General features: G+C 37.2%; 3 protein-coding genes across 6 annotated transcripts; 2 read left to right on the top strand and 1 right to left on the bottom strand.

The window, feature by feature from the left end:
- The first annotated feature begins 8,394 nt into the window (after positions 1–8,394).
- On the top strand, positions 8,395–17,432 carry spata7 (spermatogenesis associated 7). The gene is made up of 12 exons (XM_030126090.1): positions 8,395–8,617; positions 10,261–10,323; positions 10,428–10,517; positions 10,640–10,687; positions 12,161–12,264; positions 13,707–14,143; positions 14,222–14,267; positions 14,956–15,077; positions 16,088–16,138; positions 16,218–16,295; positions 16,514–16,571; positions 16,691–17,432. The coding sequence occupies exons 1-12, from the start codon at positions 8,569–8,571 to the stop codon at positions 17,330–17,332; spliced, it is 1,788 nt and encodes a 595-aa protein (XP_029981950.1). The 5' UTR covers positions 8,395–8,568; the 3' UTR covers positions 17,333–17,432.
- Positions 17,433–18,791: 1,359 nt separating this feature from the next.
- ptpn21 (protein tyrosine phosphatase non-receptor type 21) lies at positions 18,792–43,246 on the top strand. Of its 4 annotated transcripts, none has more exons than XM_030126086.1 (20): positions 18,792–18,992; positions 19,762–20,061; positions 22,322–22,491; positions 24,582–24,679; positions 25,586–25,653; positions 26,232–26,302; positions 26,737–26,824; positions 26,912–27,000; positions 27,588–27,675; positions 28,002–28,081; positions 28,199–28,306; positions 29,423–29,483; positions 29,700–29,781; positions 30,730–32,270; positions 33,330–33,470; positions 34,955–35,173; positions 36,507–36,635; positions 36,713–36,947; positions 38,892–39,052; positions 40,762–43,246. In XM_030126086.1, exons 2-20 carry the CDS (start codon positions 19,882–19,884, stop codon positions 40,888–40,890), a joined length of 3,738 nt encoding a protein of 1,245 aa, XP_029981946.1. In that variant the 5' UTR covers positions 18,792–18,992; positions 19,762–19,881; the 3' UTR covers positions 40,891–43,246. The 4 variants fall into 4 exon arrangements, with proteins under 4 accessions (XP_029981946.1, XP_029981949.1, XP_029981947.1 ...); XM_030126087.1 differs by lacking the exon at positions 18,792–18,992 and adding an exon at positions 19,282–19,441; XM_030126088.1 differs by lacking the exon at positions 18,792–18,992 and adding an exon at positions 19,519–19,677.
- Positions 43,247–44,411: 1,165 nt separating this feature from the next.
- Positions 44,412–56,880, bottom strand: fam98b (family with sequence similarity 98 member B). The gene is made up of 8 exons (XM_030126094.1): positions 56,706–56,880; positions 56,386–56,534; positions 52,997–53,125; positions 52,736–52,911; positions 50,131–50,211; positions 49,424–49,540; positions 48,118–48,285; positions 44,412–45,654 (listed from the first exon to the last, which is right to left on the bottom strand). The coding sequence occupies exons 1-8, from the start codon at positions 56,741–56,743 to the stop codon at positions 45,325–45,327; spliced, it is 1,188 nt and encodes a 395-aa protein (XP_029981954.1). The 5' UTR covers positions 56,744–56,880; the 3' UTR covers positions 44,412–45,324.
- Positions 56,881–58,497: the final 1,617 nt, after the last annotated feature.

The raw sequence follows: 58,497 nt of genomic DNA on the forward strand, positions 1-58,497 counted from the left end.
AACAATGTGACTGAAAATTTTTGAACCCTTTCATACATGAATTATGAGAACTTTAGTTGAGTTTTTTTTCCTGAGCGTTTTTGTTCCTCTTTAGGCATGAAAAAAACAATGCGATTAAAATTTTTTTTATGAACGTCTTTTTCATGGAGTTACAAAAATGTCCACTCAGCTGGACACCGTGTGTTTAATTTTTTAAGCAAAAAAAAAAAAAAAAGCATGTATTTAAAACCCATCATCAGAAAGTGATAAACTGTGTGTAAACTATGAAATAAAAACATTTTTCATGCAGCTAATCTGATGTTTTCTCACATTTTAACATACACTAAAAGTAGTTATGACTAACTTCATGCAGACAATATGCAAAAAAAAGAAAAAACTTTTTGATTAAGAAAACTGTTAATTACAGTCTAATAACAATTAGCAATTGATTTAACACATGTTAGTGCAGATCAGGTTTATCAAGAACCGCAAAGTTACAGTAATGGTATGAATGTCAGTGTATGAGATGATGCATAAGTGTCCACTGTGTTGGCTGATATGGAACTAAAATAACAAAACCCATGAATATACAAGAGAACAGCTGGAGAAGAACTGTCCACTGGAGTGACCAGTATGCATGAAAGGGTTAATGTTTAATAAAGAATATTTTCATGTATTAAAACAATCAAATTACCTATAAATATATATATAAATAATTTTCAATGAGACTACAATCCACTGATAAAAACTGTATTTGGACAGTTTATCAGTGCTTATACATGTTACACATTCGCAAAAATACATTTATTCAACATTTTTGTTGTGAAATGTCCCATAATTACACATAATATTTGTCAATTAAAAAACAAGTCTTCTTAAACTTACAGAACAAATACTTCTTTTACAGTTAATTGTCAGTAATTTTATCTTGTTTTATTTTTTTTTTTGTGACAGTATTAAACTTTAAATTAACAGTTTAATCTCATAAATAGAAAAGAAATATTTGTGAAATCCCGATACATTTGGAAATGTATTTTAACTGTATTTTTCTGTGAAAAAAAAAAAAAAAAAAAAATCCTTTTAAAAAATGGAAATTTTATGGTTATTCACAGTTACAGTTTTTTCATGTTCTTTTACATTTGACATGTAAAATCACAGTCTATTTTTGTCATTTCATTGATATTTTCCTGTATCTTAAAAATACAGAAAAAATCTGTAAAATAAACAGTGAAAATTCTGTTAGATTACAGATTTTTTTTTTTTTTACAGTGTATGAAATTAAATCTGCATCTACATTTATTGGGTGACCACAACTGTTTCAGACCTTGGGAAAATGTTCCAAAAACAGCCCTTATTTCCTCAAAATTAATTTTAACATAGCATTGTAGTATGTAAACATAAAAAATACACTCAATACTATATGAACATTCTTTATAAATTGGATTGAACTCATCCAATTCTATCTGTGCTTTAGGATCTTACATTTTCTGTTTTTATTTTTTACCAAAATTGCTTTAAAGAAAATATTACACATACAATGGAAATCGGGTTTTAACATGGAGATAGTAATAACGCCACCTTTTCCACCAATCTGGGATTAAGGAGGAGTCATATGATCCTTTCAGTGTTTACCCACTCCCTCCCCAAGCCCACATGGTGAATGCCAAGGCTGGGAGCAGACACATGCAGAGACTGGGTAGAAAAAAAGGATGTTTGTTTGGAGATAAAAGCATATTTTATACACATAAGTCCATAAGTATTTGGATAGTAATACAATTTTTGGTTTCCTCTGTAAATATTAAAATAAAGCAATAAAGATCCACGGGGTTTAACAAAAATATTGCATTAACATTTAAGCAATTACAGCCAATTCAAATGTAGTCCCTCTATTTACAAAGGCTGAAAAGTAACTGGACGACTGACAGCAGCTCAATGTCCAGATGAGGCCTCTTCCTTGGTTGTTTTATGCCAAATTAATCTGATTAAAAAAAAAAAAAAAGGTCTGGAGTTGATTCCATTTAATTTGGTAGCTGTCTGTTCACTGGAATTGTCAATATGTGGCCCAGAAGGAGAATGTTTTACCTGCTCTATTTTTACATGACTTTGCTAAAACAGCAGCTAAACAGTGAAGGATGGGGATGGTTGTAACACATCTCTATTAAGTGTTAGAGCCATCAGTTTTAATACATCTTGGAATATTGACTTTAATCATTTTAGTGTCTGCACATATGGAAACACACAAACATGCTGACATAATTCGTTGTTAGACCTGTACATTCTTTACACAGATACACTGAACAATTTATTTAATATAAATATATATTCTCCAGACAAGAAAGAATCATATTTGCACCTCATCACCAACAAAAATCACATTATCATTTGAATATTTATGTAAAATATGTCAAAATAATCACTAAAATCATGACTCATGCCAATCAATCTCACCCGTCACTATATATACATATATATATATATATATATATATATATATATATATATATATATATATATATATATATATATATATATATATATATTGTTGAATAAGCTTGTCCTAGAGGTCAAATTTACCTGCACAGGGAGAATCTACTATAAGCAAAGACTCAAAAAGCTGTGTGCTGATGTTGCCTTGGAACAAACAATTAGTTTTCACTTCTTATCAGAGTCATTATCAGTGACTTCTTATCAATGACATCAGCTCACAAGGTCTTTTTTTGTTCTTGCTTGAGTTGGAAACGGTGCCCTCTGTAATAGATAAATGTGGATGCTCTATGTAAAGGTTTAAGAACTCAGGATCTGAATGTGTGCAGGTGGAAACAAACAACAAACTAGTATAAGGATCACAGTCTTCTACATATCACACACCGATCATCCATAACATTAAGACCACTGACAAATGAAGTGGTATTGATGTCGATTACCGTATGTCATTCCAGTGGAACCTGTCAATAGGTGGATATATAAAGCAGCAAGTGAACATTTAGCCCTCGAAGTTGATGTGTAAAGAAAATGATGAGCCGAAAAGTGAAGCTCTCGATTTACTGGTCAGTCTACATTCCTACTCTGTTCTGCGGTCATGAGCTTTGGGTCATGACCAAAAGGACAAGATCCCAGATACAAGCGGTCGAAATGAGTTTCCTCCGTAGGGTGGCTGGGCACACCCTTAGAGCTAGGGTGAGGAGCTCAGCCACCAGGGAGGAGTTTGGAGTAGAGCCGCTGCCCCTCCACATCCAGAGGGGCCAGCCTTGGGGCTTGGGCATCTGTTTCGGATGCCTCCTTGACGCCACCCTGGAGAGGTGTTCCGGGCACGTCCTGCTGGGAGGAGGCCTCAGGGAAGACGTAGGACACGCTGGAGGGGCTATGTCTCTTGGCTGGCCTGGAAACGCCTCGGGGACACCCCAGGAGGAGCTAGAGGAGGTGTCTGGGGTAAGGGAAGTCTGGGTATCCCTGCTTAGACTGTTGCCTCCACGACCCGGCCCCTGGATAAGTGGAAGACAATGGATGGATGGATGGATGGATGTTGATGTGTTAGAAAAGCAACTTTGATGGTCTAATCACTGGATCAGAGCATCTTTATATCTTGTTGTTTATTCCCAGTGTGAATTGGTTGGTATCAATCAAAAGTATCTAAAGAACAACAATAGGATCTCAACCAATCAAGGATCTGTAGGCGCATAATATTATTACCACTTATCTAATATTGTGTAGGTTCCCCTTTTTCCACAAAAACAGCTCTGACCCAAGGCCTAGACTCCACCAGACCTCTAGGGTGTGCTGAACCAGGACATTAGCAGCAGATCTCTGAAGTCCTGGAAGTAGAGGTGGGGCCTCCATGGATCAGATTTATGTGATGTTCGATTGGTCTGAGATTGGGATGTCCTTCCTTAGTCCATTTTTGGTCAGTACTAACCACCACAGACCAGAGACACCCAACAAGACCTGCAGTTGTGGAGATGCTCTGACCCAGTCATCACCATCATAATATGGACCTTACATTGTTCACACATTAGCTTTGAGGACTGAATGTTCACTTGTTGCCTAATGTATATGAAAGCATGTAGCAGACAAAATCTGTATTCATCCCACAAGTCACATTATTTAGAAATTAGACCAAACAAGCAAACAAAACCAATTTTTTCACCACACATTTATTGCTGTCATGAGTTTGAATCTTTTTACTCACAAGAAGATATATGTGCTTTTACTGTTCTTAAAAAATAAAAACTCTAATTAAATTTGGTGCTAGCTAATGTTAATGTGTCAGCTGTAACGAGAAATTTTACCTTTATGGATTCCTTATAGAATTATCAGCCCTTTGGGAAGGGAAGATAAAAAAAAAAAAGTATGGATCTATGTCGACACACACAAATAAGCATGAAATTAAGTGATGCACTACTGTAAATAAACCAGGAACTTAAACTGCATTTGAGATACTTAAAATCACCATCTACTGTTGGTAAAAAAAAAAAAAAAAACATGAAAAACTGCTCTAATCACTGCATTTGTGTTAAATAGACAAATTTAGCTTGTATTAATGGTAAGTTAAGGAATTATAACCGTCCCTGATGTACCTTACGTATAAACAAAAAGCCAGTTTAATCAACATTAATATAGACCAAACCTTCTTTTTAGTTGGGATGGAACTGACTTAATACTACCATATTCAATCTGTTCTTAACCCAGAAAAACCCAGTGCTACTTTTGTGCCAATTCCAAAAAAGTTTTTTTCTCTATATTTGACTTTTCTTAAGTGATTTACCTCATTTGTTATATTATATACTTTGTATTTTGTGTTTTTTTCAGTGTAAATCATGTATTTTCCTACATTTAATTCAATGATCATGTACATGTTCGTAAAAGCGCAGATTAAAGTTGAGGGTTTTTATATCAAAAATAGAGAAAACTGAAGAAAAAGTGACTTTTTCAGTCAAATCTATCATTAATAGAACACAAACATGTGTCTCCATCCACTGTCATTGATCAAACTCCATGGGTTTTACTGGTGAATCAATGTTGTAGAAGATAACGGTGTTTCCACAGAGCCTCTAAACTTTCAAATGGGTCATATTTGATGACCATGAAAAGATGACAAACTGTATTTTATACCAATTACTTACATGTATTGATAGGATTAGTGGATCAACAGGCATTAAACAGTTTAGATCAGTAGATGGTTTAGGTCGACAGTGGATGTTTGGGTCTTTATGGGTTAAGGTTGTTTACAAAACAAAGAAACACTTCTATTTAAACTGGTCAGATAGATAGATAGATAGATAGATAGATAGATAGATAGATAGATAGATAGATAGATAGATAGATAGATAGATAGATAGATAGATAGATAGATAGATAGATAGATAGATAGATAGATAGATAGATAGATAGATATTTTACTCATCCCAAGGGAAATTCAAGGTCAAACCAATTAAACAGAACTGACATGAGGTCATTATCACTGCAGAATTATTTAGTTAATCCACAATACTTAGATGACGCAAGGGGTAAAAAGGTCTGTACAACAACAACAGAAGGAAGACGCCCAAATTAATAAAATCATAGAATATTCTCATGAGCAGCGTGTACATTGTTTAAACCTAATTTCTACTTTGTTGTTTGTTTTTCCTCATTATTCAGTTTTTCACACAAACCCATGACTGTAAATGAGGCAATGGTTGGAGTTCTCGGCATGCCAGATGGTGCTTATGTATGATACCACACACTGCCACTCTGGCACATCATAGTCCACTTCTGTTGCAGTAATGACAAAAAAATAAGAAATAAAGCATCTTATGATTATTCATGATGAACCACATTTATCTGAAAAAAGGGACCAAAAGAACATGGATGGTGAAGAATTCTGATTAGTCTATTAATTATAATGTTTGGTGTTCTACATGGACAGGGAGGACATCGATTTAGTCAGGGTACAAACTGACCTAAATTTTTTTTTTTTTTTTTTTTTTTTACTGAAATTCAACCCATATCTTTTCCTTAATTCACTAGAACTTTCATTAATTCATCTTATACAAGTAGGCTATTGGCAAACATTAGTAATACAACACTTTTCCAACCTTTACTAAATGGAGAAGACAGAATTCATCATCCACAACTTTATAATGTCTCCTTTCCTAAAGGTAAGGCTTTCACATTGTATGCAATTAATCATGGTCATAGCTCTGTCATTGGGGTTAAATGGATTAAATGGATCATGAAAGTCATTAAGGGTTGAGTCATTTTTTAGCTCTGGTGCTTTCCCAAGCCATATCAACATTAATGATTAACAGAAAGTTTGAGCACACAAGACTAGCAAATAATTCAACACAAACATTCATTTTTGAGATTTCAAGATGTCTCAGATTGTGTTCCTTCGTCTAATTATGGGTCATTCCAGAATTGGAGGACATTTGACGTCCCACCCATCAAATTTTAAATAATCCATGTACAAAATACTAAAACATGGAGTTTCTGTGTAAATTTACTTGTCCTGAGACCAAATCTAAAAAAACTGGGAGAAAAGAATGTTTGTAAATAGTTTTAAAAATACCAAATAAGTCTGGAGTACCCCCTAAAATGCCATTTTTCACTTGTCCCAACCCCCTGATGACCAAATTGAATCTCAAATAAAACAGTTAAAATCAAATTTAAATCTCTTTTTTTTTGGTATGACTAGTTTCATTGGTGTCTCTTGTAATTGTGGGAACATTTTTTTAAATAAACATAATATTTTAAATAATAATTATTATGCATGGAACCTGTGTCCCACAACATGCACTCAACCCTGTTACCCATAACCTTTTTGCATGGTAGAAGAAGAAGAAAGCAGTGAATCACATGATATGCTGGAATTGACATCATCAAACAGTCTTCCAAAAGAATGGGTAGAGCAAAGGTGTGTCCTCTCTTCTATTTTTCATATTTTCATAAGAATATGAGCCTTGATTGAATGTCTCACTCTACCTCACTCAACCCTGTTACCCATACTAATAGGATAAGACAAATTATTTTTGATTTTTTCTTTACTTATTTACATAAGTAAGTGTGTCCTCTTGGTCAGCAGTAACAGCTAGCTAAGTAGCTAGCTTCTATGCCTGAGAAAAAGATAACAGTAGTCTGGATGTACAACCCTGTTACTCACAACCCTGTTACCGTGATTAGAGTAACAGGGTTGCACTACATTAATAGGGTTGCATCTCCTCCAGTTTACTCAGACTTTACAAACTATTATTTATGGTTCAAGTCAATAATTTACATTATCTGAGATAGAATTTAGTTCATCTACATATTGTAAACACATTCCTGAATTTTCCAGACTGTATTGTTTCCTTTTATTTCCTAATGGTAGTCCAAATGGATTATGGTTGCAGCAACTACCTTGATGGGATTATTAACTTGACATAAATCGAACTATATATAAACAGTGAGTTACAATTCATAATAGGGGACACTAAATTAAGTTAGATAATTTTTTTTCTTACAGTGTCTACATTTTATATATATATATATATATATATATATATATATATATATATATATATATATATATATATATATATATATATATATATATATATATATATACACACACACACACACACACACACACATTTATCCTGCATTAATAAATAGCTTTATTTAGATGTATGTAAACTTATCACTGTTATGCATTTTACAGAAGGGCTACAACTGGTATCAAACCACATGTTGTTGTTGTTGTTGTTGTCGTTGTTGTTGTTGTATAGTGACTACAAGATGTCATTATTATCATTTATTTATTTAGCAGTTTTGTCAGAATAAAATAGATTACATCACTTCAACTAAAACCATATGAAATCATGAGAACATTTCTGATTCTGAGTGAAAAAACACAGTGGCTAAGGCTTTCATCATAGATTTTCTGGAAATGTGTACAAAGTCAAATATTGTAAAAAGTGTGATTTTTATTTAACAATACAGGATTTTTGATACACAGCATTGGCAGTAAATGAGGACCACTACATCCCATATGAATGCTATATATTTATATTTGACTTTTCTTATTAATTTATTTTTTTTTACATGTCATTTATATCATATACTCAATAGTTATACATGTAGTGTGGCAGTTATATCGTAGATTTTTTTTTTTTTTTTTTTTTTACCATAACATACAATAACCTCCCTATGACTTGTATTTCTGTAGTGCTTGGCATTCTATATAATTTTTTGCAAATAACCTTCTGTTGTATTTAAAAATATAAATAAACTGAGTCTATATTTCATCAGATGTAATTTTCTGTACTAAACTAAACTAAAATGGACGCCTCCATGTAGTGACCCCTGTTAACAGAACCTGGGTGTGTGTTTACGGTTGGGCGGTTTAGCTGAGCGTACGTACGCATGAGCGCGATGACGTCATCATTCATAGCAACCAGCATGGCGACGGGGAAGCTTCGGTTTGGCTCTCATCTTCTTATAAGATAGCATTAAGTTGTCGCCCAATCTGCAGAAGATTATCTGACAGCGCCAAAATGTTTACTGTAAAGTACGCTATGTTTCCTGGATTTATCCAACGTTCGCCTTCGCTGTCGTGTTATATGTCGGAGAAAAATGGGATATATTGAGTCTAACACTACCATGGAGTCGAGAATAGCCTTAGGTATGTACTAGCACAAGCTAGTTAGCTGTCTTGCTAAAATGAAACTGCTTATTCAGATAATTAGCTTGCCAAATCTTAAGAAATGCTAACTGGGGGCACATCTAAAAACATGATGTGGTTTTAGATTTATCTCGACAAGTACTCGTTGTTTATTCTTGTTGTTAGTGCAGTGAATGTAGTTAACTGTAGAGGACTGTGGTGTTAGCCTGTAATACGATGCTGAGATAATCTATCAGCAGGTTAGATTATGTTATTTCTTGGACTTGAAAATGGTGTTGTTTGGCCAAATGACCTTACCAGGATAACGTCAGCAATTATTTTTTAATGTCAGCATTTTCTCTGCCAATGTAAGCTTTAGTCGCAGCCCCTAAGCCATTCTATCCACCACCTTTGCCAATTTGATGTAAAATCATTTACAAAAGTCATCACAGTAGCCTAATAGTTGCAGTTGATCTCCAGTTGACCCATTTGACAAGTTCTGTTTTTCTGCACTTCCAATTTTTGGTATTTAATCTATCCTATATATTCTGTATTTAACCTTTGTGCACAGTTATGATAATACTAATGATTCTCCAGTTTGCACTCTGTACATATTACAATATAAATCCACTGTAAATCTCAACCCATTGTTGTCCTTGTCTCTAGTCGAGTGTTTGTTTATATTAGGTCTATGTTTATCTGTATTTGGGTTTATGTTGAAATCGTATGTCGTGAGCAAAGAAAAACTGAAGCCAAATTCCTTGTTTGTGTTCACATACTTGGCCAATAAAGCTGATTCTGATTCACAATAAAATGTAACATTTGCTTTGGAGGATGACAAATATCCAACCTGTGTCAAGTCACCATCACCTAAGCCTTCTGAAAACTCAAGGGACACTCTGAGTTTAAGTAAATAAATACAAATGTTATTCCTGATAGACATTTAGACATCAGTCTGTATTCATTTTTATCATGACATCAAATCATAATTTCTTCCAAGTTGAAAAACTTTTGGGTTTGACTCATTCACATCAATTATAGTCATTCATTTTCTCAACCGCTTGGTCATCGAGTGTTGTGGGGGCCTAATTATTTTTCATAAAACCTTATTCAACATCAAAATCTGCATGAATAAAATTAAATAAGCAACAAAAGAAACTGTGTGTCTTAGCTGACAGTGTAAACAAAATGAACCCGAAAGATGACATGTATATTGTGTATTGATGATAATTATTGTAGTATCATTATTTTTTTATTACCCAGATTTATAAATAAGACTGGAAATATATTAGATTTAACTCTTCAATATAAAATACTACATGTACTATGTAAAATTATAACAAAGAATTGCAAGTGACAATTGTTTTCTGTAAGAGTAGCATAATAATAAAACAGAGCCTGGAGTAAATCAGTGTTTGCAGATTTATTTTTTAAAGATATTGTTGTTTAATTAATATACATCATAAATGACATCAAACCAGTATTATATGGTGACTGACCCATAATAAATTGTGCACTTCATTAAAAAAAAGCCCCAAAGGTGTTCAGTTCATGTTAAGAGCTAAGACAATATAATCCTTTATTAGTCCCAGAATAGGGACATTTACAGACAAAAAGGGAGGTAACATGTCTGTATCTATGAACTCATTTTGTGTTGTGTTTAGGGAGTGTATCATCCGGATCTGGGTGCAGCCTTGGAATGAGGGGGAAAAGTTTGAAAAGTAGCCGTGAGTATTAAAACAAATTAATAATATGATGATAAATGAAGTTATTTGAAAGACCAGACCTCTGCTGTGTTGTGTACTGTATGTTCTCTGCCATGTGCTTTTAGCTTTCTGCCCACGCTCCTCCAGCAAGTTGACACAATCAATCATTAAAGACCACATGGTGTCTCATTACAAAAAGGTTTACTCAGCGAAAGGTAAGCTACATGACAGTAATACATGCTCTAAATGTAAATACTGCTGCCCTTAAACATCTACCACAGATGCATGATAATTAAATGAAGAACCTTTTGTGAATTTCATTTCTCTTTTTCCACAGCTGCCATTGATGCCTCAGTTCCAAAAAGCTTGATACATAGTGTAAAGTGTAAGTAGTGAAAGACGATACGCAAACTCAAAACACTCATTCCTCATCTAACTACTATGCACTGTAGATCAGTTCAGATGGAGGTAAATTGTAGCATGGGCAAAGAGCCACTGATCCATTATGGCTAATCACATTTAAGCGCAGGATGCATCTCATCGTCATCTCTGATGGTAAAAGCCATGCTCTATCACTATGACTAAACTTAACTGCTTCTTTTCCTGCTCCTCTTTACAGCTACAGTAAATGATGAGAGTTTTTGCCTCATATCTGGCAGCTATCCAACATCATTCTGAAACTTGGAGTAAACAAAATCATTGGACAGGGTTCGCAGAAGTGACTACAGTTTCAGACTGAAATACCCCAAAATTTAAAAAAAGAAAAGAAAAAACAAGTGGTGCCAGACACAACAAACCCCGCCCCTCACACGTATTGTAGCTTATTTTGGCATTGATCCAGCTGATGTTATCCTGTCTATGCGTGTGGTGATATCAGCATATCAATTGCCTCTATATATGTGCCAAGTTTGAAGTAAATTGGAACAAAATTGATGTTTTTATAGACATTTGAAATTTCGCCCATTGTAGTAAATAGGAGGTAAAAAAAAGATTTTAAAAATTCATTAAAAATTTGAACTTGGACCTACTTTTCCCAAAATGTAACCACAAGTATTCTGGATCACTAGCAATCTATAAACCCAATTACTTATGAATTCAACAAACAGTTTTGCTGCTACAGACATGTGAAAATTCGCCCGTTATAAGTAAATGGGAAAAAAATAGATTTTAAAAATTCTTAAATTTTGAACTTTGATTTACTGTTCCCAGAGCATAATCACACCTATTCTGGGTCACTGACAATCTATAAACCCAATTTGGTATGAATTCAACCAATAGTTTTGCTGCTAGAGTGTTAACAAACAAACCAAACCAAAAACAATACCCCTCGCCTCCATTTCAGGGGGCGGGGTAAAAATGTGAATCAGAGACATTTCTGTCAGCTGGTTTTTAGTGAATAAAGTAGGCTGTGTAGTGTTGACATACGCTATGTTTTACATGGCTGCAATCAACAACTGACGAAGTTGTGTTTCCATCTCCCATTATATGTACAAAAGGTTCACTATGTAAGATCTGTGTGTGCTTGGAGCTGGTAGAGTGTTGACATTAGTTGAGTGCAGTTCTAATCTAACAGTAGCTAGTGTTGCACACTGATGCTATTGTGTAGGAGAGGCTTTGAAGAGCTTGGTAATGTGGAAAAATCAATCTAAGTCCTCGACATAGAAAGCAGCGTACAGCTCTGGAACAACTGAGACTGCCATGCTCCAAGTACATAGATCCCAACACAAGCTTCATATAAGAAGCCAAGCACTAACAAATGTTTTTTATTACAACTATATAACTTTTATAAATGAGGAACAGGATTTCTACCAGTGCAAAGTAGACTGGTTAATTTCAGTTTTTGATTATATGTTTCTAGACAATGATCAACTCAGGCAGGAGCGGTTGAGGAAAGGGGTTCGACCTCAGTCAGCCCACTCTCTGTCACAGAGGAATAGCAGAGCCTCCTGCTCCTCAGCCCAGGTAAGTACAGTTAATACTGCATATTAACATTCATGTCAAAAGTATTCTTGGCTTGTTTTTGCTTTTTTATTTTTTATTTAGCCCTTATTTAACCAGGAAAAAAGGACTCATTGAAATTTAAAATCTCTTTTGTAAGAGTGTCCTGGCCAAGACAGCAAGCAAGAAAGAAGAGTTTGTAACTTAATTTACATTAAAAAAAAATCTTCTGGTTCCTTATTCCATAGAAGATACTGTTCCTACCAAGCTGTTTACATGCCTAATAAAAATTAGTCTTCCACTAATATTACTGTTTACATGGAGCTGCACATACTCCAATTAAAATTTGATCCACTGTGGGACATGTTCAAGTGTGCGAACGCAACCTCCCTCCTTCATTCTTCCACCGTCATGAAAAGGTTGTTGTTGTGATAGTTGTGTATATCCAAAATTTGCTGATATCTGCTGATATCCAAGTCTTTCATAATGTTCAAAATAGGGCTGTCAAAATTAAAGCATTAATGCAGATTAATCCATCATCATGATTAATCTGACTAAAAATGTTAATGCAATTAACCCATCTGCAGCGCAAAATGACTTTGAACGTCTCTGCCAACGCATTTTGGGCAGTTTGTCCAAGTAGAGTTTACCATCTCACGTGTGCAAATGGGCAGTTGATCCGATAGTGACAGGCAGCAGAACCAACCGATTAAGATAGAAGATGCTAAACAGCAAGCTGGCCCTCTGGATGGGAAATTTGAATACAAAAAAACCCCAAGATGGAAGAGTTGACTGACATAAATTATTATACACACTCTGCAGGAAGGACTTTTTTTTCACTGAAGCACTTCCAGCTTCAAATACCACATTTACGCTAAGCATATGTTAGTTGGGGGTCGCTCAGCTTGCGACAAACACATCAAGTGCATATATATTCCCTTCTTTCTTGAGTCTATTTGCTCATGCAAAATGAAACACGATTAATATAAATTAAAAATGAATTAACTTTAATCATGATTAAACGAAATTAATACACAGCAACTCTGTGATTAATCCGATTACATTTTTAACCATTTGACAGCACTAATTCAAAAGTGTGTTCCTCTTTCAAAACAGAAACATGGGCTCTTCATGTGGGCATCTACCAGAGAGAATTGTTTGTATCACAACTGACTGTAAAAAAGGGAATGTGTGCAGCAACCTGCAGTTAAACTGTATCTAAGGCCTTCCAAATGTGCTGTGTACATGTCCAGAGGTTCCTCATAAAACTAATAATATCAGTTTATCCCATGTGTCTTAATCAGAAAATGCTTCATTCTGAAAAAAGCTTAATTGGAATGTCCAAATGGGAAATGCTGCATCCATGAACTGTATCTAATTCAGAGTAACAGTGGGATGCTAGTCTACATGTATATGCAGTGATTTTAACTTTTTCTGTTTTATTCTGCTGTATTTTTGCTTTTTAGAGTAGATTGTCTTTGCAGTATGATGATAGTCCATACCTTGGCTCGAGGAGCTCTGTGGTCTCAAGTCCAAGATTCACCACCTCCTTCCACGCCAAGAAGGTGGTTTATCCATCATTCAAAGGAGATTCCCAGAAGCCTTTTCATCGCTCGGCATCAGAAATAAAATATCGGAGCCCAGAAGCAACTCCACACAGAAAACAGTCGACATATTCGCTGGAAACATCTGGTGATCATAATTACTTCAAAACATTCCAGGACCCAGTTCAGAAGACATACAGTGGAGACTTGCTTCAAAAACATTCACAACATTTCACTCAAGAAAAACCTTTTACTCCTAAGACCCTTAAGTCAGAGAAGAGTTCATATCTGTCACAGTACCGCTACTACAGAGCACCACGAAAGAAACCCACTCAGGACACAGAAACATTTCACAGAAGGTACTTACCCATATAAGTATCTAAAGATAAGTAAATATTTGCAGTATTTTGAATTCATATTGTATCTATTCTATGCAGCACAAAAACCAAGGAATACTCACGGGATCTTGATGAACGATCTCAGGTAGGATTGATACATTAGGCTTATTAATGATACAGGTAATTATTAATAAAAGTCTCTTTAATGTTTAAAGGCTTATTTTTGGTCTGAGTGACAGTAATAATAATAATAATAATAATAATAATAATAATAAATTGCATGTTCATCTTCCCCTTGAGGTGCATAATTTATTTTGGCACCAGCCATGATCAGCCATTTCCTTGTATATAATTGAACAATTATATTGATTATAGGCTTTGTTCCTTATGTCAAAATCTGCTCCATGCAATATTTTTCACAAAACTTACAAGGCATACAAATGCTTTTTTATAATTATGTGTATTTGTGTGCTCCAGTGTTCAGTGCCAATACATTATGGATATGGTATGTGTGTAAAAATCAGTGACATAAAATTAACAGAAAATGACAGTTAAGTTGGTGAACACCATTATTTATGTAAAAAAAAACATTTTTTGTTGTTATAGCATTAATCTCAAATAGTTTTAGAAATAGGATCCATTTTGTAGTTATATTTTTAATGCAGTTTAAACTACCAATAAACTTTATAAATTCTCTAAAAAAGTAATGATGACTGTGACTGATTTAATATGACCCTCAATGTATAAAGACCCACAGTACATACAGTGTGTAAATAGCAAACAGTTCAAGTATTTATTATACACTCCTTTTAATTCCACTGGTTGTTTTACAGGGAATCACTACAGATCATGAGTGGTCTGAGGACGATGTCACTGGTACATATTTGTCAGCATCAAGACAACACAGTCAGGCAAACAAGAGCAGAGAACATGCCTTCTATGACTCCTTATCCAGGTATTATTTGAATATTTTTATTTTGTGTGATTACTCTCACTTTTCTGCTTGGCTGCCAGCAAGATTATGCAGGAGCTACAGTACCAACTTTCATGAAACTTGGTGGAAGAGTAAGGCAAGGGCTAAGGATGAACACCTTAAATTTTGGAGCAGATCAATAAAAAGAAGAATAGGCTGGATTTTTTTTTTTTTTTTTTACAATGGAAACAGTTATGTTTAACCCATAAAGACCCAGTGATACTTTTGTGGCACTTCCCAAATGATTTTTCTCTATATTTAACCTTCCTTAAGTGATTTATCACCTTTTATTGTAATATTGCCTTCTTTATTTTGCATTTTTTTCAGTGAAAATCAGGTATTTTCCTACATTTAATTCACTGATCATGTAGATGTTTATAAAAGCTCAGATTGAAGTTGAGGGTTGTTATATCAGAAACAGAGAAAACTGAAGAAAAAGTGACTTTTTCAGTAAAATATATCATTAACTGAACATAAACTGTGTCCATCCACTGTCATTGATCCAACTCCATGGGTTTTACTGGTGAATCAATGTTGTAGAAGATGACAATGTTTCCATGTTCACTACGGAGCCTCTGAATGTCCAATCAGGTCATATCTGATGATCATGAAAAGATGACAAACTGCATTTTACTCCAATTATTTACGTGTTGATAGGATTAATGGATCAACAGGTATTAAACAGTTTAGATCAGTAGATGCTTTTAGGTGACAGTGGATGTTTGGGTCTTTATGGGTTAAACAGGAATTAACCAGTGGCACTAATTAATAAAAAGGAATAAAATGGGCCATAAAGTGAAGTTTGTTTATGGTTCAGTTATGTTATGGGAAAATGGAACAGCAGACTGTTGGCCTCAGCTGAAGTCTACTTTTCTTTGGGGTGCTTACAGTTAACATTTGTTATCGTTAGTGTAATTGAAAAATGTAAATGCTATGAAGTTTAGGTTGTTATTTTTTGTGTGTTTTGTCTAAAATATTGTCTCATCTTCCAGAGTCTCACCAGAACATAAGAAGTCCCCCATTATGAAGAATATATCTGCAGAGTAAGCTCTCGAATCACAAGACTTGATTAGAATAATTGAACCTCAGAGAAATTAACTAATTACATTGGTTCTTTAACAGGGAGGAAGAATTAATGTACCTTGAATTTATTACTGCTGTAACAGAAGACATCTTGTCCAGAGGCCACATCTCTGACAGGTTGGTGTTGCTGATTACTTTATATATTAGAAGCAAGTTGTTGAAATCCTCTGCTTTAGATTAGCTTACAGATATTCCCAGCACATGTGCCTACTGAGTCACACTTCTAATAATAGTATAAAGTTAGTGCAGTTAGCGCTTGTGATACTGGTGTGTTTTTATCTCAGGAGTCATCAAGACTGTAGTAAATATATATGTTTCTATCTGTGTCCTGCAAGGGTTCTAGACCGAGTGATAAATAGGCACATTGACATGAATCGGTATCAGCTTGATGAGGTGAGCAACACTTTTGAATAGTACATGAACAAAAATGAAAAAAAGAAAACAAAATAAAACAAACAAAAGTATGCATACCAGTTCTTTTCACGCATCTGATTTTGTGCTTTTTTTTAAAGGGTAAAATGCGCCACCTTCTGGACGTGCTACGTAAAGAATTTGAGGAGCCAAGTAATATGTCCAGCTCCAGTCCAAAGCATGAAAAAAAGGAGAATTACCTGCTGGACTCACTCCTACCCCAGCTAGGGAGCCTGAAAGAGCTCAAGACCAAAGAAGACAATGACCATTTTTCTTATGCGTCATTGATCAAAAACTGTGAGTCGCCAGATTATGCTGATCCCTTATTATTTTCTACACCATTATGCTCTCCTGGAAGGACGGTTTCAACAACAAAATACAATGAAAAGGAAGGAGAAGATGTCAGTCTGGAAAAGGGTACCGTCTCACCTTCACTCAGTGGTTCAGATAAAGCAGGTTTCAGTGAAGAGGACCTCCATCGAGATGAAAAAGGCACATCAGTAACAAACAAAGACACCAGTGCTCTAGACCAGGAATACACAGTCATACCCAGTGATGAGGGATTCCATCAAGACCAAGCTGAAGCATCTTATGACCAGCAAACGAAAGAGCTGGAGGATCTGGGGAGAAATTTATCAGAGTCTCTCCATGTGTCTGACAACACACACTGCAATGACAATATAGAGACTGCCAATGAGCATCAAACAAGTGCAGCTGCTGTTATCAGTGATGATGAATTCTAATGTCAACAGTATTCAGGGATGAATGTTTTTATTACTATGTGACTATTTGACAGAGAAATGGCATATTTAAAGTTTCTTAAAATATAGTTTTATAAGCTGTAAATAGAGTTTTTGTTAAACACTGGGTGTTTTATCATGTTTTTGAATGTCCCATTACCAGTATGGTGTTTCATTTCACTCCTACTTTTTGTCTTAACACCAAATTAACAACATCACTTAAGATTTTGTTTCCACATCTCATTGTGGTATCGCAAATTAGGACACACTTGAGCCACAATATCCCAATAATACAGTGGCCCAGAGGTGCAACAGGTCAAAAAATTATCCACTATAAGAAAAAAAGAGAAATGCCCCAAAAATTATCCACAATAAGAAAAAAAGAGAAATGCCCAAAAAATCATCCACTGTAAGAGAAAAAGGAGAACAGCCCAAAAAATTATCTACTAGCCCCAAAAAATGGCCTTAATTTTAAAGCAAGAGACCTTTCGGGTAAACAGGGCCCCCTAAATTGAAATGGTGGATGATGTTTTTTTTTTTTCTTATAGTGGATAATTTTTTTTTTGCATTTCTCTTTTTTTCTTACAGTGGATAATTTTTTTGGGCTGTTCTCTGTTTTTTTCTCATAGTGGATAATTTTTTGGGGCTAGTGAATAATTTTTTGGCCTGTTGCATCTCTGGGCCACCGTACAATAATGCTTTGAATGTTTTTTTTCTAAAATCTAAACTTTTCATAATATACTAGTGCAGCATATCAATTTGCATGTCAGATGTGTGGAATCACTGGTTTCTTGTAGTTTGTGTTCATTGCAGTTTGTGATATCTTTTTTTTTTTTTTTTTTTTAAATAAAATTTACTGATTTGCTTTTTTGTCTGGCATGTAGCTACAAAGGAGTGGATTGTCACCAGAGAGTGTCTTTACATTTGCAATAAATTTTCTACTTTTTGCTTCTATTCTTGCATTTAATTGAGATTATTTTACAATCTAATTAATCATCCTGCAACTAACAGTAAGACGTGAGGCCATATTTCAACATATGAAGGAAATGAGCCAAAGCGTTTTGCAAACAATTGCAGGGGAAAGCTATTCAATCATTGCACAACATTGTATGTTTGCAGCTGTCAGTCAAAGTAAAAGGTAAACATTCAGGTCAGCGGCCAGCAGTTTCAGACAGCTGGCTCATTTCTAGCATTTTCACCGCTTGGCATTCCAGCTGTCTGATGTCATGGCTCCGAAAACCTCCATGTGTCCCTCCGCCGCAGAGGTACTATCGTGTATTTTTAACAGCCTACTGAAGAATATACAGCAAACTATGTACTTTGAGCAAATTAGTGAAGCGTTTGGAATATTTTAGAGATTAATTGGTAATTTTTTTAAGCCGATAAAGTGAATTTATGAAGAATATAGATCCGCGGATGTAGACGAAATACACTTGTTGCTCTTCCAATCCCAGGAAGCGAAACACGCCTGGAAGTTGAGTGAACTGTCGGACCAACAGGCATGGGGTACTACACCAGTTTTAATCCAGAAACAAGCCAAAGCCAAAGTAAACATCTTTAATTTTTATCGAAGCCGAAAAAGTAACAAATAAGCGACCTTGATGATGCAGCCCCATGGGACCGAATCCTAGTTGGACTTCTCAATTCCATCCGGCGGCTAACGGTAACGTGTTCAATTTTGCCCAAAATATTTACCGGCGACGTCAGCTTCCCCAGGGGTGCCGTCTATTTGCTGGAACGTAAATTAGCAAGCTAGCAGTAACGTTAATAGAGTTAGCTGTTGTTAAAGTCTAATAATATGAAGAACGGCAAGGTTAAATTAAAAAAAAAAGAAAAGAAACTTGCAGTAAAAATTAGCTCTTTTATTGAAACCCTACAAAGCATTTAAAACTTTGCTGAGCACTGCACTTGAAGTTTGTTTAGTTGTAAGTCGTTTGTAATATGGTGGAGTAGCAGGGATTTTGCGGAGTTGTGTTAAACAGTGTTAGCTTGCTGCGTGTTGAATCTGTCGTCCGTTCGTGTTTGGCTCAGAAGATCTAAAAGGGAGGGGATTAACGTTGGACCAAGCCTAGGAAATGGTTAGCAAACCATATTCCTTCTTCACGCTGTCAGGTAGGCTGTCCCACAGTGCTGTACTTCCATGTTCATATGTTTATTCAAAGCGCTTTACTTAACTTTTAGCTCTCTTTAAATTCCATCTGATAGTATATCAAAAATAGGCTAAAGAGGTTAGGTAACTTTAAACAAAATGCCAAAATGCAGCATTTAAGAAGATTACCAGAAGATTAGTGTTTGTGGCATGTTTGATGCTGACAGCGGGTGGGAAGACTAGACCTGTAGTTAAATCTGTTGCATCGCGTCTTCCTTTGACTATTTATTTCACATTATCGTGTTATGGAAATGTGTTCATGTTTCTTGTCTTCTCTTTTTAGGTTTGATCTGTCGATGATGAATTTGATCATTTCCTGCGTTCACGTCGTATTTGAAGGGACAGAAAGGAGACGAATTCCTCTCGACTAATCGAAGACCTCCTCCTTGAAGAAGTGTAAAACATGCCCTTGCCGTTTGGCTTAAAACTCAAAAGGACTCGAAGGTATACAGTTTCAAGTAAGAGCTGTCTTGTCACTCGGATTCAGCAGCTCAATGGAGAGTTTGTTGAGTTTACACTTTCGGTGGAGAGCACTGGACAGGAATGTTTGGAAGCAGTAGCTCAGAGACTCGAGTTAAGAGAGGTATGTATGTGTTTTATGCAAAGGATAATGATTGTTTACTATCTCAGTGGGAAAAGGCTCTTATGAATATTTCTTCTTGTTACGTTCTTATTTTCTGGTGAGCAGGCAGGGCTACTGACAGCTAGATAAGAAGTTTGTGTGTTTACTCATACTTTGTTAATCTCTGTCCCGCATATGACACAACATGAAGGAATTTGCCATTGCATAATGTGCAATATATTTGTATGTTTGGAACTAACACACCACGCAGATGAGCAAACACATTATAAATGTTCGTGCCTGAAGACCACGAACGGTGTGAATCAGGAGGGAATAATGTGTTGAGCTTAATGTCAGCATTTGTTTGCTGAGTGAGTAGATCACCCAGCAAGGAATTTGCAGGAAATGTAAAATATTTGTTAGGTAATTCAGCAAGGGTATTCTTTGTCATAGAGTCTGTTGATTAATAGTTTTTAAAACTGTGCTTGGAACTCCAGCACCTGAATGTCAGTCTCTGATAAGTACTTGTTGCTGAAATTAAATTAGAAACAAGTTGTATATGGACTGTGTCTAATATTTGAAATTGTCAGAAACTCCTGCCACATTTCAACTACTACTAATTTCATCAACTACAATTGGTGCGTCGAGATCCACTTTTACAGTGGCAGAAAAAATTATTAGACCATCAAAAGTCATCAAAAACAATGGTTATGCAATCAAGTACTAACTCCTGTGTGTATCATGTGACTAAAACAGACAGAAAAGAAAACATGGAATGCTTAAAAAGACTGTTTTTGGTAGTACAATGCCATAACTATTGATGTAAGAACTTCACAGATTTTGGTTATTATCAAGAAAACCATGGAAAATGGCTAGATATGAGTTCTTAAACTCTTATGAGCTATTTTTGTTATCATTATATTTTTCCAAACAAATGTACTTTTAGTTGTACCAGGCAATAAAATGAACAAGAAATTGAAGAAAACAAGGGTGGTCTAATGATTTTTCTGTGATTGTATGTTAGTATTGTACCTGGTTGAGGAGAGTGTACTGTAATGAGTATTACAACAAAGTTCTTCCTACATTCCTAGTTTCTTGGTGTCATACTTGGTCTGTGGTCTGAATACTGTGGTTGTTGTGAGGAATTGTGTGGTCATTTGGATCTGGAGGTCCTCCCCAAGTAAATTTGATGTTACAATTGTAAGTTAAATCAGATGGAAGCAAGCAAGCTACAATGTATGACAGACTTTTAAGGTTAATGACTTTTGTTTTTTCAGTTAATGATCTTGTGAATGTTTGTGTCATATTTGAAGAGGTGCCCTCAAGGCGTTCCTGACATGCTGCAGTCATTAGAGTAGACGGACATGAAGTCACCTTAATTGTGACTTTTGAACTCTAAAATCTTTTCAATTAATTTATTTGACTCCAAGTGGAAATTTGTGCTGAATTTTGTGACATTCTTTGAAAATGATTGCAACCACACATTTTCTGTTACACTGAAACAACATTTGACCGCAAAAGTGCACACATAAACTTCACTGCTGGCGTTACACACCTGTCAGAGTGATGCACAACAGACCAGACCCTGAACCATCAGGCTCTGAAGCCATGAGAGATGTAGCTACTACAGAGAAGTCAACCCAACTTAATGACATGAGCTTAGTATTAATGTTAACATAACACAACAATGATGTTACTGTCATTTCTTGTTTACTTGCTAATGAATTATTCATTAGTGAATATTTTCCTTACAGTGACTTGGTATCTCCTTTAAAGACATACTGACAGGCTGATTTGAACATTAAACATGCTTGTCTCTTGAAAACCATAAATGTTATTTCCTTAAACAAATTTGACATCAGATAGTCAAGTAAGTTATCCAGCCCAACAGGCGCTCTGTGTGTAAGCTGGTGTTTGTTACAATTACTCTGATTCCTCTCAGTTTCTTGCTATAGCAGGGTAAATCTGAGCTGCCACTTAACACAGTACACATCATTTTCTCTTGTAGTAAAAATATATATAATGATTTTGTGGTAAAGTCCTGTGTAGAAGACCTGAGAATCAGTGATTAACGTATCTAGTGAAATATGAGGTATGTGGATAATTAATGTCTAACATGTACTATTGTTATGAATTTCAATAATAATAAAATGAACAGTATTGTTGTGTCTGTATTCCATATTATGTACTTCAGATTATTTTACTTAAACAGATTTTTAATTCATCCTAATATGACCTTGATGTAGTTGTAACGTGTCCTTTTGTTTTCTTCTGTACGTAGATAACATACTTCAGCCTGTGGTACTTCAACAAGCAGAACCAGCAGAGATGGATCGACTTGGAAAAGCCACTGAAAAAGCAGCTGGACAAGTATGGGCTGGAGCCAACCGTTTACTTTGGAGTCGTGTTTTACATACCCAGTGTCACCCAACTGCAACAAGAGATCACAAGGTGAGGTTCCACTAGTCTTAAGATGTGTCCTGACTAAGCTGCTAACCTAATTAGATTACTGATCACTTTATTCTTAAAATCAACAATTAAGTTATTTATACTATATGTTTTAGACTGAAATTAGTATGAGTTGCTATGGTAGTTGTATTTCCATGATTAAGTCTATGCTAAACTCAGCCAGGATTGAGCCATTTAGAGCACTAGCAGCACTGGTAAATCTAATCATGCCCAAAATCCATACCTTTATCTTATTTCATATTCAGATGAACAAAGTTTGTTCGGACATAGATACTTAAACAATGTGATGAATAACAGTGACTAATGCCCCCCATTTGTGCCTGAGCGCCCCCCTCTCAGCTTTCAAAATGCGACATGACACTGGCCCGACACCCACTGGGGGGCAGTACCACCCCCCATTGAGAAACACTAATCTAGCACAACAAACCGAAACATAATTTATTTTATATGTTTCAAAATTTCAAGTCAGTCTTCATCTTTCTAAGTTATACATGATACATAGTTATAGATACAGGGGATTTAAAAATCCCATTGTTTTAAAACAGATGTATAAAAATTCCTCTATCCCTCTTTCTATCCAAGAACTGAACGCACACATCAGAAGATAGCCATGCCCATTTAGTGACCCCACCCCCACCTCACTACCTCTTTTATATCTCTTTTATATACCTCTTTTATATTTTTATTGAAACTGTACCTTGATTTTAAATGACTCAGTTTTTAATGCACTGCCGATATGTATATTTATTTATTCATTACAACTGAACTATTTATTGTGCTTTTTGTGCAGATCTGCCTGTCTACCTGTATTTTGTCTATTGTTGTGTAATATATGTGTGGTCCTGCTACAGACAAATTGCTTGTGTGAGACAAAGAATAAAACTGAACTGAACTTATGCTGCAGTGGTGAAGGAATGCACAGTCTTTCTCTCCATCTGTCATCCTTGTTGTTATTTACACTAGAATTTGCTGCCTCACTGCACACCATCTAAATGAAATCAGTGGTGTAACAGACCATAATTGATCTGTGATCTGTTCGGATCACCCTCTGTGATTTAAGATGCATGCAATCTGTGGGTTAGTTGAAATTCAAGTCATTGTAGCTCAGGCTACTGTCGACATAACCTGGACCCAGATAAGCCAAATATAATGGATGGATGAAAGGATCATGGTATGGAATGTAGTTTAACCACAGAAAACATGTTTTTTGTCATCAACATTTTATGGGTTCTTCCATGGTCCACATTCTGCAATTCCACAAAGTTTAATGAAAATCAGCACATTTTTGAGTAATCCTGCAGCAAACAGCAGGTTTTTGAACATGAAAATTGCTCTGATCTGTGACTCAAAGCTGTAAGCTAATCCAGTGACATCTGTGATCTGTCACACCACTAAATCAAAACATTAAGACTGATTTCACTGGCCACCATGTTTACTTCTGTATGGCAGCATGTTGTGTGTGATGTGGTTTGTATGAGAGTTGCAGCATTCATAAAATAATGTTTATAGTTGAAAACTGCAATATTATGAAATGTGACTTCATATGTAGTAACTCTAAAGGTGCTTCCTTTTCAAAACAAAGTCTTTACCAGGGGTGTCCAACCCTGGTCCTCGAGATCTACTATCCTGCATGTTTTAGATGTTTCCCTCTTCCAGAACACCTGACGGTCATTATCAGGCTTCTGCAGAGCTTGATGATAGGCTTATCATTAGAATCAGGTGTGTTGGAAGAGGGACGCATCAAAAACATGCAGGATAGTAGCTCTCGAGGACCAGGGTTGGACACTCCTGGTCTTTACTGTCTGTGATGTGCTCATGTTCAGTCAGAGGTTGATTAATACTGTGTTTGTAGTGTCGCAGAGTTGTGGGTATTAAAATATTGTATCATAAAATTTTAACTATTAGATCTCTGCACAGCATGACATATGGGAAATTAAAACCAGTACACCAGTTCAGCTATATAACACATAGTACTACTGGTATTGTGAGCAATATAACTTTTTTGATATGCTTCATTATTTCCTTTACACTCCATTGTCTCTGCTATAAATGAACTCTTTCTTTCTCCACAGATATCAGTATTACCTCCAACTGAAGAAGGATGTTCTGGAGGGCAGGATCTCATGCTCTCTAGATCAAGCCATCCATTTAGCTAGTTTGGCAGTGCAAGGTAATATAGTAGTATGTTACCATTCTTTAATATGTTAACATGGCTGATTCAAGAATTTTAAAATGCATTATTGTGAGCCATATTGTGTTTTCTTTCATATGCACTGTTTTATTTATTCAGCTCACAGCATTCATCTTAGTTTATAAGAACAGTTTAATGATTCTTGTAAAATACTGCACTTTACAAGCCCTATCAAACTTAAAGCAGCTTGTTAAAGTGGGCAGGGTTGTGTGTTCACATGAGCCTTAGCTGTGATGTGTCTTCCAAGTCTTTTACCCAGCCAGAAGAATCTCAAACACTGTTGGCAAAGTTATATCAGGAGCCGCAACGTACTGGCCTGAGTATTAGCATAGCAGAGCTGCTGAGATCACTTACTGTTGCAGCCACATTCAAATGATTGACCAGTATGCAGTTTTGCCTTGAAAAAAAGCCCAGAGAAGCACCTTTAGTAACTTAGTCAGTGCTTGAATTATCACGCAGACTTGGCTTTGTGCTGAAAATAAAGGTGTGTAACTCTGCCCTGCTGTGTGTTCCTGGGCCAGGATAGTTTGCAGTGAAGGACAGTTGTTGGTTTTGAACATTGCCGATGCCTTGGATACCCGGCATAGCTGTAAACTCTGCCAGCAGGGCAGGCTGAAGCTGGTAACCGTTTTGGACCTCTACGTTGTCAGACGGTGAAGCAATTCCCTTCCATTACAAATAGGTCCCTCCTCTCCTAAAATTAGTCTATCTCAAACATTACAGCTTTTCAAATGCTATTACACCATTCTGCAATTGTAGATGCCATTTTTACATGCACTAAATGAAGAAATCCACATTGTAATTAGATTCCTGCAGAGAATATTGTCATGTAAATCATGCCATGCTGAATTTATTCATGTAGAGCATATTTTTCTTCGCTTACAGCTGACTTTGGAGACTTCAATCGGTATGATTCCCAGGAGTTCCTTCAGAAGTTTGTGCTGTTCCCTATCGTAAGAATTTTTTTTCCTGTCACGAGTGAAATGTAACATGTTTTTTGAGTTCATACCGTATGTTGGGTCACCAACCCTGGTCCTCAAGATCTCCTATCCTGCATGTTTTAGATCAGGCGTTTTCAAATCTGGTCCTTGAGGGCCAGTGTCCTGTATGTTTTAGATGTTTCCCTCTTCAGCACACCTGGAAGCCATGACATCGTTATCAGGCTTCTGCAGAGCTTGATGATGAGCTGATCATTAATTGAACCAAGTGTGTTGGAAGAGGGAAATATCTCAAACATGCAGGATACTGGCCCTGGAGGACCAGATTTGAATACCCCTTTTTTAGGTGTTTCCATCTTCCAGAACACCTGACGGTCGTTATCAGGCTTCTACAGAGCTTGATGATAGGCTTTTCATTTGAATCAGGTGTGTTGGAAGAGCAAGACATCTAAAACACGGAGCATACCGGCCCTCGAGGACTGGATTTGGATACCCCTGGTCGAAAACATGCAGGATAGTAGATCTTGTTGACCAGGGTTGGTGACCCCTGCTGTATGTGTTAAACTATGTTAAACTTGTTACTGTTTTTGCAGGATTGGATCCAGGATGAGCGAGTACTGGAGGATGCCACTCAGAAAGTGGCTCTCCTCTATCAGACCTTCAGGTGAAAATGATTTAAAGCATGAGCTTGCCTGTGTGTGTCATTGAAAATAAAAGGTAGAACTAGAAATTTGCTGTCTGTGGTTAGACTATTTTTACAGAGGAGTGCTGTGTGAAATAATATACAGAAAATATTGAGACGTCACAGTAAAGATGACCTTTGTCCTTTTGCGTGCAGAATGTCATGCCATTACACACGTGTAAGGAATTTAATCACAATTTGTGCAAGAATTCTTGAGTAATGGCCAAAATATGATGTATGAGGTCGCAGTAACATTGACCTCTGACCACTGAAATCTTATAAGTTCATCTCTGGTCATCTGTCTTTAATTGACTTGTGTTAATTTCTTAATAATTGTTTGAATGATAGGCTAAGTAGAAGCCGACTTCACAGATGTTGTGTAGTCGTATTCATGTAGCTCTTGCTGTCTTCTTCAGAGGATTGTCAGCTCCTGAAGCAGAAATGTTATACATGCAGGAGGTGGAGAAAATGGAAGGTTATGGCCAGGAAAGCTATCAGGCTAAGGTATGACTGGCTTATTAAACCCCTGACATCCTTCATTTCATATAGAATCTGGATACTGTAGCTTTACATATTTATTCTTGTTAATAGGACAGTACGGGCACAGATGTTACACTGGGATCCTGCCTCGATGGTATCTTTGTCAAGCATAAAAATGGACGGCCACTTCTTCTATTTAGGTATGTGTTGTGTTAAAAAAAAAAGTTTATCTCTGAGCTAGGCAATTTGGACTAAACACACGGTATCTGTATTAAAAAGCAGAATGGTGACACAAAGCTACACACATTGACAACCAATAGTTTGGAAATATATTCTTTTAAATATGATGCACTAAACACAAACTTTGTTTTGTTTTGTTTTTTCACTTTTCTTTCCAAACAGTAATTATATAAATTTAAGTTATTCCATCAACACTAAGTGATATTTGGGGCTGGTTTCTCAGCTATACTTAGATAAGATTGTCTGCTGTAATGTTCCTTAATGCTCTCTGACCTAAAAGTAACCTCAGGGGGAAATGAGTCAGGTAGACCAATATGGTCAGGTCTTGTAAGTGAACATTCTTGACCCAGTTTGAACTGTTACTATCTACATACCATAAGGAGTACTGGATATGTGCAGATTGACTCCCTCTTGTCTGTGGTCTCTATTCTGCATTGTTAAGGAAGCCACTCAGCCTCTTGGAAATAAAGTGCTGTTTTGTGTGACCACCATTACGTCATGTATTTATTTTCCCCTTCCTTCTCTTGTGCTTTAATTGGCTGCGTAGGTGGAGTGAAATTAACAACATGAGTCACAACAGGTCCTTCTTTGCCCTGGAGCTATCCAACAGAGAGGAGAGTGTTCAGTTCCAGACCGTAAGTCTCCCCTGCCCTTGCCACTTCTCTCTTCCACCCGTCCACTGGGACATTACAATCTCTTATTGGATTTAAGAAAATTGCTAATGTCCTCTGTACTGGTGCTTTGCATCAGCTGTTCTTAACAATGCACCTGTGTGTCTGTGGGCAGGGCTGTAACTAGGTTGTTTGGGTATGTGTTGGCCACATACCATCAGCAGAAACTCAGTGGAAAACTATTTGAGGGCACACATAGGAATGTCTTTATGTGTAGATAACCAAGTCAACACCACCACTGTGCTAAGTCTTGGTTTCTGAATAGTTTCTTGTTTTGCTCTTTTGTGTAGGAAGACATGGAAACCTCCAAATATGTGTGCCGGATGTGTCTGGCCAGGCTCAAGTTTTATAAGATTAACAAGAGTAACCTGTAAGTGTTTTTTTTTTTTTTCTTTTTAACACGTCTGGCCTACTTCCTGTCTCTTTGTTGGTCCCGTGTCTGTTCTTTGGTGTTGCCTCACTTCTGTCACCTCTCCTCTCTCTTCAGAGAGGAGTGTGACCCCCTGCCTTCTGAGGGCTCCCAGAAGTCCCTCCTCACTCTATCCTTTCCTCGCTTTCCAATGCTCTCTCGTCCCTCTATGCCTTCTAATAAGGGGTGAGCAACACAGTCAGCCACCGCCTACAGTAGGACTATAGAGCAGGTGCCAACACCTGCCTTTGCAGACGGCTCAGCCAACCGGCCCTTTGTATATTAACTGGGCCTTGAGTTTCCAATCATGATAATTTCATATACAATGCTTTTAGCCTTTTAAGTCCAGTGAATACTAACACGATTTACTTTATTCTTACACTAAAAAAATTTAAAATCCTTTTTTTCAGTCTATTAATCAAGTCTTTTATGTTTTTGACTGTATTTTAGTAAGTTTTGAGTTCTGAGCAAGTTGTATCTTTTTGGATATATGTGGCCCCTTGTACCACCTATATGCAAGTTGCCTTTTAGGATGTAGAAGTATGTATTTGTGGCCATTCAGTAAAATTATCTTAATGTAATGCTTATGTAAAGAGAACGTATATTAGTTTATTGTCTCTTATGATGTTTTTGAACACTATGTAGCTCATGGCTAAACAAAAAAGCTAACAAAACTAGAGTATTTTATTAAGTAAGGAATATACAACTGTAATTACAGTGTGAGTGAAACAGTGACACTGTGCAGTTAAACCTTCGAATAAAACAGAGTAATATAATGGGATCCTGTAATTGGATGGATGAAATTATGTTATAACAAACATGTAATGATGGCTTACATTGAGAAACTATGTTAAATAGAAAATTGTCTGACTTAATGTATGTTCTGTTTGTCAGTATTGTAATATTTGTATTTACTATGTTGATATTTCTTACTGATATAATTCTGCTATAATTCACTCCTCCTCATCCACATTATTCCATCTCTCAAAATGACACACCATTCCAGCCGCTGTTTTTTGGGGAACTTTCCACCTACTAAAGTCTATACCTATGTTGGAACTTTCTCAGCCTCTTCAGTACCAGTATGTTGATCGTGTATGAACTCCGTTGGAAATTTTAGATTACATTTGGATTTATGCACAGCTGGTGCAGCACAGTGTTGGATTGTAGATCGGTATGAATGCATTTCTACCCCTCGAAGGAAGGTATCTGTAGTAGAAATAGCAGTCATAGACAAAACAAACATGACTCAGACCCTGAATCTGTTGCCATTTTCTTAAGTTTTTCTTTTTTTCCCACCAGCCAAACTCAGCCCACAGTTGTGAACCCAGTGAGACGGAGATCTTCAACTAGATTGTCTTTGGTAATTTCCACATTCATTCAAAAATACTCAGCTCATAGAAATCCTTGTACACTATAAATGCCTGCAGTATGTTTACCTTGCATAGTTGGCACATCGCAGGAAAAAAATAATCATGTACTAAAACACAATTTTCACTGAATTACATGAATCATTCGCTTCTGCATACTTTTTAGATCATATGAGCAACAGCTGAATACTTGTTTTGTCAATTCCCAGCCAAAGCCTCAGGGCTACATGATGCCTCCTCCACAGATGCACTACAATGGCCATTTCACAGAGCCTTACACATCATCACAAGGTAACTGGTGAAGTTGAAAATGAATGAGTAAAAGTCTTGTACATAAATATACTGTAATGATTGCAGGTGTTAGTGAGTATCCCAGTTCGGACCAGGTTTTGTATTGTGTGTGTATAACCATCATAATGTAATATCTAAAACCTGTAGATCCTTTCGGTAAAGCATAAAAAATGCAGACCCATTAAAATCTGGTTTCCCGTGATCAGGATGGTGATGATTTTACTGTTACTTTATAAAAATGAGCCCTTCTTCAGTCAGCAAAATCAAAGAATCTTGGAAGTTACTGTGATGACAGATTACTGATTATCTAATTTTCTCCCTGCATAATGTGTAAACAAAGAGCAGCATTTGTTTGTTAGTCTGGAAGAAAAAAGTGATAACTGTAGTGAAACCTTTAGTACCATACAAGGAAGTTATTTAAAAACCATCTTGTGACAACAGTAAAATTATAATTTTGCTTGTTAACAAAATTACATTGTTATCAAGTCAACATGATGCTGATAATCCCATAATGCTTGTAATTACAAATGACACATTCAGAGAGTGAGGCCACTTTTCCAAACTTCCATGTTAAGATACAGAGTAGAGCAGTAGAAGTGTGTCTGATGGAATCTGAACAGTGATCACTAATTACACCTGTCAGTCATGTATTTAACTCCCTACCTGTCTGACAGTGCCTGTAATCAGCCAAGATCTGAGTCATGGAGTAGGTTTTGTACCGTCTGAAAACACAGACAATGAGTAGATACAGAAGTCTTATGTCCTCTCAGATCACATGACTTACAATATACTGAAATGGAATTTTTGCTCAACTATCAAGCACTGCAGCTTAAATGTTCATAACTGGGAGACTGGGACACATGTTAAAAATAAATGTTTAACTAATGGTTTAGTCATTATAATTTAAACGTCCCTCACAGTACATCGTCTTGATGTTCTCTCTCACAGACAACCTGTACATGAACAGTCAGAACGGTTACTACTACCACTCCCAGACCAGTCTGGACTGCCCACCCCTGGAGTACAGCAGTGGGGGGCGTTTACGTAACGGCAGTGTGTACAGTGCCCACAGCACCAGCTCTCTAACAAACCCTCAGCATTACCTTCAGCCCTCCCCCATGTCCTCCAACCCCTCTATCACCGGAAGTGATATCACCAGGCCGGACTACGTCCCCTCACATCGCCACAGTGCTCTGATCCCCCCATCATACCGTGCCACTCCTGATTACGAGACTGTGATGCGTCAGAAGACCCGAGCAACGGGGGGAGGGATGGTTCTGTCGCAGGAGCACCGGCAGAGCCACTCCATGAGGAATCTAAACATTGGAAACTCGTATGCCTATAGTAGACCGGACCCTCTAGTTTACAGTCAGCCAGAGATCAGGGGGGAGCATGGTGGAGCAGCCCAACACCATCACTACCCCTTCCATCTGGGTTCCAGCTTTCACAGCCCCTCTCCTTACCCCTACCCTGTAGAGAGGAGGTCTGTGGTGGGGGCAGTCAGCGTCCCAGAGCTCACGAACGTGCAGCTGCAGCAGGCCCAGGAGTATCCAGCCCCAAACATCATGAGAACACATGTGTACCGACCCCCTCCACCTTACCCATATGCACATCCACGGCCCGCCAACAGCACACCTGACCTCTCACGCCATCTGTACGTCAGCAGTAGCAACCCAGATCTGATTATCACACGGCGAGTCCACCATTCAGTACAGACTTTCCAAGAGGACAGTCTGCCAGTCGCACACTCCTTACAAGAAGTATCGGAGCCTCTTTTCAGTGGACCCTCACACAGACATCCATACCACACCCAGAAACGCAATTCCATTGAGATTGCTGGACTAGCTCATAGTCTTGAGGGGATGAGGGTCAAAGAGCGGACCGTGTCTTCTTCAGCAGCTGAAACCGTCTCGCCGCCTTTGGCCCTGCTTGACTCTCGTTCTCAGAGTTCTCAGCTCAATGTGTTACTGGAACGTGCGAAGACAGAGGACAGGGCAGATATTAAGGAGGAGGCTGTGCAGTACGGGCACAAAAAGTCCCTTTCAGATGCCACCATGTTGGTCCACAGCAGCGGTGAAGAAGAGGAGTTTGAAGATGACAGCGGGCGTCACACGCCGCTCTCTCAGGACGCCATAGCAGCAACCGTCATCCCAGACCAACGGCCACAGCAGCAGCACCACAGCCTGACATCCCTGTCCTCTTTGACTTCTCAGCAGCAGACCCCCAAGGAGCCCCCTCCAGCGTATCCCATAGGCTCCTCCCTGGACCCGTCTATTACCAGCCCTTTGACCTACAAGACTCACCCGCTCATCCCTGAAACCGAGCCCCTGTACCTGTTGTCAGATCTACGGCAGCCCAGGATCATGCCCTCAGTGTCAGAGGGCGACATCAGTGTCCAGGCCAAGCAGAAGCCCAAGAAGGACTTCAAGAAGAGGCCTGTTTCTGACGTACCACCAGGGAAGAAAACAGTAGAAGGGCTGCCTCCTCCGGTGAGTCCTGATCCTTGTTTGAAAGCCTTAAAATATTAAAAAAAACCTCTAAATATATAGAGTTTTTATCATGATTTATGTTGCATTTTAGGTTGTTGTTGTTTTTCTTTTATTTCAGTTAAAGCAGTAGTCTTATTTTCATTTTTAGGAGATGACTAGTTTAAGTTTATTGTGCTTCAGATTGGGGTGAAGTCATTTGATTTATCAAGATTTTTTTTACTGATTTGAGGAAATGTAACTTGCAAATTATTTGTTGTAACACATTAATTGTAAATATGACTATCCAGTCACTGTGTAACAGTGGTGATTTAATTTATTAAAAATAGTTTTTTAAACTAGTGCACATGGACACCTTTGCAAGTATATTTAATTGTATCGCGTGTATGCAGTTATTTTTTTATACTGGTGATAATCAGAAATGTCATATTTATATCAATATCTCAACATAATTTTTCACCATTTGAGATCTTACATCATCTTGCTTTCTTCTTCTCAGGGCACTTCACCTCTACTGGTCTCTGTCATTATCAGTATCAGTGGTATCAGTACTTCTTTGTATATTTAAGTTATTTTTGTTTAATCTACTGGTGCAGTTTTGTTTACAAAGCCAAAAAAGACAAATGTATTTTTATTTGCTCTTACGATCATTACTACTGAATGGCTCTTTTCTTCATTAAGTGTGCTGCTACTGTGTCAGTAAACTGTTCAGGCTCTTATAAACATGAGATGAACAGAAAAAGTTAATTGATTTGTTTATCACAGCATAGCAGCAATATTACCTGTTCACATGGTCTTCCAATTTGTCATTTTCCGCATGCCAAGATCACGAGTTTGCATTGTAGAATGCACTGTAAGCGTTTCACTGACCATCAATGACGTAAACAGTTTCATTTCACATAAAGCAGATATGTTGTTGGACAACTTTGGTAAACCTGTCAGGTGACATTCTGTGTGCGAGTCTGCGCTGTCCTTCCCCTTTTGTCTGTCTACTCCCTCTGTGTGAGACTCAAACACGCTCATTCTCAGTTTTTGTCTGTCTCTACTTTGTTTTCACACCAGGGTATGAAGAAAGGAGCGAGGTCAGAGGTGAAGAAGATGGGTCCTTTAAAGGTGGCCCACCTCAATGGACTGTCAATGTCTAGGATGCCAATGCATGATGAAGCCAAGGACGAACCTGAAAAAGCCTCTAATGACGAGAGGGTAGGGCTCACTAATGCACTTTACATTTCAGCTGCTCAGGAAGTAACCTTCTGATCAGGAACTAATGTAAATGTGTGTAGGCAATAGAAAATGGAGATTTGTTCTGAGTTCGTTGATTTTTGTCTCTCATTTTGGAATTTTGCTGCGTTCAGAAAAGGCTTATTACTAAGAGTTTATTGTCAGCTCATATGTTTTGCATAATAATGATTGGTGGAGCTTGTATTTACTCGTGTAAATCATGGGTTGTCCTGCTGTAACAAGACACCAACCACCAGTTTACAGTAAACTGTTTCCTCTTATGGAAAGCAAAACTTCAGTAATGCTTGAGTAAATGAAAGTAGAAAACAATCAAGATATCTGATAGTAGTTTCAACTTTTATACCATCACATTCTGGTGAGGTTATTTGGGTGCTTCTATGAAACTGGGTACATTTTGGTACCTGGTGCCTTGCCAGCTTTTTAGACCCAATAATAAAAGACAAATTTAGTCATATTTCCCCCCAGGATGTACTTAATGATCACCTCAGATAAATGCAAAAAATTATACTCTTGCTCTGTGCCATCCCAAAATTAATGAATTTTCAATAAAATATTGGGGCCAAAAATAGGGCCAAAATTGGGACAGGAAAAGCTAAAATGGTCTTATATAGTGCTATAAATAAAGACACTGTGTTAAATGTGACAATCCTAGTGGTTATTCTAATCCAGACATGTGGGTTTTTCATGAATCTCAGTCTCATTCAAGGTTTTTCGTATAGCCCATCGTGTCCACTTGCATTACATGCAGAACCTGCCCATTTAAGCACAAATAAATTGCGACTGATTTTGGAACAGCGGTCATTTCTGTTAAACATTCTGCCTAGCATTATTAGTTAAATTCCCAAAATGTACCTGTGAGAGAATAGAGATATTTTTTTTAAAAAAGCGTGTTATTTTTGTGTCCTTTTGACTGTGTTACATGCAGATTTTTGTATAAAAAGTAATGTGAAATAATATAAAAATGTGTTTTATCTGAAAAATAGTTTCTCTTTTATCTCTGTAAGTATTTATTTTTAAAATAGACCCAAAGTGCTTCCAAACTTGCTTCATAACATTAGTCTACATCTGGTGTGAATTTTTAGCCCCCATGTCCTGTTTTTAGGGACCAGTTTCACCCATTTATAATTTGGTTTTTAAAATAAAATCCTTATTTTTTTCTCCCTGGTGTAATGAACAATTCACAATTTTAATTTCATTCATTTTATGGATTCATTTACTCATATTGTCTATGTGCACACAGCGATTAAAAAAAATCTTCATTTGCATTAGTAACAAATGATATCAATAGACATTTTGTATTTGTTTGCATGTAATATAAATGACCAGTCAATGGAAGATGCTACAAGTGCAGATCAAAATGAGGCGATAACCCTGTAAGTCCATGAACTGTTGTATGCATGTGTGTTATTGCAGTGATATTTTACTGTTTCCCTTGTTCGTTTCAGTGTAAAGCTCTGGAGCTGCATGTGGAGCAGGGTAATGTCTTCAAGGAGTATGAGGACATCCCAAAGCGTTGGCCAACAGCAGAATGTACAATCGCTCAGCTGCCAGAGAACGGGGAGAGAAACCGCTTCCAGGACGTCCTGCCTTACGACGACACTCGAGTGGAGCTGGTTCCCACTAAAGAGAACAACACGGGCTACATCAACGCGTCACACGTCAGAGTAAGGCGGACCTGCAATGAAACCGCTATCACACCTAATGTTCAGAAGTCACACAGTTTTTGTTTTTCTTTCCCTCGTTGCATATGTCTGATCCAGTTAGTTTGGATTCCCATTGCAATAATGCAGCTGTTAAAGAACTTTCCTGTCATGTTTCTCTTTACTTGACATTGATTAGTTTATAAACTGACAGGCATCTGATGTCAGTGCAGGGTTTATGCTACTATTATAGGCTGTGTTTTAGTTGCTATTAGTGCAGTTGTCTAGTAGATGGAAATGTCAATGGAAAAAGTATCAGGAGAGAAAAATGAAAAAAGAATAATTAAAGAGATTTATTAACAGCATATTGAAAATCTTAATATTTTCTGACCTGTAACATGTTATTAAAACAGGTTAAATATCAACTTAACAGTCTATTGTACCTACGAAAGTTTCTCCTGCTGTTGATGGTTAATTTGAGTGTAGAGCGCATGTGCTGTATACGTGTGTTTTTGTTGAGGTTATGAAATGGACACAAAATGGTGAATGTTCATGCTGGAATTGGATTGGACAGCGATGTCAGATTAACTTCATCTGTCTGTTTGTCCACCCACCCATTCATCCATGTCAGTCTACAATTGGTCCAATTTTGTCTAATTTGTCCAATCCGTTTTTGTTCATGATATTATCTTTTCACTGCTTACTTCATAATATTGGGGCTATCACAGTATAAGGGATGGGGTGGATATGGGTCAGTCGGGAGTAATCACTGTTTGTAAATAATTTAAATTTAAAATAAAGGTGTCCTCTGATGAGCAGGGGTGGTGGCGGGCCAAAAAAAGAAGAAGAAAAAAAAAAGATTAACTTCATGACCTCCATGTTATTAGTAAATGTTTTTTGATCACTTTGTTGGTCCAAAACATCATCTGTCCTTCTAATGGTTCTTTTGTTTAATCTCACTGGCTTGCTAGGCCTTTCTGTAATTAGTCCAAACCATCCTAAAAAAAAGTGGTTTCACACTAGAAAAAAAAAAAACCACAGTTCCCTTTGATCCAGTTAGAGAACAGGTTCCAGCTGTTTGTTCTGTCTCTGTGATCCAGAGAAGGGTTTGGTTCAGATCAAACTGTAAAATCTGGACCACATGTGTTTGGTGTGAGAGGCTCCTGAACCCATCTTGTGCTTCTAAGAGGAATCACAACAGTCACATGTTTAATTTAATTTAATTTAATTAAAATGAAGTAAAGGCCAGTGTGTTGCATTCTGGGAAGTGAGTGAATGCTGCTTATTAACGTTCACCTCCTTAATGTTCCAGAAACATTAAAAAGACAAAGTGTTCTGATGCATGTTCCCTTATTAGATCACAGTGAGTGGACAAGAGTGGAGCTACATCGCCACTCAGGGTCCGTTGCAGCACACCTGTCAGGATTTCTGGCAGATGGTGTGGGAGCAAGGCGTCTCCATAATCGCCATGGTTACAGCTGAGGAGGTGCGTGTAGTTCAATTAAAATCTACACACGTGTGTTCGTGGTCAGAACCATTGACTGTATCTTACCATTTCTCCAGGAGAGCGGTCGAGAAAAGAGCTTCCGTTACTGGCCCCGACTTGGCACCCGACACACCCACGTGACGTACGGACGCTTCAAGATCACCACGCGGTTCAGGACGGAGTCGGGCTGCTACGCCACCACAGGACTCAAGATCAAACATCTGCTGACGGGACAGGAGAGGACAGTGTGGCACCTGCAGTACACGGACTGGCCCGACCACGGCTGTCCCGAAGACTTCAAAGGCTTCCTCAGTGAGTCTACACACAAACACCGAACATCCCATAATGTCAAATTCATTAGTTCAGGGGCCACATACAGCCTAATGTAAGCTCAAGTGGGTTAGACCTGTAAACTAATGGCATAACAACCTATAAATAATATCCAAAATTGTGTTTTAGTGTATAAAAAGTCAAATTACATGAGTAAAAATTTAAGTTCTTTTGAAAAATAAGAGCAGTTTTAACGTTATCATGTCTCGGCTTATTATTAACACAACTTACAGCAAACAGTGGGTCGATTATATTAATATATGACACTTACTTTTCTTAAGACATTTCAGGCTGTTCATATTTGTTCAGGTTCTTCACATTTTATTGTGAAAGGAAAGTTGGTAAAAGTAAGTATCTTCGTCATGTAGTATTACTTTTTTTACATTAAACCAAAAAAAAAAAAAAAATTGGAATTGTCATTATTGTTTGACACCCCTGCGCTAAATCATAACTAGATTAATGTTCTGGTTATAAACAATAACTTATTAATAAACCCTTGGTTATTTAACAATTTTCATACATTGATTCAGGCTCATTATTGGCAGTTACTGCACTACTTTTAGTCCATTTGTTCCGTTAAATCTCGTCCTTTTATCATTGAATGTGTTGGACCATTTGCTTATGAGTTATTAGACATTATTGCACATAATTGTTAAAGCCTTAGTATAAGAGTGTCAAAGATATGGCCTGTGGGATGAATTTGGTAAACGCAAATATTACACTTAAGATATTAACAGTCAAGGGTGTTCAACTCATTTTAGTTCAGGGGTCATGTACAGCCTAATATGATCTGAAGTGGGCCGGACCAGTAAAGCAATAGCATAAAAACCTTGAAACAATGATGACTCCAACCCTTCCACAAAAAAATGTGAATAACATGAACAACCGGAAATTTCTTAAGAAAAACTAGAAGCACTCGGAGAGCGCAGACCTCCGCCAAGGCTGATCAGTGGCCCCCCCACGCCAAGGAGGTTATGTTTTTGCCAGGGTTTGTTTGTCTGTCTGTCTGTCTATCTGTCCGTTAGTGTGCAACATAACTCAAAAAGTTATGGACAGATTTTGATGAAATTTTGTGGTCTGCCCCCCCACCCCCGATCACCACCAAAATTTAATCATTTCTTCCTTATCCCATTTCCAACAAACCCTGAAAATTTCATCCAAATCTGTCCATAACTTTTTGAGTTATGTTGCACACTAACGGACAGTCAAACAAACAAACCCTGGCAAAAACATAACCTCCTTGGCGGAGGTAATAATAAGTGTAATTTTAATAATATTTTGCCTGTTGCTAACAGCTGTGTGTCTTTGTAGAGCCGCTGATCTGTGAGTTGTCACATGTTTAAATGCTAAAATGAGGCATGATATTGTTAAGAAATTCCAGGTAATTCACATATTTCGCTAAAGGACAGTTTGTAAACGTAAACATTTTCATAATGTAATTTTACTTTTTTTGTCCAAAAAAACAAGGAGAAAAATTGTCATTATTTATAGGTTTTTATTCTGTTCTGTTAGTGGTCCAGCCTGTTTGAGACCAAATTATGCTGCATGTGACCCCTGAACTAAAATGAGTCTGACCCCTTCCCTTAGTCTATAAATTAGTTCCTTTGATGCGTCAACTGAGTCAGTGGGATCTGAGGGTTAACAGGAAATGTCGACTCAATATTTGACAGACTGGAGCACCTTTTTCATAATGTGTTTAATTACAGATATAGATGAACTGTATCGATCCCAAGGGGAAAAAAGAAAGAACAACCATCAATACATCAATCCCCACCGCGTTATAGCAGCCCATTAATGATTTATAGTCTTTACCGCCTAATTACAAACCACTGCAGTCGTATTTTTATTGAATGATGTTCACTATGACATCACAGGGAAAACTCTATTAACTTAAAGGAAATTAAAGCCTACATGTTTTCTCCTCAGCATATCTGGAGGAAATCCAGTCTGTGAGGAGACACACAAACAGCATCAGTGACCCGAAGAACACCAACCTGCCTGTGCTGGTCCACTGCAGCGCCGGAGTGGGTCGCACTGGAGTGGTCATCCTGTCCGAGGTTATGATAGCCTGTCTGGAACACAACGAGGTAACCCCCCCCCCCCCATGATCACCATATACGCTAGAATCACTTTAGAGCCCTTCCAGTTTTCTACAGTTTGAAGCGCTGTTTTCCATTGGTCCGCTTGAGGAACATTGTCACTGTTACTTGTCTGGCCAACCAATCAAAATCAAGAATGAACAAGGCGGGACCTGCACTGTCAACCAAGCACAAAGTACCGCCTCTTCCTGTTGTTTGCCATGGGACCTTATTTTGGAAAATATTTGTATTACAGTCAATTGTGAGAGACAAGTTAATTATTGCATCATTTACACACATATGTTTGTCAGTTTAAATGATCATTTTACAAGTTAGTGTCAGTTCGTTGAACAATCAGACAGTGAAAATATGTAAATAGGACAACACACATAAGTGAAATTTGGATAGGTGATGTCATCATAACTATATAATCTATTCAAAGTCATTGAAATCTGTCTGCAACATCAACATGATCAGACTGGAGTGATTTAAAAAAACAAAAACATATTCCCCAAACCCTTGAACATTAAAGTAACGTGCTAAGGCAGTGGCTGTTTGTGTTGATAATATATATCACATATGACGATACAGTTCAATACAAAACTACACGTTCCTTCACTGTCTTTACCACAAACTAACTTTAACTTGTAAAATTACCTTTTAAACATACAAACATATGTGTAAATGTTGCATAATTCAAAAGGAATAAAAAAAAGATGTCCCTGACTATTGACGAAGTGTTCATATTTCTATATATGGTGTCCAAAGAAGGGGCGGGACTTCAGCTCTACAGTATTGATCGTTTTCAAAGTTCATTAGTTGTAGGACAAAGGGATTGTGGTCCACTTCATCCTCAGTTGATTACAACAACACAAACTAAGACTGAGGCAGTGTACGGTTGGGGTCAAAGGTTATGGCAGTGACATAAAAAGATTCTTTTCATGATAATGATTCACTTACCAATGAAAGTTTCTGACACCTTTAAAAGGCTTAGAATTGTTCTTTTACCTAGAACAAAAAACTAAAGAATTAAATCAGCTAACGTATGTTGCTGCCAAAATGTTTTGCCACAACTGTAGACCAACAACTCCTGTGTCCTGTAAATTAGAATCTGTAGGACCGTCATATTTGGACACATTATAATTATTTGACACATACCATCATGTTACATCTGTGTTCGGAAGTTTAGTGAACTTTTCAGCCAAACAATACAACAGGGTTTTAAAAGTCTTGAATTTACAAATCTGTATTTAATACCTTAAAAAAAGTCTTTAAAAGGTAATTAATTTGATGTGGTAGGTCTAAGTTATGTTGTCATTAACTTGTTCGCTGTGTTGTGTTTAAATGTCCAAGCTGCAAAGAAAGTAACGTTAGCCTACTCAGTTCCACCCGTTCCAACCCAACAATTTATACTGAAATTAGGAACCAATTATCACTAAGTTTGCAGACCCAGGTGAGAAATGATTCAAAAGAACATTCAGTTCTGTGAACAGTATGTATGTAATATTCAGTCTCTGCTGTTGTAAATAAATACATTCTTCTAAATACTTGGAGTCACAAATTTTTGCCAGTATGGCTGTGAGAAAGGCATTAAATTTAGTTCTTTGCAGTCTTAAAAAGGTCTTAAACAGTCTTAAATTTAACTTGTCGAACCCTGTACAAGCTTGAGAGAAGTGCAGTAGATTCCACACAGGTCTGATGTTGAATGTGTGTTCCAGATGTTGGATGTGCGCACCGTCCTGACGGAGCTGCGTAAACAGAGGATGCTGATGGTCCAGACTTTGTCTCAGTACAACTTCATCTACAAAGTCCTTATCCAGTACCTGCGCAACTCCAGACTCATCTGAGCAGCAGACGCGTCGTCACCCATCGACGACTGGGAATAGATCACCTCAGGATTTGTGCCAAACTGCACCGTGATGAAGCAGCTGGATGAAAGCGGCAGCGATCGGAGGTTGAAGGTCGTCACCGGCCCGTGTTTCAGACGAGTATTAAAGCAGGCGAGGCTGACAGAGCAGAAAGACTCACCACCTGCCTCTAAACAGTATTAAACAGTCCGTTTTTACACTCAGTTCTGCTTAAAAAAAAAAAAAACACCCAGCACTTTGACACGCTGTACATAATGAACCAACGTTAAGCTCACACACACACACACACACACACACAGTTTATCACCAACAGCTGATGGAGTCAGATTGGTTTGACGTTTGCTGAAGCACCTGTTGGTTCTGTTCATGAAGGACGGTTTAATGAAGGGTTAACGGTGGAGATGAGAAGGCACTGGTTTGTACTTCAACTGAATCTGGACTCACGTTTAGCACCATGATGATGATGATGATGATGATGAGTGTAAACTGTCATGTCGTCAGGATTTGGAAGGAAAAAAGTTCTGCCCGGTGTTCAGGAATCGTCACATAACACAAATCGATTAATTTAACTAGCTGCATCTTGTTTTGGGTGGTTTAGTTTGAGAAATCAGCGTTAATTTGGAGTTAATGGGTCACATGATATTTAAGTTACAGATAGAAGTCTTAACTTTTCCATAAAAAGTTCAAAAATTCACTAAATATAGGTGAGTGTAGTGATATTTGGAGTTGGAGTCACTGGAGAAAACGGTTTATTTTAATAGTAAGTTGGATTTACACATTAGCAATAGAAGTTTTTGATCGCTAGTATTTAACGGACATGTTTTATCGAAAAATCTGCACTTTTTCGACTGGAACTGATTAATCTGAAAAATCACAAAAATGGCATCGTAGCTCTGCAGACTTCTCACGCTCAAAATGTAATTTATTATCTGAGAAAATGTAAAACTAAAACCATAAATCATCTGTAATGTTGAGATTTTGTTCAATTTCATGTGACGACGACTGAAAACCAGGCTGAACTGAGGCGACTAGTTTGAGTTGGTGAATCCGATGCACTTCTTTAACAGGTGACACATGAAGGAAAAACGACAATGTACTGAACAACCACAGAAACACAAGGATGATAGATTTAGTCAAAATGTCACTGAACCTCTTAAGACCCAGCGATGCACTTTTGTCGTTTTATATGGGACAAGAGTTTCACAGCTTTACTTTAAAACAATAAAATATGCCATTTCCAATCAAGACCATTATTTATAGTAAAAAAAAAAAAGCTAAACCTTTGACTGTCCCTGGTCTCAGGAGGTTAAGTGCCTCAACATTTAGATAAAATGTCAAAGAAAGTCCATCTTAATTCATACTTTACCTTTATAATCTGGATTCTTGTCTTATTATTCACACAGCTGGTCAATTAATAAGTTTTCATTTTTTAATTTTGATCATAAAAGCCTAAGTTTCTGTTGTTCAGTATTTATGCATTTTTCAGTTAAAGTTGACACTTTCGGGCTGTTTTCGTTGCACAGAAATGTAATGTTTAAGGGAAGAAAGTCACGGCAGGTTTTTGGGTTAAAGCTTAAAACTGGAAAATTAATTTTATACTCTATTTTTTTTTTTTATTGTTTGCTTTTGAAACTGAGCAAAAACCGTATACTTTTAAGATGTTTGTCGAGATGAAGTGCCTGATCTTTTGCATTTTTACAGCTGAAGGGCTTTTTTTTTTTTTAATTGCAAAGTGGTTTTAGACACACACCCCCCCTCACCTTTTTGTGCTTTTTTGAGGTGGAATGGGTCGGGAAAGCAGGTAGACACACTCGACCGTCACCCCTGGAGATACAAACCTCTGAGGTGCGTCATGGAGGACAGTATTGGCGTGTGTTGGTCGGCTCGGTGCAGTGTTTGTGCTTGTACATCACCTTTGCTGGCAGCGGTGCTCTGTATTAGAACGTCTCAGGACCACGTCAGACCAGGTGGGCGGTCTTCGATACAGTATTCTTACTCTGTTTCACTTGAACCTTTATCAACTTTACACTGAACCGGACGTGTTCCACTTCCTGCTGTATCTGGAATAACTTTAAAACAAAAAAAAAACAAAAAAAAAAAAACAAGACGCTCTGCAAAACTCTGCAACCAGACATGTATTTAACTGGATCTCTTTAGCGTTTGCTTGCGACGTGTGGTTTGAAGATCGAAGTCTTTAGCGACGAGACTGAATGGAGTGATTTTGTAACCGTGGTGTCCATGTACAGGTTATGTTCATAATGTAAACAGTGTAAAATTCTCCTTTATCGGTTACTGTACAAACTGTAAAAACTGTAACTACTGAACAAAAAAAAAAGGTCTGCCATTGGAAAAATGAGTGTAGAGAACCTTTCCAGCCAAGAATAAATATTTGGAAAAAAACATGTCTTGTCTTATATTTTACATTTAACACAGAACTAGTTAGATTTAGTGTTTACCAGGTTGAGTACGCCCCCTTGTGGCAGCAGTTAAAAGGTGACTCCATCTGTACGAGACTTTAACAACAAGGATTTTCAGCATTTGAACAACTTTTATGAACAGGCCTCTGTATAATTTACTACCTACAAGTCATTGTAGGCAAAAAAACTGACGAAAACTCAAAAGATTTTTTTTTTTTTTTTTTGCCTAAATCTTTTAAACAACTTCAATCCTGCTCAAAACTCAGAACATTCAATCATAAGGATTGTAAATAGATTTTAAAAGTCACTTATTTATAAAAAAAAATACACAAGTTATTTTCTGTTTAATAAATGTTGGGGGACTGGAGTATTTTTTTTTATATATTTAGGTTGGTATATTTGTATATTTATCAGTCTTGGATATGTTGAAAATTAGCCAAAATATTACTAGTTTTTTGTAGCATCTGATATAAAATTCTCTATCCTCTTAAGTCATTCAAGTAAAAAATGTCCAATTAAAAAAAAAACTGCTATGAAATAGTATAAATTAGTTTTTTCTGCTTTTTTGGGTCAAATCATTTTGATCCAGTTCAGTCCTGATCAAAACTATCAAATATCAAATAATTATCAGGATTTTAACCCTTTAAATGCCAGTTTGATTATCTGAAGTCACTTGTTATTTATGAAAAATACACAAAAATGAGTTATTTTCCATATAGTAAATGTTGGAGGACTGGAGTATTTTTATATATTTAGGTTGGTATATTACTATATTTATCAGTCTTGGATATGTTGAAAATTAGCCAAAATATTACTAGTTTTTGTAGCATCTGATTTTAAATAGTCTATCCTCTTGAGTCATTCAAGTCAAAAATGTCCACAAAAACTGCTATAAAATAGTATAAATTAATCTTTTTTTGGGTCAGATATTTTTACCAACTTCAGTCCTGATCAAAACTATCAAATATTGAATAATTATCAGAATTTTAACCCTTTAAATGCCATTTTGATTACACAATGCTGATACTTTTTATGAAAAATAACATAAATGTTGGGTGGCCGGGGATTGTTTTGGTTTTTAAAATCAGTCTTGGATATCTGTCAAAATATCAGCTTTGGTGCATTATTAGTTTTTGTATAGCATCAGATTTACTCCCCTGTTGGGTCATGAGGGAATGAGTCGAGACGACAGTAAGTCTTTTTCACAGTGTTCTGATGATTTATTAGAAAAAATTACATTTAGAGTTCTAACCGTTGTCAAGAGACTATTCCAAACATGATGCTATTGTGCACTAACAGCTAAATGATGCCAGATGAAGAGAAAAAAGTACCAAAATGGACAAAAATGTTCACAGTGATGCATGAGGTTTGAATAACTGAAAGGTGAAAAGGGTTCTGGAGCTTTTTCAGTCTAAAATGGGAATAAAATCTATGAGCTACTGATTAATAAACTAATCTATGACTGATGGAGGTAGGAGAACATTCAATGGAACTTCAGTACAAGTCAAAGGTTGAAAAATCGCTCAAACATCGTAAAAGCTCATGAAGTAAATGTATGGAACCTGCCAATATTTAATCTATACTTTCACAAATTCCATATAATTTACTAATACTGATACAAAACATGGGTAAATCTACAGAGAAACAATCACTGATCTAAGTGTTCTACAGAGTGTGTTTTATTTGTTAGTCTCAGCTTTATTTGAACCTTATTTGTTCAGGTTTTGGCAGAAAAACTGGCTCCAAGTGTTAAAATGTGTTAAAAGTTTACGTAAATCGGCTCCATCTGATATTTTACACGTTATTAAATGTTCCTTTGTTTTTTCCCCTGTGATAAAAATCCTTCAAGTCCTTTGTGGTACATGATGTAAAAACACTTCTATTAAATATAAAAAAAAAGATGATGTTTCAGCAAAATTAGTCATTTTAACAGATTAAAAAAAAAAAAAAGGACTTTCTTCCATCACAAAAAACAGTTGAGTTCATGTCAAACAGGTCAATACCGTCCTCTTTTTCCTCCATGTCCACTGTGTCCTCCGTAACCACCGTGTCCACTGTATCCTCCCTGATTCCATCCTCCTCCGCCGCCTCTCCATCCACCACTGCCGCCACCTCCTCCTCTCCATCCACCACCCCCTCCTCCTCCTCCCCCTCCCCATCCACCACCACCACCTCCTCCTCCTCCCCATCCTCCTCCTCGGCCGCCCCAGCCTCCACCTCCTCCTCCTCCCCCTTCTTGTCTCTTCTTCCAGGGCGGCATCTCTGGAGGCGGGGCGTCAATCTCTGAGGGACGTCCTCCCCGGTCTGGGACTCTGCCCATGAGGACCTGATGAGGAAGAGGAGGATGTGGAGTGAATAACACTTCATTCACACTGCAGGTAAAAACGACTCAAATGGGATTTTTTACATGTATGTGACGGTCTGAACAGCACCAGTCCAACCCCGGACACTTTCATATGTGGTCTTAAAGGTGCGGGAGACTTTTGTGACCAATTTTTCATCAAATCTGCCAAACCTCAGTCATATCCTCACTATCATGAACCTGTCAGTCTTTCTGTGATTACTCACCTGAATCTCTTGCATTACAGTGAACAATTTCTTAGTGCCATCCACCAGAAACAAACCACACATTTACAAACAGAGCCGGGAGGTAACTCGGGCATCTTCGGAACTTTGTCGCGACGTGCATTGTGGGAAGCGAAGGCTCGCACTGCTGCCTGACAGCGGCAGTGTGACCATATGATATTATATGGATGAAAAATACACGACGCGGAAACAGCTGAAACGCAGAAACGGCTGGAGGAATATGCACAGAGGGAAGGGAGCTCCAGATGTTTCCGCCTCGTGTCCATTCCAGCTGCTGCTGCCAGACAGCGGAACAAACCGGCATTTCCCACAATGCATGTTGCGACAAAATTCCGAAGATGCCTGAGTGACCTCCGGTTCTGTTTGTAAACATATGGTTTGTTTATGGTGGATGGCACTTTGAAATTGTTCACCATAATGCAAGAGATTCAGGTGAATAATCACAGAAAGACTTACAGATTCATGATAGTGAGGATATGACTGAGGTTTTACAGACTTGATGAAAAATTAGTTACGAAAGTCTCCTGCACCTTTAAATCTGATGTTTTTCAAAGTGACTTCAGTCTGAACGGTCATGTCGCATTTCATCCAACAGACGTCACAATTCTGAAGGAGGCGGGACCTGGAAAGACCCATATTTACCTCCATAAACACAGTGTTGTGTGTGTGATGTCACGCCCTCTGCACATGCAGGTCACTACAGGACCGGGGACTGTTCACACGAGTCTGATGGCAGTCGCAACATATTAGAATGAGAGATGCAGTCATGCACACACGCACACACACAAATCAGATTTCAACAAAAAATTGCAAGTGTGCATTAAGACCTGCAGTGTGAATGCAGTGTAAGACACATGTACACTAGTGGAAAAAAAATGTTTTGGGACAACTTAAAATTTTACACATTCTCAAATATTATCATGAAATATTTGTATTTCTAAAGGTGTGGCTTGTTATTTTTTCTTGTTAACAGTAAACCAAAAAAATCACTTGCATTTGTTTGTGTCTGTCTGATGCAGCCACACCTTTAGAAACACAAATGTTTCATGATAATACTTGAGATTGGGGAAAATTTTAAGGGTGTCCCAAAACTTTTTTTTCCCACTAGTGTACATGTCTATTATGCTACATTCACATTTTTTGTTGAAATCTGATTTCTGTGTGTGTGTGTTTGTTAACATTCTAATTCAATGCAACTGCTATCAGACTCATGTACACATAGTCCACGGTCCTGAAGTGACCAGCATGTGCAGAAGGCGTGACATCACACACAGAACACTGTGTTTATGGAGGAAAATGTGGATCTTTCCAGGTCCCACCACTTTGCAAAACATCAGATATTTATTAGATTGAAGACCATGGGTCAGGGCAGGGGTGGTGGGCAACATGTGGCTCCAGGGCCACATTACTCCAGCGACTCCCTGTGCTTTGGCCAAAAACATGGAAATGAATAACACTTTTTTTTTTTTAACCATTATTGCCGCAACCATTAGGTAATTCTGATGTTATGCAACTGTAAAAATGTAGACTACACTCCTAATGAATTCAAAAACAGAAGTACTAGTGGTAGTAAATGTAGAGTCCTTTTTATTATGACACTGAAGGTATTCATCTGTTGACTCATTGCAAAGAAAACCTTCACATACCAGTTGGTTTTAGCTGCACATCACAATAACAACAAATGTCACTGTTGTTTTCTTTAGTGTAATTCTGTAAATGCACCAAAACTTTGATTTAAAGCTGTGCATGACTTTCATCATCAATTTGTGGAACTCCACTTCCCACAATGCACGTCATGACAAATTTCCAAAAATGCCAGAGTGACCTACCAGCTCTGTTTGTAAACAGATGGTGATGTACACTTCGAAACTGTTCACCGTGAGGGAAGAGATTCAGGTGAGTAATCACAGAAAGACTTACAGATTTGTGATACTTAGGCCATGACTGAGGTTTTACAGATTTGATGAAAAATTGGTGACGAAAGTCATACACAGCTTTAAGGTAAAACATAGTAAGGATTTTTTGGCTCCAGACATTTTTGGTTTTAAATTTCTGCCTGAAAATGTCTCTTTAGACAGTAACGGTTGCCGACCCATGGGTTAGTGTTAGTGGAACATATAAAGTGTGTGTGAAGACTGTTTTCCGCTGCCGTACGTCCACACACACAGACTGACTGAAGCTGGACCGTGTGTGAAACCTTCACCTTGTTGACGGCACATGCCGTCTTCTCTCTGCTGGAGCCACTGCTCGTCTTCACCACGTTACAGATGTCTTCTCTGGCGGCGAGGAGCTTGGCCACGTCCACTGTGGACTGAGGCCTCAGGGAGTGTCTCTTGGGCTGGTAGGCCTTCGCCATGGTGTCCACTCTCACCTACAACACAGACAGACAAACAGCATCTACTGGGAGGTGTTTAAGGGACAGTGGACGGGATGAACCAGCATCAATGAGCCTGTTTACATACGCACTAAAACTCTGATCATTATGCAATTTCAGGAGTAATCAGATTACTAAAGTTATCATATAAACATAACAATCTGATACGATTTATCAGATAACAGCAGTAATCTGACTATGAAATCTGATTAACACACTGGGATTCCTCTGATGTCTTTTGTATGTATTCAGTTAATCTGATTTTATTTCTTTTTTTTTTTACATCTGCATATGTGTCGAAAAGAAATGGAAGAAAATGAATGTGACATGAGCAGACAATACTAGGAAGTCTGTGTCATATGTATATGATATGTACGTACTCCTAAAGAAATACAATAATGGACTGAAGCGTCTAATCCAGGGTTTTTTCAATGGTCTTGTTTCTGAAGTGCATGTAAATGTGTCAGATCTGATTATTTCAATTATCTGATTACTCACAGATATTGGATTCTTATGGTCATGTAAACAGGTTCATTGTGTTTCTGAAAACAGTAACAGGACTCAGAGATACTTCACACGACTGTAAACTGACACATGTTGGATTAATAAAGTGTGGATGTTTATCGAATGCCACCTGATTCAATGGAAATGTGTTACTGCTGCAGGAAGAGGAAAACTACATTTACATTTTAGACTTTTCCAAACTACTTAGAACAGAATTTAATGCCTACTTCGTAGCCACACTGGCAAAAATTCATGACTCCTAGAATTTAGGAAAATGCATTTATTTACTCCAACACCTGGATTCCCACTGAGGGCTGCAAAGTTAGCGATAACTGGTTCCTAATTTCTGTATAAATTGTTGAGTTGGAACTGAGTCGACTGAGGTTACTGTCTTTGCAGTTTGGACATTTAACAGACACATTTAAACACAGTAAGGTGAACAAGTTTATGACAGCAGAACTTAAGTCCTATCATATCAAATTTAATACTTTTTAAAGACTTTTTTTAACATATTAAATACAGATTTGTAAATTCAAGCCTTTCAAGACTCTTTAAGACCCCACAGGGACCCTGTCATGGCCGCTCTCATTTGCAGAGTCTGAATCAGATTCCGCTCATCAGATGAACCAACCTTGGCTCGGTCTGACCAACCGAACGACTGCACCGTGACGTCCAGTCGTTTGATGAGCATCCTGCGCCGACACTCGTACTCCGACGACAGGACGCTGTTCATGTTCTGCAACTTCTCCTGTGAAGACAAAGAAAATCCATCATTTTATTTATTTATTTAAATTTTATTTGACAGGAACAACACATTTAAACATATGCAACCAGTGCAGTGTATAAAGGATGTATAGTTATTGTAGCTCATTTGGCTTTAACGAAACGGCACTATAACAAATTAAAAAACAGTAAGAAAACAACATTAAAATCAACAAAGATTAAACATTTAACAAGATACATTCATGATAACACAGGTCTAAAAAACAGTCAAACAACAGAAAGTAGAATTAAGTAAAACAACTAGAGTTTAATGGCAGAATAGATTCACTGTTCACAGATTTACTTTATGGATGAAAACTTTTACACCAGTTGCTGTTTTTAATTCTAGGGGTAAGATATTTCAGATTTGAGGAGAAATATGACAAACCAAATGTTTTTCATTTTGCTGGTTCGCATTATGAATAGTTTTATCAATGAGACTAAACACACACGACTGAGTAAATGTGACGCATCACCAACAAAAGGCTCTGACACTTGAAAATGCTTAAAACTGTTCTTCATCGTGCTTCAAACACACACAACATGGTTTATGTTTTCTGGTGGTGGTGTTCTTACCCACTGTTCACTGCTCAGAGATGTCTTCAGGACTGGGTGTCCAGGGTGACCACCAGGAAGACGTTTCAGAACTTCATCAACCTACAACAACAGCACAACCAAGGAATGAGGAGAAGAATATGAATGTTTCACTAGAAGAGCCTGAGGAGCTGATGATGTTGGATTATAGAGGATTGTAATTATTTTTGATCAATGTCTTTTTATTTTCAATTTTCAAATGTACAACAAACAAACAACTTGAACATGAAACTGGAGATGACAGTGATTATCATCTGTTCATTATATGACCTGTTTTTCAGGGGAATCACACAGGAAATAAACTTTTTATCTAGGATTGTCCCGCAAAGTCAACATCTACCGTTTAGAATCCTCTATCTGGACCAGTGGCTGCTGCTACAGGTAGTTTGTACATATCATATATCATATTTGTACATTATATCTACAGTTCTTCCTGTAAGCGAGTGCAAGGGGATTCAAATTTTTATTTTCAGCAGATTTCAACAGGGTAAAATCACACTGAAGACATTTTAGGGCCTAAAATTCAGATTATTTTAAAGCAGTTTTATATATTAATATTCCAAAAACTCAACAGCAGGGGGACATCATGTACCAGAACACACTTAGAACCAAAACCACCAACAAATCAACACTATGTATCCACAGACTGTATTGGTCACTGAATAAAAGTATAAAGCTCATTGTTTACACACATCTGTATCATGGTATCATCCAGTTTTATTCCTCAAACTAAAACTCAGTTAATTTTAACAGTAGATCAAAATTACGCTGTCTTATAACCTTCACATGCTCCATCAGCTGATAGTTTAAATTATAGCGGTTAGCTTAGCTCTGTTTTTAGACAGAAAACAGCCACAGTAAAACCACTAATCACCTCTGCTTTCTGTACAGTTTGTGTTTGTTTATAAAGATCTGTTTTTAATCGTCCAAACAACGTCAGAACCATCACAATTTAGTCTGAACCATGGATCAGCAAAACAGCAACTTAGCTAACAAGATAATAGATAATAATAATAATATCTGACAATAACATCCCATACTAAATTTATACCATCATAAGCCACATGGTCAACCTCATCCATGTAGAAAAAATACTGCTATTTCATCATCAAACTGTTCTTTTCCGTTAAAACTGTGTCCGGTGGTGAAAACAACAGCAGTGTTTCTAGCTTTTATCTCTGTCAACTTATCTGACCCTAAGAGTTGTTTCTTTGTGGTTCTCATCCCATCTGTTCACTTTCTGACACTTTGGTCAAAGGCCCTGTGGTGTTCGTTTACACCAGGGGTCTGCAGCCTATGGCTCCTGGGCTAAATGTGGCTCTTTAGTCTGTCTCTATGGCCCCTGTGAGTGCGACGTATAACTCACTAGCTGTGAACCTCGGAGTTCTTCTGCACGCGACACGTATCAGTAAACAAAGGGTCTGGAATCCAACTTTTCTGTTTGCAGTCTTTACTTAAAACTTAGATTAAAACAAACAAAAGATGAATTTCTAAATTAAATTATGTGACGGTCAAAAGACTGTGACGCGCCAGGCTTCAGGCTTCTGGTTCCGCTCCTTTTTCTTTACATATTTATAATCTTAGCAGCCAATAGGATTGCATCACACAGTTATATCAAGACTTATACTATTATTACTCAACATTCATATAATATACATAAATTATTAAAAAAATAAATCAAACCTAAATATAAATATGAGTTTTTAACTGAAACACAAAAAATGGCTCTAACAGCCCCCCATTGTCAAAAAAACATAAGGCGCATTTTGAAATGAACTGAATGAACCATTACTTTTTAACATCATTACAGGCCTAAATCAATTCTAACATTGTTCATCTGCAAAAATGTGCAGGCTATACACAGAATAAAATTATTTTTTGACAGCATATAAACCAAAATGTATGTCACACTACATTATTTTCTGGCCAAATTTATTACAAATACTCAGTTTGCATTTGTTAGCAGTTTGGCTGTTTAAAAGTCAGCCCATATACATGAAAGTTGAGCTTTTTATCTATTACACAATGTAATTTTGTTGGGAAATAGTGTACATCATTAGAAAACTGAACAAATCTTGAATGTTTTCTTTATTGTAGTTGTATAATTTCATAAATGCACCCAACACTACATTATTGTAGTGGAAATACAAAGTTAAATAGTTAAATAACAAACTAATCACAAATAGGCTACAGAAGAACAGCCCCCTCATGGGAAAATGTAGATGTGTTTAAATATTTTTTTACGGCTCCGGTCACATTTTTTCTTCTTTTTCCGGTTAAAAATGGCTCTTTAGATTGTAAAGCTTGCAGATCCCTGGTTTAGACCGACAGTGACTCACTACTCCCTCTAGTGGTCACATAAATCCATCACATCATCAATATTCATACTTTTACTTAATATCTTTACAGTCTGATACAGTTATATCTATAGCAGAACTTCAGAGCTCTTTATTCTGAACACTTTTATAATGACTTTGGATCATTTTTTAATATTTAGAAGTAGAACTATTAAATATGACCCCTTTAAGGACCTGCTCAAACCCTGGTCACCACTGAGACCGAACTAACAGGTGTGAATCTTCCTCACCTTACTCTGTACTTGGGAGAATATTGCTGCCGTGTCGTGTCCACTGGGTTCAGGCAGGTTCAGGGTTTCACAGATGGTCAGGAGCTCCTGATAGCCTGGATTTCCCTCCCGCTGTTTATCTGACGCTTTTCTGCTTCTGATGATCTGAGCCGACTGGAGCTCAGAGCTGAGAAACACTTCAACACAAACAGACACATGGAGCATCGTCATCAGCTGTTTCCTGACCGCACAGAGACAGTACATACATACAATAGTACATACAGAGACATTTCAGGTGATCCCTCACGCTTCGCTGGCTGCCCTTGAGAATCCCAGACACCACTTCTTCATGGGGACAGTGCAACTCCTTCAGCAGGCCGCTCATCTCCACCTGAAGGCTTTCCATGTCATCTGGAGGGAAAACAGACACACGATGAAGGAAAGACTGAGCAGGATGTAGTAAATACAAGCCTCCACCCTTTATCTCCCTGGGTAAATAATATGAAACAAAAAACTGTGCTTGTGTTAGAACAGAGGTGTCAAACTCATTTTAGTTCAGGGAGCCACATTCAGCCTAATATAACATAAAGAGGGCCGGACCATAAAATAATAAGAATAATAGGATAACTTTTGAGTGAAAAAAGTTAATTCCGTGATGAAAATGTTTACATCTACTAATTGTACTCAAACATAACATGAACAAACATGAACAACCTGAACATTCTGAAGGAAAATAAGTGCAATGTTAACAATAATACACCTTAGTTTATTTATCCATATGCATCACAACTTAGAGATCACAGTGGATCTAAAAATACACAAAACATGAAATAACAGACAATTATTATTAGAATTCCACATGCTTCTCTTAGGAGATTTCAGGTTATTCGCATTTTTTTTCATAAAAGGCTAGTCTGTAAATGTAAACATTCATGTAATTTTACTTTTTTTTTTTACACTAAAACAAAGAGAAAAAATTACAATTTTCAATATTTATAGGTTATTATGATAGTATTTTACTGGTCTGATCATTTTTAGATTGAATTGACCTAAAATGCTTTTAACATCCTTGATTGTTAATATCTTCAGTGTAATTTTTGCATTTCACAAATTCATTCCCGGGGCCAGACTGAACCCTTTGGTGGGCCGGATTTGGCCCCCGGGCCACATGTTTGACACCTGTGTGTTAGAAGATTGGATTTAACATCTTTCTATCTTTATGATACTCAAAGTGCTTTAACACTGTGTCAACAAGCCTGTTTACATGCACACTAAAACTCTGATCATTATGTGATTTCTGGAGTTATCACATTATTTAAAGGGCTCATATAACCAGCATAATCTGATATAATTTAGCAGTGTGTCTCAACTGGTGGGTCACTACTAAAAGGTTTTCAGTGGGTCGTGGCCTTTGTCTGGTCAAAAAAATAATGTTAAGAAACACTAGTTGCAGTAAATTAACTGAATTCACTTTGCATGAAAACGTGTGTTAAAAATGGCTGTTACTGAAATGTTGTAACTGTTATGTCAGCTTTATAATTAATACTTGAATAAGTGAGTGAAGGCACTTTTAATTTTTAAATCAGTACACGTTTTGGTTTTGGTTCAAATGTACCTAATTTAGAGTTAAAAGGAATATTTCCATGTTTAGCATCAACCACCTGCTGGTCAGTTTGGTTTATTATTAAACATGTCTTAAACAAAGATGGGAGTGACGTAGTCGAATGTGAGCAGGAAACAATAACATTCCAAGTATTACAAAAGAAATATAGCAATGGACTGAAAGATCTAAACCAGAGTTTTTCCAGTTACCACATTTCTGAAGTGCACGTAAACGCATCAAATCTGATCATTACAATTATATGATTATTCCCAGCTAACAGATTTTTATGGTCATGTAAACAGGCTCAATGTTGCCAGAATTAAGGGGTTAATTGTAGACTTTAGTAAGTAGGCTATGCTTTACGAATCAATCATTTAGTAAAGATTACAGTGATTTTCTGAATTTGACAAGCAAAACTGTTTATTTTTATTTATTTATTTTACATAGAGAACAATCCATTTAATTTCCTGATGCAGTTGTACTTTTCCACATGGTTAAATACATGTTTGTTCTGTTTAGAAAGCTGAAAAGTGACCATAAGTGTGTAGTGTTTGATGGACCATATAAACCAGGGGTGTCAAACATACGGTCCGTGGGCCAAAACCAGCCCTCCAAAGGTTCCAGTACGCAGAGTTCCTACAGGTTTCTACAAGTTAAATTTAAGACCTTTTAAAGACTACTTGGAACACAATTTAATATCCATTTCACAGCCATACAGGCAAAAATTCATGACTCCTAAAATTTAGGAAAATTTATTTATTTACTCCAATGCCTGGGCAGCAAAGTTAGCAATAATTGGTTCCTAATTTCAATATAAATTGTTGATTGTAACCAAGCAGACTAGAGATACTTTCTTTGCATTGAACATTTCCCTGACACATTTAAACACAATCCAGTGAACAAATTTATGACAACATAACTTAAGACCTAACATATCAAATTTAATACCTTTTAAAGACTATTTTGAGGTATTAAATGGGCGACTGTGGCTCAGCTGGTAAAGCGGGTTGTCCAATGACCGAAGGATCGGCAGCGGCGACCTGGCTCCAACTGTCAATGTCCTTGGGCAAGACACTGAACCCTAAGTTGCTCCCAGTAGGGCCTGGCAGCGCCTTGCATGGCAGCAGCCGCCTACTGGTGTGTGTGTGTTTGTGTGTGTGTGTGTGTGTGAGAGAATGTGAGGAATTGTAAAGTGCCTTGGGCACCATTAAGGTGTAGAAAATGCACTATATAAGTTCAGACCATTTACCATTTAAAAGCAGATTTGTAAATTCAAGACATTTAAGATCCCACAGGAACCCCTGAGTATGTTCTGCAGGATGAATTTGCAAAGTTTACACTGAAGATACTGAGTCAAGAGTAGCTGTCAAGCCCTTTAGTTCCAAACTCAAAAATTTTAACAACATTCTGCCTGTTACTAAACATTTTGTGTATTTGTAGATCCACTGTGATCTGTAAGTTGTCATAGACTTCAGACTTGCTTTATTGTCATTCAGTAAATGCACCATCAGTACTTTATTAAACGAAATATCACTGCTTTGCTCACCACAGTTTCAGTTTATAAATAAACTAAATAAGTAAAAAATACACCTCGCGAATTATAAAGTAGCGTAAAATACTGTAATCTTTTTAAATGTATATCTATATATACACATGTGTATAATTTTTTTTTAAAAGACTAAAAACTAAAGTGCATAGTGTAATAAAGTGCTTCAAATTATTGCACTAATGAGGCAGCAGCAGCAGACACACATGTAAATGACAAACTGAGAAATAATATTGTTCAAATTGCAATTATTTTTCTTAAAAATGTCATGTTCACATTTTTTAAAAGACAGTACATTTAGTAAATTTTCATGATTTAATTTGGCTTTTTTTGCACTAAAAGAGGAAAAATTTGGATTTCACATTATTGAACTAAAATAAGTTTGACACCCCTGGCATAAACCTTAACTTTTAAAAAAGAACACATCCAATATTTTGGCCAGTAAAACCATTAGATTGGGTCCAGCTCCATAGTCAGAGGCTCCACATGAGTAGTTGTGTTGTGCTGTTTGTTGGGTCTGACCTGGGCTGGAGCTGATGTCCTCCTCCAGCTCACACAGAGGCTTCAGCCTGGAGCTCAACCACCGGCACAGATCCACATACTCCGGCGACGACAGGCCTCCCTCTGCGGCTAGGAGCAGCGTCTTCTCCTCCAGCAGAGGCCCGTCATACCTGTGGACACAGAGAGGACACAGTACAGCTATCCGCATTATACTGACATTATTTTAATATGTACACTTGTGAATTTACCACACACCGGTGCAACTAATTAGTCCGACATGACGCTGTGCTACATTCAAAGCTACACGGCTAAGCTAACATGCTAACAGTGAATTAGCTTACCCCAGCTGTTCTAAGGTGTCCAAAATGTCACACTCCATGGATAAATCCGTCAGGTTTTAACACGTATTTATCCACTTAGAACATACCCGCTTCACATGTACTCAACATAACCACAAGCAGAAACAGCATCCATTCATTTCCACAGCGATATCATGCCTCCATGCTAGTCCGGTTACATAAATGTACCGGAATGAAACTTGTTCCGTAACAGTGGTTCCGTTATGGCGTCAGTGACAAGGTTATAATAGTTTTGGATTTTTCATTATTGTTTAGTTTTATTTAGTTTTGACTTTTTTTCTAATTCAGTTAGTTTTAATTAGTTTTCAGAGCATGTTTGATAGTTTTTATTAGCTTTCATTTTTTTCTAAATGCTTAGTTTTAGTTTAGTTTTAGTTTTTTCATATCTTTTCTCTTCTTGTCCGTCATATTCCCATAAATCCCAGACAGGACTCTACTTTCTCCCAACTTTAGTCTCCATGTTTCCAGGTAGAGTGGGGACGAGAAGACGACTGTAAACCACAAGTGACGAGAAGTGACAGTCTGTGAGGTGTCATATGGTGCCGCTAACTAAAATTGCTGGAGTGAAATAAATCAATTTCATATCAATCTGACATTGACAAAGATGAAAACAAAGGGAATTTTGTCCATAATTTTTATGTTTTAGTTAGTTTTATAAACACACAATACAGTTTCAGTCAGTTATCTTTTTTTTTTGTTTGTTTTAATTCTAGTTTTTATTTATTTCAGTTCATGAAAATGGTTTTTCAATTGTAGTTTTTGTCATTTCATTAGTTTTCGTTAACGACAATAACCTTTGTCAGTAACAAAATAAAAACATAACTAAAAAAGCACTCAGATCAGTGGGCCCCTGTGCCATCCCCCCACCCCCACCCCCCAATCACTACCAAAATTTAATCATTTCTTCCTTGTGCCAGTATCAACATTTCCTGAAATTTTCATCCAAATCCGTCCATAACTTTTTGAGTTATCTTGCACATAGACAGACAGACAGACAGACAGACAGACAGACAGACAGACAGACCAACACCAGCAAAACCATAACCTCCTTGGCGGAGGTAAGTAGCGCCTTGACCAGTGGGGATCCATAGGTTCTAGATGTAGTAGTTGTGATGCTGTTGTGTATTCGTGCATGCTGTACCGCATTTGTCCAGCAGTCACCGCCGAAGCGTTCTGGCCATAGCAACATGACTATAAGGCTATTGTATTCCAAAATTACTAATATCTCCCAAAATACTGGTCCTATCAACTTGCCATTTTTGCTAGTCTGCTCCTTGACCAAAAATACATAAGTATGCCAAACTGCAGCAGTCAGCTAGGTATGGATTTTGTGTGAATCCCCTCACACACACACACACACACACACACACACACACACACACACACACACACATACACATATGCACACAGAGGCCACTTGGCTCTTATGATATAGATATGATTTTTTTTTTTTTTTAAATCAATTGCTAATTGTTATTAGACTGTAATTAATAATTTTCTTGATCAAAAAGGGGTTTATTTGCATATATTATATATCATATTATCTCTATGAAGTGAGTAATAACTAGTATTACAGGATGTTAAAATGTGAGAAAACATCAGATTAACTACATGAAGAATCTTTTTATTTAATCATTTTCACACAGTTTATCACTTTCTGATGATGGGATTTAAATACATGTTTCATCGTTTCCAGCTGAGTGGACATTTTTATAACGCCATGAAAAATATGTTCATAAAAAAAAATTCAATTCAATTGTTTTTTTTTGTTTTT

Source organism: Sphaeramia orbicularis, chromosome 22, assembly GCF_902148855.1.
Source record: "Sphaeramia orbicularis chromosome 22, fSphaOr1.1, whole genome shotgun sequence".
Taxonomy (NCBI): domain Eukaryota; kingdom Metazoa; phylum Chordata; class Actinopteri; order Kurtiformes; family Apogonidae; genus Sphaeramia; species Sphaeramia orbicularis.

What these genes read in the sequence shown, in the direction of transcription:
- spata7 (XM_030126090.1), top strand. Translation starts at nt 8,569, where the DNA reads ATGGGATATATTGAGTCTAACACTACCATGGAGTCGAGAATAGCCTTA. An exon ending in GGAGTCGAGAATAGCCTTAG is followed by an intron (nt 8,618 to 10,260) that starts GTATGTACTAGC and finishes TGTTGTGTTTAG; the next exon opens with GGAGTGTATCATCCGGATCT. An exon ending in AGAGGCCACATCTCTGACAG is followed by an intron (nt 16,296 to 16,513) that starts GTTGGTGTTGCT and finishes GTGTCCTGCAAG; the next exon opens with GGTTCTAGACCGAGTGATAA.
- ptpn21 (XM_030126086.1), top strand. Translation starts at nt 19,882, where the DNA reads ATGCCCTTGCCGTTTGGCTTAAAACTCAAAAGGACTCGAAGGTATACA. An exon ending in CTCCTCTATCAGACCTTCAG is followed by an intron (nt 26,303 to 26,736) that starts GTGAAAATGATT and finishes TGTCTTCTTCAG; the next exon opens with AGGATTGTCAGCTCCTGAAG. An exon ending in CGGCCACTTCTTCTATTTAG is followed by an intron (nt 27,001 to 27,587) that starts GTATGTGTTGTG and finishes TTGGCTGCGTAG; the next exon opens with GTGGAGTGAAATTAACAACA.
- fam98b (XM_030126094.1), bottom strand. Translation starts at nt 56,743, where the DNA reads ATGGAGTGTGACATTTTGGACACCTTAGAACAGCTGGG. An exon ending in GGACATCAGCTCCAGCCCAG is followed by an intron (nt 53,126 to 56,385) that starts GTCAGACCCAAC and finishes TTTTCCCTCCAG; the next exon opens with ATGACATGGAAAGCCTTCAG. An exon ending in CTCTGAGCAGTGAACAGTGG is followed by an intron (nt 49,541 to 50,130) that starts GTAAGAACACCA and finishes TTGTCTTCACAG; the next exon opens with GAGAAGTTGCAGAACATGAA.